The 63,630-nt window shown below is 46.4% G+C and overlaps 1 protein-coding gene across 1 annotated transcript; it reads left to right on the plus strand.

Annotated features, from left to right (window-relative positions):
- The first annotated feature begins 23,865 nt into the window (after positions 1-23,865).
- On the plus strand, positions 23,866-57,066 carry Tmem273 (transmembrane protein 273). The gene is made up of 5 exons (XM_041663030.1): positions 23,866-23,976; positions 46,022-46,075; positions 46,930-47,061; positions 48,480-48,525; positions 56,043-57,066. Exons 1-5 carry the CDS (start codon positions 23,931-23,933, stop codon positions 56,065-56,067), a joined length of 303 nt encoding a protein of 100 aa, XP_041518964.1. The 5' UTR covers positions 23,866-23,930; the 3' UTR covers positions 56,068-57,066.
- The last annotated feature ends 6,564 nt before the right edge of the window (positions 57,067-63,630 follow it).

The raw sequence follows: 63,630 nt of genomic DNA on the forward strand, positions 1-63,630 counted from the left end.
CTCATCGAAAGAAATGAGTTTTTGGGAGATTTAATACCCTGGCTCCACTCCCGTCTGTTCTCTGCTTCCTGATTGCTAATGAGATATGACACCTCGTGTTCCTGTCTCCATGGCGGTCAGAATTCCTTCTTAAACTAGCAGCCACAATGAACTCGTCCTCCCTTAAGCCGTCAGGCATTTGGTCACGGCAATGAGGACAGTAACCTGGTTGATGATGGCCACATGATGCCTTTGTGAGTCTCCATGTGTCTAACATATGGAGTCTTACACAGTCCCTCTGTCTGATCAGGGGCATTTCTAACAGACTTCCCAGGATGATAAGACAGTGAATGAGGCTTTCAATCAGAACATTGGGGAAAACGCGGGTTACCTGGGGTTTCTACAGTGGAACAAAGACTCCAGGACGAGGGAAATCCAGCTCTTCTGTGAAGAGGAGAATGCACGAATCTGCTGAGCTGGCGGGAAACCTGCTGAGTGATGGGAGTTAGTTAAGTGGCAAGGCAAATTCCAAAGTCCGTTTTTCGTACCCCAATGAGCACTTAGATACCAAACTTTAGCGAAAGGAGTCAAATGGCTCTGACAGGTATTGAGATTCCCTGGATCTGGTTCTGAACAACTCCAAAGCTCCCCTTGAGCACTGTATGACATTTTTGAATAAGAATAAAATAGGTATGAGAATCTCCGTTCTAGGTGCATTGACCCTAGGAAAACTGCTTATCACCTTGTGCTGGCTAATTTTATGTCAACTTGACACAGGCTAGAATCATCTGAGAGGAGGGAACCTCAATTAAAAACAATGCCTCCAGAAGATTGGGCAGTAGTCAAACCTGTAGAGCGTTTTCTTAATTAGTCATTGACATGGGAGGGTTCAGTCCACTGTGGGTGGGATCATCCCTAGGCTGATGGTCCTGCGTTCTATAAGAAAGCAGACTGAGAAAGCCATGGGGAGAAAGCTAGTATGCAGCACCCCACCACGGTCTCTGCATCAGCTCCCGCCTCTAGGTTCTCACCCTATTTGAGTTCCTGTCCTGACTTCCCTCAGTGATGGATTATTGGTGTGGAAACTTAAGTCAAGTAAAACATTTTCTCCACAGACTGCTTTTGGTCATAATATTTCACCGTAGCAAGAGTAATCCAACTAAGACATCTTGAAGCCAGTTATCATATCTACAAAGTGAGCTTCAGTCTCCAGGGTCTTTGACAGGCAAGATCATCATGTTATCCATGATGTTTGGGGCAGTAGTGGAGCCCATGAGACTATGGGATCCAGAGAGAAGCTTCTGCATCTCCTAGTAGAAAAGACCATAGCCTTTCAACACTCAGCTGTAGGCAACTGTGTCTGTGGAGTTTTGGATTCCATGCCTTACCTGGCTCAGTACTTGCCCATGGCAGAGTGATGTGTGATAGTCTCATGGTGATGCAAGGAGTCTCTTGGAGTGGAGGAAGGACCAGTGAGCAGCTCTGCTCTGCTGCCCTCTGAATGTGGGATGGCCATGTGATACTACAACCCTGGCCGTGGGGTTCAGGTGAGGCAAGTGTGCAAAGGGACTGGGACTTTGAACCTTTTGTTGCTAGTATGGCCTTGTCGGTGCTCAAGGCCACAGCCAGCTTGGTTCAGAGGTCTATGAACCCTAATATCTGCTCCATGAGAGGAAGGAAAATGGGAGATGAGAACCAGATCAGGCAGGACAGGTGACCATCACTGCGCCACGGGCCCTGTCTTCAAAGGAAGTGGCTCAAAGGTGAATCAAATCAAAGACGACTGGGGTGGGGAGGAGCCATGAGAGAAGCACCATGGATGTTGTTCCTGTGCTGCTTGGGAAACAGTAAGGTCTAGGGACAGGAAACGTCACTCTGGGGTGTCCATCACATCTCCAGGCACTACACTAGGTCACACGGCAATGCTCCATCTGTGGCACTCGGGGACCCAACCATCTTGCAGGTATGTCATTTTAGTTAGGGCCAAACAGATCTAATTGTTGTCCCAAAGAAAGTGAGGCCCAGGAAGTTCTCACGACAAGGTTTAAGCCATCAGCAGCATGGGTATGAGGGACCCGAGAAGCTTGGCTCAGGGGTGGAGCTCCTCCCCATGTGCTACATGTCCCGTCCATCGTTGTGCTGGCACAGCAGATGACCGTGTTGTAGTAGACTCCTGTCCTACCCTGTGCCACAGGGAGCTGGGCAGATCCCACACACAGCTGGTAAGAAATGGAGCCAGGACGCACAGGCCACATTTTAGGACTCCACAGCTTAGCATCTCGCTTCAGGCCTCAGGTACACCTTAGATCCCCGAGGTGTTGGTCCGATGCTCAGGACAGAGCTTAGCTTCCCGTGCTTTTGGGAGGCTGCCCCTCCAGGCCAGTGCGGCTCACTTTCTTCTGCCTATTTATTTTCGATCCTGGGCTCTGTGCGCTCCCGTAGCACCCCACCTCCAACTTTAATTAGAGTTTATGATCAGTTTGTGAGCTCATCCTGCCAACCAGTTCCCTTGGCTCAGGTGCTCTTGTCTCTCAGCTTCTGAAAGAGATGACCAAAGAGGGCCCCACAGCTTCAAGCTCAGGTAATTGGCCAGAGGACCTTTGGGGACACTCTACACCCAGAGCCACAAGGCGAGAAGAGCTAGGAGGTGACATTTGACACTTGATAAAAGCTGTTCTCAACTTCTCAGAGCAGGCAGCACTCCGAGCAGCCTGTGATGAAGGGACTCAGTTCCAGGGGAAACGAGAGCAAGCTGCAGATCAGTGGAAGATAATGGCCCCAAAGAGGACTTAAGGCAGAAGTTTGACATAAATGGAGCCTTGGAAACTTGTATTTAGCAAAACGGGATAATCTCAAAAGCCAGGGACAGTTATAAAGCTTAGTTCGACTCTGTGGCTTAGAGTCTCCACCAGATTTCAAGGAATGTGTTTCTGTAGGCAGAAGTTACAAAAACAATAAAGCCAGAGATGGTTCTAGAAAAAAAATCGTTCCCAGGACCAGCTGATCCCTAGGACAACTTGGCTTGCAGATAGCACCACTGGGTGGGATTGTGCCAAGTGAGACCAATGATGCAGTGTAAGAGTTTAGAAAAATATAGAAAACCTGGGGGAGGGAAGAAATGTTGGTCCTCGCAGGGACCTATATAGCCCAACTCTGTGATTGGCATAGCTTTATTTTGTAGCGGTCTTTTTCTCTTTATGTATATCTGAAACACTGTATTAACAAGTTGTGCACACTATTTTACCTATAAAGGGTCTTTCTTCGTGCTATAATTTTGTAAATGTTATCTTATTAGTTGTACTTTTTGCTGTGTGCATACGAGTCTTTGAACATTTGAGTTATTTCTATTTGTCCACCCCTTTTGTTTTTGAGACATCTTACCATGCCCTTGGGTCGTCCTTGAACTGTATGCTCCAGGCTGGCCTAAATGCTCTCAATACTCTTGTCTCAGTCTTCTTATTGCTTGGATTGAGATAGATAAGCACCAAAAATAGTTCAGTCTGGGATCAACTTGGATCAGTTTGTGCACCCCCTTCCAATAATGTGCTTGATTGTCTAGCTTCTTTGCCCACACAAACTATGCACACATATCCCAATGTACCGAGCAACCTTGGGCCAGCCCTTGCATTGGGCCATACCTACAACCCCTTCACAACGGGATAAACTTCTCCACCCATAACAAGAAAACTTAGGATGTCTTGTTTCATGTGTATCTCTAGTGTTCCCAGGTACCAAAACATAGGAAGGCTGATCCTGCCTAAACAGATCTGGGTATTCACAATAAGGAAAACCTGTGTCTTCAAGTAAATCTTAAGGAAAAGTTCCCTATTGCCTTCTTATACCTATGTATATAATTCAGCATATATGATTAAAATCAGACACATTATGCAAAGAGACATGCAGAGTAGAAAAATTATTGTATGACTCCCATGTCACAATCACACCAGAGAACCATGTTACTATAGTAACCGCCTTCTCTTAAACCCCCTTTAAAAAGTCCCAAGCAGTAACTGGGCCTCTTCAGCATGTTCGTTCACGAGGCTCTCGCTCCTTTGCAGTATCCTCTTATATCTTCTGTTGTTTTGATTTAAATAAAGTTCCTTGGAATTTTTGTAAATCAATGTGGTACTTATTTCAATTCTAAGTAAGAGGCCAAGAACTCTGGAGCAAGTATGCCAGCCCTACAGTCTTGGAAGCATGAGCCACTGTGCCCAGCTGAATTACCCACTCTTATGAAGAAGTTTGCACACTGGAGCATCTTGCTAGAAAAGACCCCTCCAGAAGGAAATTTGGCATGCTGAAGAGCATACCTACTTGTTAATAATGGGCACCTGCCTGCCTAACGACAGCCTGCTTACAGCCGTGCAGCTTGCGACGGTTAGGACAGTCAACCTGTTGGGATTTAGATTTACCGTAGACACGCATCTATGAGATTATTTCTCTTAGTTCTATGAGATTATTCCCAAAAGGGCTTAATTAACGGGAGAGAGAAGATCTATCCAGAATGTGAGCTGAGGTCCCAGGCAGAATTCAAAGGAGAAAGTGAAGGGAGCATCAGCACCAATGGTGCTTGATTCCTTGACGGTGGATTCATCGCGCTCAGCTGCCTCCATCTCCTGCTGCTGTGCCTTCCTCGCCATGGTGGCTGTACTCTCAAAGTGAGTAAAATAAGCTTCCGCGCATTGCTGTTGTCCATGGACCAGTGCTAAGCCTTAAACAGATCCTGCCTTCCAGTGTTGGTTTTGGCTTTTCTTTTGCCCCCTTCCCTCTCTCTCCTTCTTTCCCTCCTTCTCTCCCTCCTCCTCTCTCCTCCTCCTCTTTGTACCAGGCATTGCTGTGGTGGGGCGCAGTAGAAACAAAACTGAACATTTCAGTTGGGTGTGCCGGGACATACCCATACCCATAATCCTAGCACTGCAGAGACTGATGCCAGAGGACAGCCGTTAATCTGAGTTTGCGGTAAGCCTGGGCTACTGAGTTTGAGAAACACAGTAAGACTGGAGAGTACATTTCTGCTCCATACAGACCCCTCTGTCAGAAGGAGGATGGGGACTAGGCAAAGTGGTGAGAAAGAAACTCTTTCATGTTTTTCAGGCCCTGCTCTGCCAGCCCCAGAATCCCATTCCTTAGTCACAGTACCTCTAAGGGACTCCCCCCATACTTCTTCCTGGTACAGAAACACTGATCCCTAACTTCTTGCCTGTCACAGATTCTTGTATGCCAGTCACAGGATGCTTACTTGTTTAGGTCCTTGGTTATGTCCCCTGCTTCCTTCCTAGCCATGCAAGTGTCTTCAGACTGGCAGTGAGGTTGGACTGTCTGCCCCATCTTGTCTTTCAAAGCTTCTGTCCCTTTCTCCGCACTGGAGCTCAAGGACAGCTGTGTCAGTCGGTCCTTTCCCTTCAGCAAAGGATGCAGCAAAGTTCTTTGCGGCAGCAACAGAACACTCTAAGGCACAGAGTCCCTGTAGAACATCTCCACTGTTGCTCTGTATCTCACACTTGAGAAGAGCCAAGTGCCCTTCAGAGGATCCAACACATGGATATTTCAGGGCCCAGAAGATTGCTTCCTTGTAGCTTTGTTAGTTTCAAGCTGTTGGACCAAAGTTTTAACGTGTTTTTAGTTCTTCTCTGTCATAACCTGTTTTGGAGCAGGGACTATTCATTCAGTTTGATTCTTTTTCTCCCTCAGCTCTTGCACAGAGGCAAAGTTGATAAGGAGGAAGTAGCTCTGCTCATCCCCAGAAGACTGTAACGGTAACACTTTAGCTTCTCTCTAATTACAGCCACCATGACAGTTCATATGTTGTAGCAATAAAAATAACCATAAACCTTACATAATCATTAAAGTTAAGCAAACAGCCCCGCACTGCATCATAACGTACAGGTAGTTGCTAATAATCCGGGAACAGCATTGGGGCATTCAAGGAGCAGCTTTCCTATCTCCACAGTTTCTTAAACAACTTCAGAGACATATTTTTATTAAGTATATGCAAGGCAGATGATCTTAAACCTCAAGAAGAGTGTGCATAATAATTGTGTACTCTTGTAATGCTCTCTGAAGACCTATTCAGAGTCCATTCGGAAAGACAATAATATATCAAGAAGTTCTGCAAACTTCCTCCTAATGAAGACGTGCCAATTTGAGACCAAGAATGTGGCCTCCAAGGACAGAATAACCACTGCTCTCTGTCTCTCGGTATTTTGCTACTTTATTTCAGAGTGATTCAAAATCTAATTAAATTTCTAAACTCTAATGAAATTACAGAAGAAAAATCATTTAGGATTATATTATGTACAATTACTCACGGCTGAAAATCACAACTACCCTCTTTCACCGGGATGGAGTCTTCAGGGAAAACCACTGTTATTTATCCACCATATAAATCTGAAGCTTCTCTTACTCTTTACAGGTTGGAGGTAAAACCTAATTAATTAAATGTATATATTCTGAGATGCAATGGATAGGTGGAGAGGGAGTTCACGGGAAGAAAGCGTATGAGCTCAAGTCTCCTGATGCAGCATGGGATCTCCTGATGCAGGACACGGGGTGGGTGAGTGTCCCCCAAGGGTGGGATCTCCTGATGCAGGACACGGTGTGGGTGAGTGTCCCCCAAGGGTGGGATCTCCTGATGCAGGACACGGGGTGGGTGAGTGTCCCCCAAGGGTGGGATCTCCTGATGCAGGACACGGGTTGGGTGAGTGTCCCCCAAGGGTGGGATCTCCTGATGCAGGACACGGGGTAGGTGAGTGTCCCCCAAGGGTGGGATCTCCTGATGCAGGACACAGGGTGGGTGAGTGTCCCCCAAGGGTGGGATCTCCTGATGCAGGACACGGGGTGGGTGAGTGTCCCCCAAGGGTGGGATCTCCTGATGCAGGACATGGGGTGGGTGAGTGTCCCCCAAGGGTGGGATCTCCTGATGCAGTACACTGCCCACCACAATTACAGAAAGGCTAGGCAAAATTGAGGGACTGGGTTACTATGTGCTGTTGGGCTTCAACAATCTTGGTTTATTTTTCCTCTAGAGACTAGAGACGGGATTATCACCAGAACACTGCTGAGGGATAGTGGCTGGGATTTCTAGTTTGAAAGGGTTCAATGACTGGATCAACCCGGATTCATGTAAGTAGTGAGACTTTTGGAGTGTTCCAGCAGCGGTTCAGTAATTTCGTGAATGCCTCTGTTTGTGATCTGTCTCTCCATGCATAGAGAGCTGGGATGATGCTCCCATAGCTGCAAATACTGACATCTGCTGCAACAAATTTGACTCGGTTTCTAGAAACACACACTATGTTATCTGTTCTTTTGTCCTTAAGAACGACCAAAGGAACAAAGCACAAAACCTTTTTTTAAACATCTGTTTGGAGATATCAGAGACCTACTAAAACAAGGAAAGGTAGGAATTTCATCTATAATGAGAAATAAAAAAATAGTCTTAAATTGGACGAGATTTTCTTCTAGAAGCATCTCTAGTTCCAGAAGAGGCGGCAAGAGGCTTTGGGGTAAGGAAAGGGATGGGATTGTTGAGGGCTGCCCTTCCAAACTTGTTGGTTACATCCTTAGTTTCAGGCCAGGATGACAAAGGGAAAGTCCCTAGCAGAAATGGTGACCATGAAGTCCTTCAAAGGCACGAAGTCCAATTCATTTATCGTACTCTGAAACTGTACTTAGATGTTGGAGTCTTTTTTTTTTTTTTTTTTTTTTTTTTTTTTTTTTTTTTGGTTTTTCGAGACAGGGTTTCTCTGTGGTTTTGGAGCCTGTCCTGGAACTAGCTCTTGTAGACCAGGCTGGTCTCGAACTCACAGAGATCCGCCTGCCTCTGCCTCCCGAGTGCTGGGATTAAAGGCGTGCGCCACCACCGCCCGGCAGATGTTGGAGTCTTATAGAGAAGAGGCAGAAGATAAAGACACAGGGATCCAGTGGGAGAAAGTGTGACCTTAGGATTCAAACTATTTTGCTTTTATATTTTTTTAGTTTAAGAGACTCATTAAAAAACAACCAGGCCCTGGACAAAGTGACTGCGATTACTACCTGTGCACCTGTCATCCTGCAGAGGGTGACTCTGCCCATCACCTGCCCACTTGTCATCCTGCAGAGGGTGACTGTGATTGTCACCTGCCCACCCGTCATCCTGCAGAGGGCGACTCTGACCATCACCTGCACACTTGTCATCCTGCAGAGGGTGACTGTGATCGTCACCTGCCCACCTGTCATCCTGCAGAGGGCGACTCTGACCATCACCTGCACACTTGTCATCCTGCAGAGGGTGACTGTGATCGTCACCTGCCCACCCATCATCCTGCAGAAGGTGACTGTGATCACGACTTGTACATCTGTCACTGTGGTAGAGGCAAGGTTTTCCATAGTTCTTATAGTACTTGTTGCGAGGGTCCATCATGACACACGGGTGTGAGTTGAAGTAGTTCATAGGCTAAGATTTATTCGTGTGTGTGTGTGTGTGTGTGTGTGTGTGTGTGTGTGGTGTCTGTCGTCTGTCTGCATGTGTCTGTGCATACTTGCAGAGGTCACAAGAAGACATTGGGGTTTGTCCTCTCACTCGGTGACTATTCCTTTAGGCAAGGTCTTTCCCTGAACCAGAAGCTCACATTTTCCCAGCAAGACCCCTTGGCACTGAGGCGACAGTTGTGTGTGCAAGGGATGCCCAGCTTGCTACACAGGTCTGGGATCTGAGCTCTGGTCTTCATGATTGCTCTGCAAGCACTGCACCCTCTCTCTGGCTGGCACTGAAGGTCGTATCTTAGCGAGGAGCATATCTTAAGACACTGTAGATATATAGACAGCAGACACAAACAAGAACACAGATTATTACATGTACAGAATTCAGAAGCTAGCCTGTGAAACTCTTTCCGAATCTCATGGCTCACATAAGAAAGAAATGTGCAATGGTTTTCCCAGTTTGGGCAACGCTATGCACACTTCTTCATGCATTGACAGTAAAAGTCACGCTTAAAGAAACTTTTATAGGCAATATAAAAAATACTGGAAGCTAAAGTTCAGTCAAAGCAGTGGACGTGTATACCTTGCTCGAATAAGCATTGCTATGTGATGACGCATGAGGCAGGTGCATGAAAGAGAGTTTCATACAATCTCGTCAGCCAGTTAGTCAATGAAAACAGGCACACAGTTTCTAAAGACTTTTACATTCTATATTCTTCTTTTAAAAAATAATTTGTACCTTTCTGTGGTTTTGTATTTCACTGTGGATAAATACTCACCTTTGAACTTAATTTTTATCTGTTGCTTTGCATTTTTCTTAAATTTAGCTTTTACTATTTTGAAATTGTGGGCGTGAGTGTACACACTCATGTCCTGACAAGTGTGTGGAGGTTGAGTACAGCCCCCGGCGCTGGTTATTGCCTTCAGCCCCCGGCGCTGGTTATTGCCTTCAGCCCCTGGCGCTGGTTATTGCCTTCTGCGGTTTTGAGACAGGGTCTCATTGCTCACTGCTGGCCCTGGGCCTAGGGAATCCTCCTGTCTCTGCCTCCCGTCTTCCTGGAGGAGCGAGGGAACACATGTCTGTCACTGAGCCTGTCCTTACATGGGTTCAGGAGATCTGAACTCAAGTCCTCACCCTTGACCCATTTCTCCAGTCCCCTTTTTATTTTAAACCGTTTAGCCACTTCACTTACATTTTATCGTCTCGAGGTTATACAAAATCTGGATCTTTCATGAAGGAGAGCTGATTTTTAAAGAAAAATAATGAAGCAATAAAATATTTTAAATAGAAAAGGGAAATTACTTATTTCTAATTATAATGAGATCCAGAAAAAAATCCTATATGCATGAAAGTATGATATAAAAGCATTTTCAGAGGAGAGGGATGGAAGGAGAGAGGGAAGAAGGGAGGGAGGGAGGTAGAGAGAGAGAGAGAATGTTGCCAGAGACTTACCTTGAAAACAAGCAAAGGTGTTCCTCAGAAGTGAATGGAATGCTGTCACATGACCTTACAGATGCAAGAGGGCAAGGGGCAACACAAGAATGACTGGGAATATGAGGTCAACACCACAGTTAGGGGGACAAGGCCACCCGCAAGGCTCATCCCTCTCTCACCCTCTTAGGTCTTCAGGAGTTCTGTCTTCTACATAAGGATTCTACATAAAATCAGGGCACGGAGGTCTTCTGAATGGCTCTTCTCAGTGTTGTGAGCCCTTCCATGCAATTTCAGAGAACTGTCTTATTTGTCAATTCCTCAATTTATAAATATGATGGTCACTGTATTTATGTTTTCTTGAATGTCAACATGTGTCGCTATCAATAACTCCCCCCATTTTGTTTTTTATTTTGACAAATAACATGATAGGGTCCCTTGTAGCCCAACCTGGTCTGGAATTCTCTATGTGGTCAAGGCTAGCCTTGAACCCTTGAGCATCCTATCTCCACCTCTGGAGCGCTGGGATTACAGGTGTGGGCCGCCATGTTTGGTTTAGGACAAAGACTACAAGGATCAGGAGTTGAACCCCTGTCACAGTAGCAAGAGTACAGAACCTAACCATCAGGGAGCATCATTGGGCTATTTCCATGAAGGGCACTTCTAGACTATGAATTGGGTTGCTATTTTGAATAGAATCTTAAAACTTGAATGTCCTTTGAGTTTGTTTATAAGAGCAAATAGTTTTTACAGTGGTTTGTATTCAACTACATAGCTTAGATCCCCCATTTTTGTTTTTATGTATTAATTATGTTGCTTTCTATTCAGATAATCAATTGGTGTGCAAATAATGTCAGTTTGCATCTTCTTTTTAGTCCCAAGACAAAGGATTTTTTATTTTGCATTTAAGGACATAAAGAGTTTTTAAAATTTCTTTAGATCATTGCATATTTTTCTCTTTTGATCAACTAATACAGTGAATTATATTTGCAGATTAATTTTTCTACTTTCAAATAGTTTTAAAATTCTTTGGTTAAAATTTAGTTGATATTTATGGTTGTGAGCCTAGCCTTTAACAGCTGAGCCATCTACACACTGAGACAATGGGGATGTTCTATCGGGAACTCACCAAGGCCAGCTGGCCTAGGTCTGAAAAAGCATGGGATAAATCTGGACTAGCTGAACATAGCGGACAATGAGGAATACTGAGAACTCAAGAACAATCGCAGTGGGTTTTTGATCCTACTGCACAGTACTGGCTTTGGGGGAGCCTAGGCAGTTTGGATGCTCACCTTAAGAGACCTGGATAGAGGTGGGCGGTCCTTGGGCTCCCCACAGGTCAGGGAACCCTGATTGCTCTTCGAGCAGATTAGGGAGGGGGACTTGATCGGGGGAGGGGGGGAGGGGGAGGGAAATGGGAAGCGGTTGCGGGGAAGAGGCAGAAATCCTTAATAAATTAAAAAAAAATTTAGTTGATATTGTGCATCAGGTCTTAAAATAAGTAACAAGGAGACTTCTGGATAAATGACAGATTAGAAGGGGCATCCATGTGAGTCCGTGCAGGAGGAGTGTGGTGTAAGAAAGGATACACTCGGTTCCAAGTCGAGCCCTAGTAGAAGAGACCAGGAGTTCACAAAGGAAAGAGGATAACTGACTAGTGCAGAGACAGAAGCAGCGTGTGACTGCAGGAGGCACAGACAGCTCCTGTGGAGGCTGTGTGCACAGGAGTGCAGGTGTCTGCTGAAGCTAGAGGAGGGCGCCTGATACCTTGGAGTTACAGGCAGTTGTGAGCCTCCTGATGTGGGTGATAGGAACTGAACTCCAGCACTGTGGAACAGCAGCAAATATTCGCAAAGGCCGAGCCATCTCTCCAACCCCCAGCTCGATTTTTATTTGTCCTCTTAAAAATGTCATTTGATACACAGACTTCTTTTATTTTTTGGGAGGGGGTTTCGAGACAGGGTTTCTCTGCAGTTTTGGAGCCTGTCCTGGAATTAGCTTTTGTAGAACCGGCTGGTCTTGAACTCACAGAGATCCTCCTTCCTCTGCCTCTGCCTGTTGAGTGCTAGGATTAAAGGTGTGTGCTACCACCACTCAGCTTACACAGACATTCTTAATTTCAATAAAATACAATTTATCCATTTCTTCCAGTACAATAAATATAAATTCCTATTGCAAAAATCACAATATATTCTTTCACTTTACATTTAATTATATGTAATTATTGCTGTTAGGTTCCCTTTTATTTTTGCTATTTTTTTTTGTTTTTCTTTTTCTCTATTGTTGGGGAGTGTAGGGAGTTCTTTGGACAGACTAAGTCTTCCGCTGTTGATTTACAGTTTAGGCAGTTCAGCCTTAGGATTTGTCTCTAGCCTATCATGTCTGTTCCCATCATTTGAGCATAGGAACACCCACATCTTTCCTGGACTATGGAGATCAGTGGCTTTAGCACATGCCAACTCTCACCAGATACCATCCCAGCTTCCTACTCCACACCTGAGTTAACATCACTGAGATTTTAGTTCTGAAAACAGGGGTGTTTTACAATCATTCTTAAGATGAAAACAATGTAGAATGAAAATGAAGAACAATTTTATTTTTTTAAAAAGTAGGAAATACAGATTTTAATGAAGGTGCAGAGATATGACCTTATTCTGGAGTTTTGTTAAGTCCAACCAAATACTCAGAGGAAACGTCTCCAGTGGGACTGGAAATTAGTTTCTTTTAGTCTCTGAAGTCTGATAAACTAAACCAAAATGCCTTCATCTTTTTGGTATGGGTTGTATACAAATGACTAGCTATTGATCCATTTATATCCATTTTGTTCCACCCCCCAGAATGGATTTTTGAAAAGAAGTATTTATTTTCTTCATTCTTTTGGTAATTGACTAATTGATTGATTTTTAAAGTTGCTTTTAAAAATAACAACAACATTGAATTCTAATATCTTCCTTGGTTTTCTGATTTTTTTTCTGATTATCTTTAGATTTTTCACACCACTGAGACGATATCTTTTTATCTCAAGGGACATTTGCATGGGTGTGAAGCCCTGGATCCAGTGAGCGTTTGTTTGCGTATGAAGCCCCGGCTCCAGTGAGCGTTTGTCTGGGTGTGAATCCCCGGCTCCAGTGAGCGTTTGTCTGGGTGTGAAGCCCTGGTTCCAGTGAGCGTTTGTCTGGGTGTGTGAATCCCCGGCTCCAGTGAGTGTTTGCCTGGGTGTGAATCCCCGGCTCCAGTGAGCGTTTGCCTGGGTGTGAATCCCCGGCTCCAGTGAGCGTTTGTCTGGGTGTGAAGCCCCGGCTCCAGTGAGCGTTTGCCTGGGTGTGAATCCCCGGCTCCAGTGAGCGTTTGCCTGGGTGTGAATCCCCGGCTCCAGTGAGCGTTTGTCTGGGTGTGTGAATCCCCGGCTCCAGTGAGCGTTTGCCTGGGTGTGAATCCCCGGCTCCAGTGAGCGTTTGCCTGGGTGTGAATCCCCGGCTCCAGTGAGCGTTTGTCTGGGTGTGTGAATCCCCGGCTCCAGTGAGCGTTTGTCTGGGTGTGAATCCCCGGCTCCAGTGAGCGTTTGTCTGGGTGTGAATCCCCGGCTCCAGTGAGCGTTTGTCTGGGTGTGAATCCCCGGCTCCAGTGAGCGTTTGCCTGGGTGTGAATCCCCGGCTCCAGTGAGCGTTTGTCTGGGTGTGAATCCCCGGCTCCAGTGAGCGTTTGTCTGGGTGTGAAGCCCCGGCTCCAGTGAGCGTTTGCCTGGGTGTGAAGCCCTGGCTTCAGTCTTCTGTCCCAGCTATTGTTTCACAGGTGTCCCCACCCCCGCCCTGCTGCTTCAGCCAAGATACACAATGCAATCGAAGTTTTATCCACAATATTTATTTCTCTCTTAAAGCTTCCTGAGTTATCCTTTTCTGTGATGGGAATAAATTCGTTCTCCTGCCATGTTCTTTAGTTATTTCTTTTGCAATCTTTCGTCTTTATTATCGAGAAATATCATGTAACATTTCTGTAAGTATTTCTTTGTTCTCACAGCTTTCTCTCTTTTTCTAATACCCAGTTATAGCAATGTTGGTGTTTTGCCCCAACTTCCTCCACACTCAGTTCTCCTTCCCACAGCCTTTCCTGCTAGCTGATATGTTTTAGAAGAACAAGAGACTCATTCCTCTGAAGCTAATTAATTTTCCTGCCGTGTTCAATCTTTTATTTTTCTCCCCAGAAATATTTCTTATTTACACGCTTTCATTCCCAGAGGCTCCAATTTTTAGTCCCTGTTTTTCCATTAAGTAAGTTGTTTGACAATTTCATACATATACGTTTTGCATTCTGATGGCTTTCTCCCTGCCCTTCTGAACCACCTTCCCGCCCGTCTCTGCTCTCGCTCCTACCTTTTGTCCCATTTCCAGATTTATGAATCTTGTCTTTGTTGTGTGACCTATTTAGTTTAACTAGGATCGTCTGTTTGACCACTGGATTAGGAATGTCCATGGGTCACCAGTAGGTTCACAGGTAAAAACATTAATTCCCATTTTACCTGAATGCATCCGCAGGAAATAGCCCCACAGAGAGGGGCAAGGCCCCCTGAGTCTCTCCTCCATCCTTTTCTGGCTGTCTATGGGCCCACTCTCATGCAGCCCAAGTCCAGTCACCCATAGTGGTTGGGCATTGATGGCTGCAAGGGCTTTGTATTGTCTTGAAGATGGAATTTTGTAGTCCATCTTCCTATCTTTCTGCTCAGAAAGGCTCCTGGTCTTCTCTTTTGCCATCTTCTCTGAACCTTAAGGAGTTGGCATTTAGGTCTTGTTTAGGGCCAGGCCATCAATAGCCACTGAATGTCAGTCCCCTGTGTAGACTTGGGTCTGTATCCATCACAGTTCACTGGAAAGAGGAGTTTCTCTGTCGAAGGCTGAACATGCTACCGGCGCAAACACACATATATTTATGAAGAGGTTTGAGGCTCGGGCAATTTGACTAAACAACAGTATCAAGCCCGTCCACCCAGTCTCTATGACCTGACCTCTTCTGCCATAAGTTTGTGAGCAGGTTTCCAGTACCAGGTGTGGACTCGCTGCTGTGGAGAGGGAGGGCTGTTTCTATTCATCTTCATAAGTAAGTGTTTGTTGTACCTAACCTTTCCAATCTCCTTTCTTGTCTCAGGGTGTGTGTGTGTGTGTGTGTGTGTGTGTGTGTGTGTGTGCATGTGCTTATGTTAGATTACAACTTTTCCTGCTCTGTTATCTCCAGTTGTTCTATCTGTGCCTTATAGAGATGGGGGACTTGTTTTTGAGGATACCGTAATTCATGGTTCTGAAGACAGCAGTGATGCGGGATGCCCCTCTGTATGCTGTGAATATGTATCTCTGCAATTGGCTAATAAAGAAGCTGATTTGACCAATAGCCAGGCAGAATAGGGCCAGGCAGGAAATCCAAACAGAGATGCAGGGAGAAAAAGAGTAGAGTTAGGGAGATACCAGCAGCCTCTGAAGAAGCAGGATGCAAGGTAACAAGCCACGATCCCTGTGGGAAAATATAGGATAATAGGAATGGGTTAATTTAAATATAAGAGTTAATTAATAACAAGCCTGAGTTAATAGGCCAAACGACTTGTAATTAATATAAGCCTCTGAGTGGTTATTCGGGAACTGGTGGGCAGGAGAGAAACTTCCAGTTACAATGAAGAGTTCAAGCTCCATGGGCACATCAACGAGGGCTTCATATTGCATGGGAGAATGGGAGAGGGTTGGAAGGGAGGGCAGGGTGGAGCCCTTGTGAGAGTGAGCACTAGTGGGTGCAGACGGGGGTCAGGGACCGTGATGCCAGGGACTGTGACTAAGCCATTCGCTGAGAACTATCCCACTCTCATGAGAATGACAATCCCTCTTACCAGCTGTACCTCCTAATACCCCTACCCTGGCAACCAGATTTCAACATGGTATTTGTGAGGGCAAAATACACCCAAACAATTGCCCCAGTAACTACGCTGGACCCTACTCTCAGGGCTTGTATCTAGAGGAAGCAAAGCCTCAGAGATGGATGTGTTGGGATGCGGAGGGCGAGCTTCATGAGCAAATGCTTATGGGCAGGCCAGTTGGCATCCACCTGCCGGTGTTTGTGCCTTCGCTAGAGTCTCCTTGACGTGAACTCATGATCTTCTACCACTGGGCTAGCCATGATGAACTTTTGCCTCAGCCAAGCAATCGAGTCAAGACAGCAAGTAACGGGCTCTATACAACTAGCGTTTGCTTTTGCTATGGGCTCCTACAACCGTATGCTGAAACCCAAACACACTTGAGCCACAAGGGGTTCCTGCAGTTTCAGTTTAGATTGGAGCAATCCACTTATCCCCCTCTTCTCTGCTAGAAGCCCTGTACTGCTAAACCAAGAACCCTGTATTAGTCTCTGCCGGAGCAGTGCTAAACCTGCATTTACTGACGTCTCCTACTGTCTCCCAGAATGGGTTTGTAACATTTGGGTTATATGTGAAAATTGAGTTTGTTTCTGTAAGTCAACATTGCAAGAAACACTAACAACAAAGACAGCATGGATGGCTTACGCCTTGATTTACAGTTTGCCAATCACTGCCTAGGAGGTTTGTTGGTGATTAATTGTCTCATTGTCACCCCTAGGAGTACAGTTTCTATTCTCTTTTTACAGATGGGAAGAAAAAAAAACCAAGGCATGGAGCAGTGTAAGATAAAGAGCATCTGGCTTCTCCAGTCTGTGGTCTGATTCATTAGCGTTGGTTCTAATACGTACAGACATACAGACATACAGATATACATACTAAAACACACACACACACACACACACACACACACACACACACTAGAATGTGGGGGGGGGGAGCGAGAGACAGACAGAGACAGAGAGAGATGGATTCAAGCTAAACACTGGTTACTTTTCTTAAAAATTTACCTTCTTCTTCATCTCAAACCATGGCTAGTGTGACGGTCTAGATGCACGGCTTTGACAGTGCTGCTCTGCTCTCTGGGAGCCTCCCTGTGCACTGAGCACACAGAAGGTCTTGCCCCGAAGCCCAGTTACATGTCTCCTTGGATGTAACCCCTTCTACCACGGAATGTGTTTGGGTCTACAGCCTCCCCAAAGTGACATCAGTGGACGACCAGCTCATTGGCTCTCACTGGTCCCTGGCAAAAAAAAAATGAGGGTGAAAGTAGCTTTTGGATTTGGGTGCTTTCATTATTTCAGGATGAATGGCTTTAATAATGAATCTTGTATTAATACCTTAATGGACTGTATACTTTTTTATCATGACCTGGCCGTATTTGAGGAAATTTAGAATCACAATATTATTCTTGGGTCAGCAACAGAAGTGTGCATAGCCATGAGGGATAGGGAAAGAAATTAAGCCATGGATATGTAAAGGCATAAATATAATTTTTACATTCGGGAAGTAATAATAAAACACATATATATGTCCACACAGTACATTGGGAGCACATTTATGTGTAAGATTCCCTTGAGGCTGCTCCCAAGTGCACTCACATTTTTATTTCACCTTATTACTCCTGCTAAGCACACTCCAAGGTCACAGTGCTCTTCCAATGCAAAGGGTATAGGGCAGGCAGGCTGCAGCCACCGGCCAATTATACTTACAATCTTCACTTTCTTTATTTCCTGGAAAGCGGGTCCCTTCCAGTTTGCAGGGCAAAAGGAACCATCTTGCTGGTGATTACTGTACACAAAGATTTCCTGGGAATATATAGCACCCCATCTGTGCACCCCAGACAGGGATCCTATGTCAGGCCAAAGGACAGATAGTACCAAAGTCCAACTTTGTGAATCAATACATTTTATTGGGGTTACTTACAGGAGTGTGGGTGAGGGGGTACTTATAAGAGCAGAAAAGACTCAGCTGGGTGCACCACCCGTCCTTGCATGGGTGGACAGCTCACAAAAGTTGGGAAACCTCAAACACACTGCAGGCAGCTCAGTAGATTGGAGAGTGTCCTTTCCAGGTGATGGAAGTCCAGACGAGGCAGCCGGTCTGGTCCCATCGTCTTCTTTGCAGCTCAGCTTCAATAGTTGGAGAGGGACTCCCAGCTTTTATTGTTTACTCCCGCAGTGGGAGGGGGGCTAGTGAACCTGGTCAGCTTCAGGGACTTCCTAAAGCTATTTTGAAATGTTTGTCTTCCTGTTTAAAGCTCTCCCTGTGGGATGGAACGTTTCATCCTCTAGGACACGGCTACACAACACATCCTCAGAACCAGCAGTTCAGCTTCTTCTTTAAACTGTTTTTCTTCCAGTGGGATTCATGAGTGAAATCTTGGGAAAACCTCTTTTTCTGTGGTTCTAGAGAACGGACCCAGGACCTCCTGCACCCTAAAGACTTGTTCCACCCCTAAGGTCCTGTCCTAGACTCTTGGGGAAACTTTCAAAGCAGCCATTGCTTCTTACTGGAGTTACATTTCTGTTACATAACCTTGATATTTGTTCTAATTTTTAATTATTTAATTTTGAGTCTATAATAAATATAGACTTGTCATGTATGTGTTACATGGAATAATTAACCAAAGCCAGACTTTTGTCAAATTTTTGCAAGTGAAGTGGGGTGCTAAGTTGCACAGAGACAATGTTCCTGTTCTAGGCTCTGTCAGGAAACAGCAACCTTCCCCTTAAGGGAGCATAGGACAATGTTGGTGTTCCCATTGCACAGTTAAAGGACTTGAACATCACGTCAGCAGCCCAGGCTCTTGTTTGCCTTCTCTGTCTCCTCTCTCAACCTTACTCCCTGAGGGGTCCTCTCTCCAGTTCTGAATCTACCAGTCCCTATGTCCCTATATAACCCCACCCTGGAAACATACACAATTCAAGGAAGTGTTTCTGGACTCTCTGCTGTCTAGCTTGCTCACGTCTATGCCTCATGAAAGCGGGATCATCTTGTCACCTTCTACACTTTGTTTTCCGACACCATTTTCTGTTTCTGAGGTTTACCCTCCATGTCCTATGTGGCTGCCGTGTGTTCACTTTTACCACAGCACGCCGTTCCAATCTACCCATTCTCCCACGGTTGGATCTTTGACATTCTTTTGAGGTGAAGTCTTCTTTGCAGCACAAGCCATGCTTTGCACATGTCCTTTCCCATATCGCTGAATGTCCCGGGAGGGTGGCTGTGTCCTGGGACCTGCTGGTATTCAGCTTTATCCAGAGAACTGGAAACGTTTTTTCAAAGATGCATTGCTTTCTCACTTAACTCGGGCATTATCTAAGGGTTTTCTTGTTGGCAATCAAAGAATATATAAAATATTACCTCAGTGTACTCGTGGGTTTCATGTCTCTAGTTCCTAACCCCTGAGTGTAGGACTTTGCACAGTCAGGGTCTTTGGGATTTTTGAGGTCTCTCTGCTTTCCATGAGGACATAGCTTTCATTTATTTAGGTCTTATTTTCTGTTGCACACCAACATTTTCTTGACATTAATCTAGAGTAACAATTGTCGGATCCCCATATATTCTATCTGATCCATGTAATATATTCTATATATGTTGTTCGTGATAATGGTATCATTTTTAGTTTTTGGTTGTTTTTTTGTTTGTTTTGAGATAGACAGGGTTTCTCTGTGTAGCCCTGGCTATGCTGGAACCCACTCTGCAGAGTAGGCTGGCCTTGAACTTACAGAGATCCACCTGCTTCTACCTCCCAAGTGCTTGGATTAAAGGTGAGTGTCACCATGCCCAGTTGGCAGATAATAGTCTTTATAAAAATATTCTCTATGTTATTTTGTTAACAGTGGAGTTTTTTGCTCCTAAAAAAATTTCTAAAATTTTCTTAAAACTCCTTAAAGTTTTTAAACTTAAACTCTAATCAGTAACAAAGCTTTTAACTACTTGGTCCCATCTGTTGAAGGGTGCTGGGTTTTCCTGCTTCCTGTGCCTCTCGTGTGTTTCAGGAAGTTATATTTTCCTGAGATTGTGTTCACTTCCCCGAAGTTTTTAAATCTTAAGATTGTTAATAATGCCAGCAGTGCATGATTGGTGTTTCCTGTATTTACATTCTCCCTTCTTCTTCATATCCTATGCCTGTAAACTCTGTTTTCTCTTTGAATCCATTCTTTGAGAAGTTTGTCACGTTATTAGTTTTCTTAGAGAAAGACGCTAGAGTTTGCCGGTCCTTCCTGCTGAGCCTTTCATCTCTGGCTCATTAATTTATGTTTTCCTAATTTTATTTATTCTTGAGGGGGTGGTGGGGAGAGAAAGGGCGTGTTTTTATCACCTCGTCACACTAGCTTTGCAACTCTTTTCTTTCTCTGCCCGTCTTTCCCTTTTAGTTTTTGTCTTTTTACTCCACTGAGGTAGGATCCTGCTGACTAGCCCTGGCTGGTTTGGTGTTTGTAACCTGCCCCTGTGTCCTGAGTGCTGGAGGTCACACACTAGCATGCAATCTCTTGCCTTTCTTTTAGGCATTAGCACCGACATATTTCCTTCTAATTATTAACTCTGATGTTCTATGGAATTTGATATGCAATGTTTTCATCACCATTTGATTCCAGCTGCTTTTGACCTCAGCATCACTTTAAAATGTTTTTGAATTTCCCAGTTTGCTGAACTTTAGCTTCTCATTGCTGCCACAGTCCTGACTCTGTTCTACTGTGCTAAGGAAAAGGACCTTTATGTCTCAGTCCTCTGACATTTTTAAGATTTACCTTGTAGCCTATGTATGGCCATTTTGGGTTAGGTTAGTGGTGATTGTGACCTGGATACTTCTAATCACTAGGTGATGAGCTCTCAATCAATCTAACAGCCCACTTTTGCTTTTGCTAGTATCCCTTAACACTGGCAATTGATAGTTCCTCCCACCTTACACTGAAGGTGTATGGGGCAGGGCTGGGGACACAGGAGGAGGGCAGGAGATTCTCTGGCATGATGGAGTTGGAGGTAAGCAGCAGCTTGGGCACAGGGCAGAGCATTGTGATTGCTGAAGTGGTACCCTCTCTTCTGACTCCTGGTGAGGTGACCTCTTTAGCCTCAGGTAAGTTCCAGCTCATTCCTGCCTGTTGAACCTGACTCTGTGAGCTGGGGCAGGCTTTGGTTCCTACATTAAGAAGTTGTGATACTGAGCCCCAGCTGTGTAGGTCACCAGGTGAAGTTCTGACTCTGCTCTCACACACTCATGAGCTAGTGTAGTGGGAGCCACCATGACACCTGCAACAGACACAACCATGGGTTATGCATGACAGCCTTATCAGATAGGGCAGCTACTCCTGCTGGGAGCAGCATGGCACACCAGAAGGGCAAAGCCTCTGTCTTTGGAGGTATCAATCAATCATTGCAGACTCGAGCCCAGCAGGTATCTTCGGGCTCTGTGCTCCATTTTTTTCTCCAGCCTAGCAACCAGCAGGCTTCAGCTCTCCAGCTCAGGAAGTGACAGCAAGTGAAAAGCAGAAGTTGCCGAAGCTGCGTGCCTTCCTGGGTAGCAGGGACAGGTTGTGCCCTGGGAGGAGGGGCAGGAGGCAGGCTGCTGTCTGTGTTAACTTGCCGTGTGGAGACACTTGGAAATTGGAAAATGAGTGTATTTATGTCAACATAGAACCACTTGCTCCATCTTGTTGCTGGGTCTCCTGTCACTGGAGTTGTAGGTGGTGGTAAGCCACCATGTGGGTGCTGGGAGATGAAACTGGGTCCTCTGCATGGATAGTAAGTGCTCTTAACCACCCAGCCATCTCTCAAGCTCCCACAATTTCTTACAGCCCTCTCAGAGTAGGTGAAATATTTTTCCTATGCACCATTTATAAGAAGAATTATTTTGGGGTTCATATGTGTTTAGAGAAACAAGTGTGAGCATTTTAATTGTTGGGGTGTGGGGTTCAAACCCAGGGCCTTGGGCTTGCCAGGCACATGCTCTACCACTGAGCTTCACACTCAATTCTTGCTTTTATTTTGACCTTTGAGTTTACCTAGAAGTTGAACTTGACTCTGTTCTTGTCTGTCTAGAATCCTTTTTTAAAAGCTTTCTCAGGCTTTTTGGGGGAAATTTTTTCCTTACATTGGGCAACATTTGTAGATGGAAGTTCCTGTCCTGCCTGGTCCCACAGCCATTCAGTCCAAAATAAACAGAGGTTTACATTGATTATAAACTGATCTGTTGTTAAGGCTTATTATTAACTATCTCTTATAACTTAAATTAACCCATAATTCTTATCTATGTTTAGCCATGTGGCTTGGTACCTATACTCAGTAAGGCATTCTTGCTTCCTCTGCTTCTGGATGATGACTACATCTCTGCCTTTCCTCTTCCAAGAATTCTCCTAGTCTGGTTGCCCCACCTATAAGTCCTGCCTGGTTACTGGTCAATCAGTGTTTTACTAAACTAATATGAGTGAAAAATCTTCATCATTCCACAGCAGTAGAGTCTCACCATGGAGCCCAAGATGGCCTGAAACTTTCTCACCTTTTTGCAGCAGCATGGCATGCGATTATACATTAAGACCATATAAATTTGCCATTATGTGTGGAGATAGGAAGATAGGACATTTTTAGGCTGCTAAAATGATGCAAACTACATTGCTCCTGATGCAACCGCCGGTTCTTTCATGCCTGGAAGGAGAAAAGTGACCACGCCAAAGGATCTAATGGACATCTGTCCACCACGGTAGTCTGACCACCTCTGTGTAGACATCTGGGTCTCCATCAGTAGTAAGAGGCAGGCAGGATGGTGACACAGGCTGCTGACTGGGACGCTCAAGCCTCGCTTTCACACATACCTCTGTGTAGACTGTGGTTTGGTTTCTTCCTCTCTGGTCAGAACTGACAGTCAACACAGGAGGCTGTGATGGGGTCAGGTAACTGTCACATCCTCAGAGAGCACCAGGAACAGGAGAAAGTGCTGCTGTAGTTGGCTGCCACTTAGAGGTTTGACAGGGGAGCCCGATGGATAAGCCATGTTCTGCCAGCTCAGTCGGAGGCTCCACACTTGTTATTACGTGGATTTAGCACCTAAAAAGTAAAAAGTAACATTGCTTACCCACTGTACTTGGATCCTCAAGTCAGCTGGCTGAGCTGGGAGAGGCAGCGAGACTTGAGGTCTGGGAGCTTGAATAGGAGTCCACACTCTCTTCCATTAGTGCAGAAGTGTCCCACACTCGGACTGCAGAGAGGTCACCATGTGGGTGACTGTTATGAGCAGGAGTCAGGAATTTTGCTTCATACTCTTGCCCTTTAAAGTATGAGGTGGTGTCCCCCACTGATCTATGAACAGATCCTGCTGTTTGCTGTACGGTAAGAAACACACATTCTTCTTCATCACGAGTTCCTTTTAGAAAGCATTTACACCCATGCTTCGATGCTTCTGACTCAGCTCACAACCCTTATCTACTTTCGTGTGGGCATCTAAACTGTCGTTCAGCTGGACCTGGTTGCACACATCTGTAAATACAGCACAAAAAGGTCTCAGCGGATGATCAAAAGTTTAAGTTTAACCTGGGCTACACAATGAGCTATCTCTGGAAAACAAAATGGAACAGGAGTCAAAGATGTAGCCCAGAGCTAGTCTTGGTCTCACATGCTGGAGGGCCTGGTTTTGACCCTAGCAGCCCAAGAAAACAGCCGCCAAGCCTGTCAATCTCAAAGGAGAATAAAAGGCCTCCCAGATTCTGAAGCGCCCGTGGTGTGGCTACAGAGTCAGGGTTGAAGGGGAGGTTGCAGAGGCCAACACTACTGTTCCTGCCCTAGGGCTGAGAGGTTGCTCAAGGTCTGGCTCAAGGTCTGGCTTTTTCTACACAGCAGGCAATGTCCTGCTTTAAGACTTGCCAGCGGGGAGCCTTTGGGAAAGAAATCCACCTGAAGTGATGCTTCAGTCTTAGAGCTATGGAGAGAGCCAGAGTACTTATAGTGACTGCTTCAGCATCCAGCGTATGCTAACTTCGCACTACCCGGCAGACCAAGTAACAGGACTTCCCTCACCACTCCCACCCCCACCCACCCTGCCTGCAGAGGGCCAAGAGGAACCCGCTGCGGCTGGAGCTTCCTTCCTTGTCAGTCACGTGGGGCTTGGCTCCCATCCCTGGAGCTGGGGTTATTAGGCTCACTTGGCAGCTCTCTCGGGAGCCAGAACAGAACACCACCATGAGCTCTAGGGTCCCAACACTGAGAGCCCTTCTGGTCCTCTTGGGTAAGTGAAGTCAGGTGGTGGAAATGGAAGTGGGTGTTACCTCTGCCAGCCTGGGAGCCTAGTGAGCAGAAGCTGCAGAGAACAGCCATGGGCTTCCCCTTTGAATCATGACACATCCCTCAGGATAGAAGGTGGCTTTGTTGACTCTGGTGGACAGTGAGCAATGTCTCTGTTTCAAACAAGTGTTGGCTGGGCTGAGGGAGGAGGGGAGGGGTGGCGTTGGGGGGAGAGTGCCAGGCTATCTAAGAACAATCTGCTTCCACTGTGGCTTTCTTTGTTCATCACAAACTGGGATATGCTTCTGACACTCTGAGTTTCAGTTTCTGACCTAATGAAATGGAAGATAATAATGTTTACTTTGTGGACTCGCAAGAGAATTGAGTTAAACTTAAGTGACCCAAATCAAGATAATTGCACAGCAGAGAGAGGCAGATGGTGCTGCCCCAGTCCTGGTGACTTTGTGTGGAGTGGACCCAGAAGCATCTTTATTTTTAGAAATCACCTTTATTGCTAAGCCCTGAAAGGTAGAAGGATGGAGACAGTCGGGGGTAAAGTGGTCCCAACAGGAAAGAAAAAAAAATATCCAGAGAAGCATAGAGAGGAAACATGGAGAACTGGAGAAAAGTTTAGCAAGATGGTTAGAGATTTTCAGAGATGTGGACAGCAGTGACGGGGATGCAGAGATGTAGACAGCGGTGATGGGGATGCAGAGATGTGGACTGAAATGATGGGGATGCAGAGATGTAGACAGCAGTGACGGGGATGCAGAGATGTGGACAGCAGTGACGGGGATGCAGAGATGTGGACAGCAGTGATGGGGATGCAGAGATGTGGACCACAGTGATGGGGATGCAGAGATGTAGACCACAGTGACGGGGATGCAGAGATGTAGACAGCAGTGACGGGGATGCAGAGATGTGGACCTCAGTGATGGGGATGCAGAGATGTGGACCTCAGTGATGGGGATGCAGAGATGTGGACCACAGTGATGGGGATGCAGAGATGTAGACAGCAGTGACGGGGATGCAGAGATGTGGACCGCAGTGATGAGGATGCAGAGATGTGGACAGCAGTGACGGGGATGCAGAGATGTGGACAGCAGTGACGGGGATGCAGAGATGTGGACCTCAGTGATGGGGATGCAGAGATGTGGACCGCAGTGATGGGGATGCAGAGATGTAGACCGCAGTGATGGGGATGCAGAGATGTGGACCACAATGATGGGGAGAAGTGCTGCTTTGCAGATTGGATGTCAACTGTTGTTTCTTTGGAAGGCAGCTATGCTCACGTCCAGCAGCACACCATCTTTGTTTTTCTGGAAAGACAGCAGTCTTATAATTTAAGATGTGTTTTCCAGAAAACTAAACAAAAATGGAGAGACAAGCAGACTGCTTCCTAAGTAGACAAAGATTCCCCCAGCTGCCCTCCATGTGTGCCTGTGCCAGGCAGGGGCAGCACAGACCTAGATCTTGGGAATTAGCATGTCAAGACAGGCACTCTCATCTACATGTGGGCGTGGCTCCCTGGTAGTGACAGTGATGAGATGGCAGGAACCAGTAAGCAGTGAGTGAAGGTTCTCAGGACAGCTAACTCGGTGTTCCTGCTGAGCAGAGGCTGGAGCCAGCGGAATCTCTCATTTCTGCTTTGAGCCGACAGAAATACAGACCCATTTGCCCCAGGGAACCGGGGGGGGGAGTTGTGAATTTAAGAAAAGTAGTAAATAAAGTAAAATTCCATAAACAGGGAATTCATTGAAGAATTGCAGACAATAGCTTGCAATACTCAGGCTGTCAGACCCTGAAAGAAGTAATAGCATGTGGCAGGTTTTGGTGCTTTTGGGCTGTGAAGTATGGGCTAACATTTACCTTGGCTCAGTCAAGTCCTCAGCTGCGTGGAAACACACCTTGGGTACTCAGTCTCCTCATCTGTCGAGGCAGCTAATGGTCCATCCCACTTCCCACTGAAGTTGAGAGGATTAACCCTGTTACTGCCTTCTGTCTTCTTAGCACAATGTCTCGTGGTGTACACACAGGATCAGGCATTAGGGAGATTTACTGATTTAACTTCATGGAGGCATTTGGTGGGTGGAGAAGAAGCTGAAGCTGTTCACAGTGTTTGACCCAGAAATTCCAGGTCAAAGAATTTACTCTAATAAAATAACAGGGTAAAAGTTTCCCACAGAGGGAATCTCAACGAAGGGATTGTCCGGATGGGATTGGTCAGTGCCCTGTCTGTGGGAGACTTGTCTTGGTGGTTGATGATGTCACAGGGCTCCCTGTGGGTGGTGCTACCTCTGAGCAGGTGATCTGGGCTGTGTCAGAAAGCCTAGCAAACACCAGGTAGAAGTTAGCCACTAAGCAGCTTGTTTAAGTTAGTAAGTTGGCAGTGGTCATGGTGTTCATTACAGCAACAGAAAAGCAAACTAGAGCATTGTCTGAGAAACATTCTAAAAGTCACCTTATTAAAACAGGCTGTGCCATTCAAGGGTAGTATCTGAAATGCATTTGTGTGTGTGCCTTCACGGAAAGGTCTAGTGTTATTTTTATGTCTGTAATATAAACATCCCTAATATTTGCTTTAGAGTCTTTCATTTACGACCTCTTTGCAAGGCTGCTGCCATTCAGTCCCCATTTAATAGTCACGAGAACTGCCTGTTCTGAGCCCTGGTTCTGGATCTGTCTATATTTGAACACTGTAGTGCAGGTTTGACAAATAGCTCATGACACTTGGCCATGTACGGTAAGGTTGCACAGAATCTTCTTGACTCTGGTCACTCCTTCTTGCTCTGCAGCTTTTCCTCACAAGCATGGTGAAGCCCACTTCCTGAGGGTTAACCCGTGTCATGCTTCCCTAAGAGCTGCCCATGGACCTTGTTTGCCTCTCAAATACAACCCAACAGGGGCTGTCCTTGTAGCCAGGCCCATTTGGACAGACGGACAGAGAAGCACACGATGGTGAAGTGGCCTCTCAGAGGTCACAGAGCAGGAAAGTGGCCGCTGAGTTCAGATTCAAAATGGGGCATTCTGACACATCCAAGCTATCCTTTCACAGCCTACAGCAACGGGCCTCTCAGCTCAGAATGGAAATGGGGTCACCATGAAAACACCCTCATGGTTTTTAAAACGCATTGTTCAGATTTCCATTTCAAACTTAAAGAAAAGCGCGAACAACAAGGAGTATGCATATACTCAGAAGGGTTGACTGTTGAGAGCAGTTCACCCCACTTTCTTCATCGGGGGTTTCTTTCTGTGTGCCTTGTTCTATAAATCATTTGAGGCCAGGCTGCATAACATCAGGGCTCTCTTTAAACCCTAGATGCATGAGTGTGTGTTTCCCAAGCCTAGAGACAGGCTCAGCCGTGTGGGTGGAGCTGGAGGGACATCACGTGACATGAAGAAGGCGGGGCACAGGGATCAGATGCCACAGGTGACCACACCTGCACGCTCTGAGAGTGTCTTCCTGAAGAGCAGAGCAGTGGATGGGGGCTGAAGAAGAGACACAGTGCGTGTCCAGGGCAGGAAGTGATGCTGGTGTTCTTATCCTTTCCATGTTTATGGTTCTGAGTGTAAAACTATGCTATGAGATTTTGTGGTCTCAAAGTATGTGGCTAATTAGTATTCAATATTCCTGTCGTCTTTTGTTTACTCTTTATGTACCTGTGATAGGAAAACTATGAAGAGACCCTCCCGCCTCCAGGGTGCAAGCAAACTGTCTCTAGTTTATTTGGAACATTGCTGGGCTATTTATTATACCATTTTGGAAGAACCCCTTGGCCAAGAGTTTTAAAATGCTAAATTTCAGGGCGCTACTGCTTGAGTTTATTTTATTGTAACTCTGCTCCTTAACTTTCCCCAGGGAGCTGTTCACTAATGTGAACCAGAAATCAGTCTGCGTATGTACCCTCACCAATCCTATAGCTCTCAGTAAGTGAGTTACTGACAACAAAACTTACTGCTTCGTAAAGACAGACATCTCAGTTCCTTTTCCCCAGGGCTTTAAACCTATTCTTTACCCTCAAAGAACCAGGATTTCCAGCTAAGCCTTTTAGAACTAAATAGAAGTCTTAAGTTTTATCCTTTATGACTTGTTTATGTTTAGAAGTAGCCTTGTAGAAGATGCAGTGTGCCTGACCGCATCTCTGAGGAATGTGGCATATTCAGTTGAAGCTGTGCATGTATCATGGCTTTTCCACAGTTCTGAATCAACGGGTTTGCATGCTGATTAAAATCAGACACGGTTGAAAGTGTAAGCAATAGTAGCAGGCCCATAACTGAATGCTGATATTCTAATGCATGGTTGAAAATTTTCATTATGAAGTAGTTACTAGTGATTTTCTATATGCATTTATCAGTAATAAAGCAATAAATATGCTTCAACCAATAGCTTGATTTTATTGTTTGAATTATTTTTATTTTCTAATTAAAGATTATCTTACTTCCCTTTCACCAATAACTGGAGCCCCTACATTCTATAGTGATGCAAATAAATCAGGAAAGGCAAGTTACAAATCAGAAAATTCAAGTAAAGTGTATCAAAGCCCTTATTATTCTGTTCAAAAGTCAGAATTATATGCTATTCTCCTGGTACTAAAGGATTGAAAAGAATCTCTCAACATAGTTACTGATTCACAATTTGCAGAAACCATTGTTTTGTATATTGAAACCGCTGAATTTATGACACAGAATTGACTTATTATTTATTCAGTTACAAGATATAATCAGGAATAGGCATCTTCCCATATACGTAACACACATCCAATTTCATATGGGTCTGCCAGGTCCTTTAGCACAAGGTAATGCAGAAATCGATCAATTATTGATTGGAAATGTACTGAAGGCCTCAGAATTTCATAAAGAAAACATCATGTCAAGGATTTTTCCATTACATGGCAACAAGTCAAGGAAATTATTATTATTATTTTTTTTGTTTTTTCGAGACAGGGTTTCTCTGTGGCTTTGGAGCCTGACCTGGAACTAGCTCTGTAGACCAGGCTGGCCTCGAACTCACAGAGATCCGCCTGCCTCTGCCTCCTGAGTGCTGGATGTCAAGGAAATTATAAGGAAATGTCCTACTTGTTCTTTATACAACCAAACACCACTACCAAGTAACCCAAACGGTATTCAAAGGAATGAAGTATAGCAGATGGATGTGTTGCATTTTGTAGAATTTGGAAAACTAAAATATGTATACCACACTATTGATACCTATTCAGGTTTTCAATGAGCAACTGCATTGAGTTTGGAAAGGCTGATTGGATAATCACATATTTGCTAGAAGTTATGGCCATCATGGGTATACCTGCACAAATAAAGACAGACAATGGTCCAGCATATGTTTATAAGAAAATGGAACAGTTCTTTTGCTCATTATAATATAAAGCATATTACAGGTATATCACAAAATCCTACAGGGCAGGCAGATCTACAGAAAGATCAAATCTAACTCTAAAGGATATGTTAAATAAACAGAAAGGGATGATAAATACCCCTAGAAGTAGATTGCATAAAGCATTATTAAATTTGAATTTTCTAAATACTAATGAGACCAAGATGAGATAGATGACGGAGTATTTTCTCTGAATTTGTCAAATGCAAATGAACTAGACATTGTTGATGAATTTTTGACTGTATATATTGTATATAGTCATGTACTTATTATATGTAGTTTTTCTTTTATCAGTTATAGCCTTCTTTTTGTTTTAGACAAAAAGGGGAAATGTAGTGATAATTCATTTGTATTTTAATAAATAAAGCTTGCCTGAAGGTCAGTGAAAAGCAGCCACACTAGTCAGCCATAAAGGCTAGTCAGTGGTTGCACACACCTATAATCCCAGCAGTCACCCCAGTTAGCCATAGAGGCTGGGCAGTGATGGTGCACACCTTTAATCCCAGCACTAGAGAGGGATATAAAGTGGTATGAGACAGGAACTCGCTCTCTTTCAGTCTGAAGATTTCATTAAGGTAAGATTCTCTAGCGGCTTGACTGTTTTGCTTTTCTGATCTTGAGGTTGAACCCCAAAATCTGTCTCTGGGTTTTCATTAGTTGTGCTACACAACAGGGGGATTGCAATCTGCAGCAATTTGTGGAACACTTCAGAATAGCTAGGGGAGTGTTGAGTTTCCAGTTATAGGGACACGAGAAGAGGGAAGAAACTGCCAGTTTTCCCTAGCTGACCATTGCTCATTGTACGTGTATGTTGAATCGTTATACTGTGCCCTATAAAGACATGCAAATGTACTGTGTCAATTGAAAATGAAGACTGAATCATTCCCTTACATAACTATAATACAGTCACAAGCCTTAGGAACTGTAATGCTAATAAAATACTTTAACCATCCGTGAATGGCATTTCAGTATTTCCCACGATGGTTGTTACCACCTTGATGTAGGGGCAGGTACTGCCTGGACTAGCCATATCACTTTAGCCTCCTTTAGGCTGAGATACACATGGACTTGGTTGTTCAGTCCAGCGATGTTTTTGTCAAGCCAACACGGTCACAGCAATGCTCACTTTGGGGTTACCTGATCCTCCATAATGATTGCATTCAAATGACCCATTTTTCTATTGAAAAACAACATGGCAATGCTGTTACCTTCAACTTCATGGATGGAGGTACAGATAGCATGAGAAAGGCTGAAGCACTGTTGACCTTATATTAAAAGACCCCAAACTAGGTCTTGGACTGTGGTCATCAAAACTTCTACTTAAATACTAGATGGTCAATATGTTTAGGTTGTGCTAAATATTGATTGAAGAATACCCATTGGTAATATCTGGTAAGAAGTCCTCAGCATTTTATCATCTGTGTTCTCAGAGTGCTGCCATAAGAAACACTCCCAAGGATTTAAATTGCAGCAGAAACGTCAGCCATCTGTCTTTGTTTTAATGGTGTTGGAGCATCTGCAGAATTCTATGTATTATTATAATCATGAGACTAAAAGGAATACAATATCACTTTAATTACATTCCAGGGCCTAAAACATCTTTCACTGAAGGAGCCAGAGTTATTGAAAGAGAGAGGCTTTCTCCACCCACTGCCTTAATTTATAATGAAAAGATGGCAGAGGCCAGGGTAAAGAGAATTAAATTCGTTTTTATCTTACAAAGTCAAACTCATCACTTTATTCCTTGGCTCTTAGTCCCTGAGATCTTTGTACGAATCTTTCCTGACAGCTTTTCCCTTGCTCCAGTTCCTTGCCAAGACAATGCTTTAGATTCTGCGGTGAGATGTGTGTGAGAGAGAATCAGTGTGTTTGCTCGCCTTTGCTGCCAGATTATCAGGAGGAGTCGAAAGGGAGCCATCCACTAGGGCCTCTTAGCCAGCGGGCGGGTGGGAAGGGAAGAGCCTGGGACAAGTGGGCAGAGCCAGTTTATCCACAGAGCAAGACAGCAGGACTAGCTTTGGGGAGTCGTCCCCTTTTCTAACCCGGTTACTCCCTGGCTTCAGTTTTTTCTTTGGGGTTGGTTGCTGGGTTTTACTATTGACTTTCAGGTGTTCTTTGAACCATATAGAAGTGTGAGTACCATCTTCCAAATCCATGACTGCAGAAAATATTGGCTATTTTAAAGGCCCATTTTTTTTTAATCTTTAAGTTAAAAACTTGAGACAAGTTCTCACTACGTAGCCCTGACTGGCCTGGAACCTGCTCTGTAGACTAGAAGAGTCTCAAACTCATATAGCGATCTGCCTGCCTCTGCCTTCTGAGTACTGAGAGCAAAGGCAGAACTATACCTGGCCTTATTTTTTGTTTTTATGTGTGTGTTTCTGTGTGTATCTACATGTGTGCATGACACGTGTGTGTTTGTGTCTACAGAAGCCAGAAGGGGGTGTCAGATTCCTTGGGGCTGAAGTTACAGGAGGTGGTAAGTCACATGATATGGGTGCTGGAACCAATCTGGAGTCCTCTGGAAGTTCAGCAAGAGGTCTTAACTACTGAACTATCTCTCCAGCCTGTACGTATCTAACGTTGGCGAAGTTTAACTTTCTAGTTTACTTCTCTTTGACAGGCTTTTCTTTTGATAAGAACCCTGAGAAATTTTCACCTTAAGTCCTCAAGATTTCCATCCGATTTTGTACGGTTTCATGCTTTGCATTTAAATCTGTTTTGTGTATGTGGGTGTTTTGTATGTATGTATGTGTTCATATGTGTGTATATACAAGTGTGTGCAGATGTTCAAGTTATATGTGTGAGCTAGAGGCCACTGTCATCATCAGGTGTCTTTCACTATTACCCTCCATTTCTTTTGGCATAGGGTCTCTTACTGATCATGAAACTCATCAATTCAGCTAGGCTTTCTGGGCAGTGAGCTCCTAGCATCCCCTGTCTCTAATTCCCCAACTCTGGGATTACAGGTATATATCACTGTGCCCAGCTTTGGATGTGGGTGCTGGAGGCGTGAACTCAAGGCCTCACGCTTGCATCTGAGAACTTTATACACTATGGTACCACCCCAGCCCCCATGATGCATTTTGGTCCTTTTGTGTGTGTTAAGAATTTATATCTAAGTGTATTATATTTGCTATTGTATTTTGTTGTTATTGGGTTTTTTTTTTTTTTTTTGACCTACAGGTCTCTGATTGCTGAAAAAAAAAAAAACCATCCTTCCTCCATTGACCTGAATCAGTTGCTTTGTCAAAAAGCAGATAGCTGTACTTGTAGAATTGATTTTGGTGCTCCTTTCTGCTGATACATGTCTGTCTCTGCCATGGGAGCAGCCTCAAGTCCCAAGCTACAGAACATCTTTAGCTTGTCCAGTAGTCCCTTCTAATTATTCCAGCCAGGTGAATCTGAAAAGTCTTTGGATATCCACAGAAAAACTTACTGTGCTTTTTGATGTGATTTGCATAAAGGTGTAGAACAATTGTGAGAAATAGGACGTCTTTCTTATGTATGTATCTTCTAGGAACTCACTAATATTCTTGATTTCTCTCCTCAGTGTGCAGTACATGAATGAGTGTGCATGTTTAGACTCACGTCTGAGCGTTCTCGAGTGATTACCAATTATATTGTCTTTCAAGTCTTTCCTCCTTTGCATAGTTGAATGTAAAGAAGCCCCGTTGTTTGCATGTGCGGTTCTGAGTCTCACCACCTTGTTGAAGTCACTTATTCTATGAGTTATTGTTTGATCACTTAGGATTTTCTTCTGACCGTTATATTACATGCAAATGAGGTCAGGATTTCCTCCCACCCCACCCCACGTTCACTCCCTATTCTTATCTTGCTGGCCCGGCTAGGACTTGTAGTATGGAACTGGAAAGAAGCAGTGACAGCAGATCCCCCTGCATTGTTCCTGATCTAAGTGGACCGGTACCTTACTTTTCACCAGTAAGAACAGTGGTTTTTAACCTTCCCAATGCCGTGGCCCTTTATAATACAGTTCTTCACTTTGTGGTGACTCCTACCATAAAATTACTTCATAACTGCAACCTTGCTACTCTTATGAATCATAATGTATTCATCTGATATTCAGGATATGTAATATATGACCACTGTGGGGAATCACAACCCACAGGTTAAGAACTACTGATTACAAGTGCTGTTAGCTGACAGTAAGCTTGCAGATGGTCTCTGTGATAGTGAAGAAGGTTCCCTCCATCTCTGCTTTTAAGAGAGGTTTTGTCATGGATGAGCATAGCATCATAGAACGTGGCCTAATGTACTGCCTTGCTTACATGGTCATGTGACTTTTCTTCTGTAGCCTGTGGGTATGGCAGGTGACACTGACTGGTGTTCAAATATCGAATCAGTCTATGTCCTGGAAAACTCCATTCAGCCATGTTTAATTTTTACATTGACTGATAACGGTCAGGGATTTTGGTAACCGTGATCAAGAGGTTCCGTGTGCTGTTGTGCTGCTGGTGTCTGGATTTAATAATTAGGATGAGGTGGACTTCAAAACATGGGTGGAGCATTCCTTTCTCTTCCATGTTTGAGAATAATGATAAAGAATTGCTGCTAAACTTTTCAATTCTTGCTAGACTCATCTCACAAAAGAGTATGGATATATGTGTTCCTTTGGGGGAGTTTGATAAGTAAGTTCAATTTCCTTAATGTATCTCAAGGCTATTTAGAATATATAGTTCATGGTAAGTGAATTTTGGTAATTTGTAAGTTTTGAGAAATTGGTACATTTTTCTAAACTGGCAAAATTTTATATGTAGAACATTTCATAACACTTTCTTCTTGTTGTTGTTATTATTAATTCTTGTTATTGTCCATTGTGACCATCAGCATCATCTTTGGTGCCTCGACTCTGGAATGATAGTCCTAATTCATGCCTTACTTTGGGAGCGTGTGCTTTAGAGTGTCCTTTGTCAGTCTTGTCAGGATTTCTCAACTGAATCATATTTTCAAAGAAACAATTTCTTGTTTTACTGATTTTCAGTGTTGCTTTTCTGTTTTCAACTCAATTTCTCTCCGATAACCACCCTATCACCTAACTTTCCTCTACTTGCCTTGAGCATCTTTAGCTGTCTGTCCTTGAGTTTCTTGAAATGGTAAATTATGGACTAAAGCCTTTTTTCCCCAAGAATTTAGTGATGTGATTTTCTCTCTCGGGCAGTGTTAGCTATGGTTCACATGTTTGGGTGTGTGATTTTCATTAAGTTGACAAATATTTTATGTCTTTGTGAATTCCATTTTATACATTCATTTTTACTGTCTTTCTTTTTTTGCGTTTAAGCTTCTTAGTTTCTGTTTGCTCTCCCTTCTGTCTTGTTTGCTCTCTCTTTCTTCATACAGGCTCTTTGTATGCAGCTCAGGTTGTTCTTAAACTTATGATGCAGGCTGGCATCAAGCTCGAAGTCCTCCCATCTTCACCTGGAAGCTGGAGTTAGGGAATGTGCCGCCGTGCCTGGAGGAGAACTGGCTTTCCTTGGGACTCTCTTACACCTGTGCTTCTTAGTGTTTCTTGGCTCCTGGGTGAATTGTTTACTTTTCTTGACTCTGTGACCTAATGACCACAGAAAGCAACTCATGAGATAAAGGATGGATTTCGGCTTACGATTTGCCAGGATAGTGTCCATCTTGGCAGAGTTCATGGTAGGGGGATCATGAGGCTGACCAGGCAGTGGAGATACCAGCTCTCATCTGCCATCACCCTTTTTCCCATTGTTCCCCAAGTCTGGGCTCCCAATCCATGGGGGTGACCCCCACTTCAGGGTGGATCTTCCATCTTCAGTTAGCCTTCATGGGATACACCATCACAGACACACCATAGTACATCTCCTAGGTGATTTTGAACCCTGCTGAACTTGTGACAATGAGGGTACCTTTAGCTGCAGCTTTTACTAGTATCCGATCTGAGATATATCACACAGGAAATTCAAGGGAATCCACTTTCTACTTATTCCAGGAATCTCAGAGTCCTGGGCACCCTGCCTTCTCTCTACCTTTCAGGTCCCACTTGCATTTGTTTTGGAATATGGTACAGAGGGATTTTAGTTATTTTAGTGTGACTGGAATAAGGAAGCACATTCCACCTTCCCAGACTCAGAGGAGCACACTGAGGAGGGGGGCTGATTTGGAGTAATACTATCCTAGAGGGTGTTGGTGTTACCAGATCTCCATCAAATATCCATGATCCCAGAGGATCCTGAAGGGAAGAAATGCCCCACGGGGGGTGGGGTGGCTGAGAGGCTAAGAGCAGGTTGCATAGATCAGTCAGCTTTCTCGTCAGCTCCCAAGCTAAACTGTCTGAGCTTCCTCCTAATCTCACATCCAGACCCTCATTTATCTACAAGAACTGCTTCAACTGGTCTTTTTATTACATTTGATTCCATTAGATTCTCAGCAGGGAAATCCTGGGTTTGCTCACTCCTAAGGGTCTGCCTGGTGCCCAGCTGCGCCAACCCCAAGACTGGCCAGAACTGTGCAAGAGCCATCAGGGCCAGCACTGGCCCCTTGAGACCCAATTGCACTCCTCATGCACGCCTTCTCACAAGAAATAGTGTGCAGGCCAAGGCTAAGAGTGTGGCCCAGAGGTTGTTTCTGTCACAGCTGATGGCCAGTCAAGGTCTAGCTTCACTGGAGAATAATGCTGGGCAGGACGGGCCCACTGTTGTGTGACAGCCGCCATTGGCAGCTAAGCAGAAGTAGGAAGGGTCCTGGAGAGACTCAGTGAAGAATCTTGACCTGCCTTGGGGCACTGAACATCAGGGATTCCTGTGACATTGACAAGCCCTGATCACTGAGCCATGTGTGACCCCTGATGATAGGTCAACTCTATAATGGTCTGCTTCCTATGCTGGTGTGAGACCTTCGCAGAACTGGGTTGTCCCAGGTTCATACCTAATATCATTCATATGCGGACATGTGAGCCTAACAGTTTCTGTCTCCTCCTGGGATCAGTCACCCAGAGAGGACTGTGTTCTGAGGTCCCAGATACTGTAGGCACACATACATGCACACACACGCATGCACGTGTATGTATGTAAAATGCAAAGGCGTTTCCTCTTCTTGATCTTGCCAGGAAATATTTGTGAAGTTCAAGACTTAGGTCAGCACTCAGTTGTGGGGAAGGGCATGTGTGGGTATGGGAGCCCCCAAATGCAAGCAAAGGCATGTGTGAAGACAGGAGAAACCTCAACATAGTGGTTGCCCTGGAGACGAGAGAGGGAGGGATAAGTTGCTTTTATTTCCAGCTACCAGCAGACCAGATATCCAGAAAATAGGGTCTCTTCTCCCCAAATGATGGAGATGGAACATGATTTAGCATCAGCCAGAAGTCTAGAGGAAAGCCAAACTTGGGCAAAGGATTCTGTGAAGTATCTACGAGCAGTATGCCCCATCTCCAGTTCTGAGGGTCTGGGGTCCCAGGCAACTGGGACCAAGCCCCGCTTCTTTCTGCTCTGCCATGCTGCCTCTGGAAGCGTTATAGCAAGACTTCTCTCTTCAAAAGGGGACTGTGGGTTTCTGAGTGAAGGGGTAGGGTGAGGCAGGCACAGCAAGTGTCTTGAATTATAACTTAAATATTTAAATACGGGACACACCCTGAGCTCTGCAAACATCAGGAGCTGCCTTTGCAGAGACACCTAGAGCAAGGTGCCCAGGGCACAGCAGGGTTCACTCAACAGCCTCGGTTGGTAAACAGAGGCAGATGTGGATCTGGCAGCCTTGCCCTGGGACTGCTATATGGGCTGCTAGCGGCTGCTTTCTCTGCAGTGTCATGGCCCTTCACATGGGCCAGGCCAGCTGTCATCCCACAGCTCTGCTGCCCTGAGTCTGTGCTTCCCTCAGCAGGTCCCTCGGGACTCTCGCAAAGCTTCCCAAGGCTGAAGAGTACAGTATGAATATTGCATGAATAATAATAACCCCACCACTTAGCGGTTATACAGCGCTTCCCTCTTTCCTGATACTTTACCATCATTAATTAGTTATTCTGCACTGAGGCTGCTTCCCTGCTCACTGCCAAGAACAGCCCCACAAAGGCAGCTCTGAGCTGAAGCTCCAAGATGGGGTTGCAGGCCTTTCTCCTCTTATAAGTGTTTGCCCTTGCTGGGAGCACTGTTCTTCCCGGTCTGAGGACTCCCTTGAGAGCCCCATCTTTCTCCCACCAGGACGGAAAAAGACAGTCTCTAAGTGGGTAGCTTGTTTACAGGTGCAAAGACAGCTGTTGCCTGCCTCTCACTTGGGGCACACATAGCCAGGGGATTCACACAACCACACTCTGCCGGTGGCACCGAGCTCAGCACACCACCACGCTGAGCCCAAAATCACTGACAGAGTGGTGGGCAGCAGAAGGGGAATTCCAGATTCTGAGTATCCTCCATGTGCCTCTCTCTACCTATAACCTCCTCTCCTCAGGTCACAGGGAGGCTTGCAGGCACTCACTAATGGGTTTGGACATGTAATATACCTTTTCCCTAGTGAGTGTGGGCCTGGTGAGGGCCAGAATCCTTTGGAGGGCACTGCCTACCTTGCTAACATCCACCATGCTCCCCTTCTCCTAGTGTCTATCCCCCCAACCCAGGCTTGCAGCCACTCCCTTGCCAGGTGTGGTTAGAACATGTCTTTACCTCCTGGGAAGAATACACCCAGACCCTCCCAGGACTCCCCAGTTTTGCAAAAGTTCTCATTCAGACTCAAGCCAGCTCCCACCTCCAGCCCCTCCATTAGTCTGAGAAGCTATCGATTGCTTTGGCTGCTGTAAGCTGAGTGTTTGGATCCCAGTGTGTGAATCTTTAAGAATTAATTAGCCAAGATTGCTCGGGAAAACAGTATGGGCCCAGGTTTTGATGTTGTCTGGTCACCCACTGTTATTATTCCCCTCTTAATTATGGTACTATTTCTGGAAGGCGGAGGCGCTTGCTCATGTTTCATGGCCTCCTCATCAGTCTGGTGGCCCTCTATGGCTTCCTGTTTCTCCCTCCTGCCCAGGGCAGCCATGTCCTAGCTTGGCAAAACACAGGCAAGACCATGCCCTCCGGCCCTCAGGACTGCAACAAGGAGACCTGGGGGACTGTCCTATGCTTGTTTGAGGTCACCATGACAACCTCTAAGAGCTAATACCCCATTGAGCTACCTCTTTGGTTCTCACATTCCCAGCCCCTTCTCAAGCCTCCTGGCCCTCATCCTTGCCTCCTCCTCTGCCCTTGTCACCCCTCCTACCCCTTTTCACTGTCTCCCATTAGTCCTATCTTTAATTAAACTGTAAGCTTGTAGAAGTTTCCCAACACCCCAGGCAAGGTTGAGTGTCCCCTTGACTGTCTTTGCTGCCCAATCACTGAATGTATGGACAGACCGTTCCTGTGTGTGACCATACCCCCGCCCTGCCCATCTTCCTGAGCGTCAAGTTCAAGGGTTTGGCTAGGTGTGTGGATTACGAGATTGCTCTGAGTCCTTGGGAATTCTCTTGCCATAGGTAGGGCTCCCTGGGTACCAGGGACAGCCATCGTGCCCCCTTGCTGCCTGTAGCCCTCTCTGCCTGTGTGCTCTGTTCTCTGCTGTTTTCTCTTGTTCTGATCTGTACCGCTCTATCTCCAATCTTGGTCCTTTCAGAGAAAGACTGGGGCATACCGAATCATGGGAGGATGTGGGGACATCCTGTTTACTTAAAGTTGAGGGGCTAAGTAAGGTCTGGTTGTGATATGAGAAAGGGTGACTCAGGAAAAGCTGCTTCTGGTGGTTTTGGGGCTCGTGATAGGGCGCCTGAGGTTTCTGTAATTTATGGCATCACAGAAGGTTCTAGACCCCAGTGGAAGCCACACAGACACGGGGAGTGAAGAGCCCACATAACTCGGGCCAGACAGTATGTCCCCAGTGTTCTAATGGGACAAAGGTTTCAACATAGCACATAATGGCAGACGAGTGTCATTGTCACGTTCAAACAGCCCTGTGGAGGGCTAAAAGGGACAGGGCTCCTGGCCTCGTTTTTTCTTAGATGCCCACCTACTCATGAATAGGCAGGAAGGGGAGGAGCTACTGCCACACTCACACCGACCTAAAAGGAGTGCTTTGTGCTGGGCTCTGTTTTCCGGCTCTTCCTCCCTGCACTTCTGGTGAGTGCTTCTTACACACTTACAGGGTTGTGTGTACCCATTTTCCCAGGAGAAAAGCAAGGCTCAGGTTCAAACAGTGGCATGAAACCCAGCTAGACTGTCCCTTTAATTTCGCACTCCCAGGGTCCTTTCTGAGCCTCCTTCAACTGCTACACAGTTCCAGTCATGTACCAGCATGGCCCAGGCTCCCGAAGATTCAGTCCACTACAGAAGATGGGGGTGTGCTCCGCAGTTGGCGCCAGCCTCAGAGGCGCATGCGCAATTCTGTTGCTCGTTTGTCTCTGTGGTTGAAGTCAACTTCGCTTTTTACAAACCTGATCTTATCACTCTGAGACTTCAAAATACTTCTAGGTTCACACGGAGTAGCTTTGGAGCGACTACTGGGTCAGCTCACGACTCTTCCTTCTACTGTTGTTCTCTGCCAATCAGGAGAGGAATCCAAGTTCCGAGGGGGCTCAGGTACCATCCTGGCTCCAGGGAACATAGCTCTCCTTGTATTATTGGAACCTCTGTGCCACAGAACAAGTCCCAAGGGGAGAGTTCTGAGGAGGATGCAGGAGTGATTCCGGACCAACAGAGCCAATAGGAGACTTCGAACAGACTTCTCGAAGTGGTTTTTGTTTTGTTAGAGGCGGGCGATGGGGAAGCATCATACAAGGCCCTGCTGTAAAGGCCCAGGGGGCATAAGGGCTTGCACTGCTTGCATGCTCTCACCAGGTTTCTCTGCAGCTATCCGAAATGGTTTCCTATTTCAGCCAGTGTTCTCCATTGCCACCTCACTTGACAGCCTGCTTTTCCATAATGATGATACATCAGGACTGTTCCCTTAGTTAGTGATTGCTGTGGTTCACAAGGCTGTCCTGGAGCCAGTTCCCCTTCTGCCATGCACACAACAAAAATCATGTAAAGTAGCTCCCTCAGAGGAACATCAAGATGCTACCAGCAGACAAGCGATCAAAGATGATGACAGACATTTATTCAAGTCTCCTTGGTCATTTTTTGGCAGCTCATGATCTCCTCAGGGTGCTCTGGATTGGCCTGATGCCGGTTCCTTGTTGGTGTGTGGACTCTTTAATGGCGGGGTGGATGCTGGTCCTAACATTTGAGGCCCATTTCCTCTAGTCCGGAATGTCGGAATTCATGAGATCTAAAGTTAGGACCCACCACCCACCCTGTAATGTTTAAGTACCCAGATGAATGTGACCAGGCATCAGTTGACAAACACTTAGGGTGGCCACCCCTATTTTTAGCTCAGATACTTATAGAATGACACATGGCGACCAGCCCACAACTGGGAATCACACACCCTGATTCTGCCCAAATAAGGTGGCAGGGAGCGTTAGCCCCCAGCGAGGGTGGCCCCAACAGGTGGACAGCACAAAGAGGCCTGGATGCCAGGGATGGGCTGTTAGTGGGTCAGATTCCAACAGAGATGGGCAAGTCCAAACCGTGCCTTGGGGCTCACTCTTCTCGGCTCTCCCGAGACGGTCCCATCCTTTTCTGTTTGAGGAGAATAGATTGACAGGGCCATCTACTCTTGTCGCTTCCTCCTTTTCAGTGTTGACAATGAGATGCGGGACTTCGTGCATGCTAAGGAACTGCTCTGGCACTCAGTTACCTATGCCCCTAGCTCAAGAGCCATTGACTCTTGCAGTATTGGAAACCACGTGCAGAGCCAGCCCAAGGCTGGAGAGCTGCAGAGAGAGAGAGACTACTTGTTCATGCCCTGATCAAATTTCTCTGAAGTTGCTTTGAGAAAGGCAAAGCATCAGGTCCAGTTGGGGTGTGGAAAGGACAGTGAGTGTCTTGATGTAAGTTTCTCTGAAGGAGACTTCTTACATGCAGCGTGCCACCTAACTCCTCTTGGAGGCTGTGTGGGCTGCTTCTCCGAAAGTCTTCGGTCTCTCAGCAAGTCCATCTAGAAGGCAATGGCAGAGGCTATGCTTACCCTGTGTACTCAGCTCTTCAGGAACAGTGCTGGGGCACAGTGTGTGTGTGTGTGTGTGTGTGTGTGTGTGTGTGCATGCGCGTGCACGCAAGAGTATGATCACGTGCACAGCCAGGCTCATGGGACTAGAAGCAGGTGATATTTGCCTTAGGGACAGCAGTCGTGACACATACATACATCCAGGCCCAGCCCCTCTGAACTGCTTGAGGGTCTTAGAGCCTGTGCTCCAGTATTATGCCTTGCCTCTACATTATAAGGACTCCTGCTGAGAATTTCTGCTTCTGCTGGCTTTTCTCGGGCTTCCTCCTGGGGTCTCACACATCCCTGTGCAGAGCAAGGCATCCGGCGGTCCTCTGGCAGTGCTGGAAGACAAGCCCTGATAGGGCCATCCATCCTCCAGCTACTTTGCAGAGCTAGGGGCTTGCCGAGGGTCTACAGCCCAAGAGGGACTTCCCCAGCTCGTGACCCTAGCAGGGGGCAGCTTGGCTTGAGGATGGATTCTCACCCGGGGGCTCATTAGAAAGCACGGTTAGACCTCCGGGTGACACAGTGAGAGCAAAGAGCTAGGGCGGATTGGGAGGATTTTTCTCCCTGAGGAGGGGAAAGGCTGCCGCCGAGTGGCCATAGGGCTGGCTAGCAGGACTTATTGCTCCAGTGCACAGCTCCATCCAGATCCACTAAGTTTGTCTGCTCAGCAGTAATGCAGACCTCAGGGAAGAAGTCCCCAAGCTGGAAGCTTCAGAGACTAGTGGAAAGTCTCAAGGCTTAGAGGTGATCTGAGCATAATACAGGGAGTGTGGTGTCTCAGGGATCTGCAAAGGGCTGAGCGGAATAAAAGGACCCAAGAAAGGAGCCCAGTGTTCAGGACAAAGTGAACCTGGATAGGATCGCTGACTAGGACGAGAGCTAGGGAGAGCAGATCCAGGCTGCTGTGGTGAGGCTGGAGCAGGGCTTGGGGGCTCTGACCCAGGGTTTTCCCTCCTTTCTCTCTTCACTCCTCCACAGTGGTCTGAGGCCCTCTGTCACACCTCTGGGTCCTGTGGTTCTGGCTACTGGCTCTGCAGCTGGCTTTCTCAACTGTGCCCATATTTCCTTGTCAGTTTCATCTGGGGCTGGGGTAAAGTGTTCACGACAAATGCTCCCATTAAGAGCTCTGGTCACCAAGGGGGAGACCCAAAGATGGGAACCGGAAAGCTGATGACTGGACAGCAAAGGCAGGCTGACCCCTAGAGGCCTAACATCCCTAGAGGATGCCCTCGCCGACTCCTGTGTTTTGTCCAATGCAGACAGAAAGAGGCCCTGCTGTCAGCAGAGGGTGTGACTCAGTGTGAACAGGGAACACAGTGGTTCTGAGGCTAGAGTATCTGCTGAAACCCTGCTCTCATCTACAGCCCTTCTGTGCAGTTCTGGATCTTTCGGTCCATGAATGGTTCAATCTAGCTGGGGCAGCAGGTTTCATTAAAGGAAATGTTAATGAAGTAGAGTTTATTGGGGGCTTCACCCGTTAGAGAAAATCAAAGTCATTATGTGCAGAGTGTATGCATAGGTGTGGGCTCACGTGTGTGTGTGTGTGTGTGTGTGTGTGTATGAGTGTGTAAGCTTGAGTTCCGAAGGAAATGGACATCTGTGTGTCTGCACAGGAGCTGTGGTCAGAACAAGGCTGTGTGCTTTTGCTTGGGAATCCCTAGGCTTCATTCACCCATCAAGCAGGTGAAACAAAACTTCAGAACCAGGGGTGCCTGGTAGTCAAGATTGCTCGCTGCTCTTCCAGAGACCTAAGTTGAGTTCTCAGCACCCAAGCTGGGCAACTCATAACTGCCTGTACCCCTGGCTCCAGGGGATCTGGCACCTACTGGGCTTCTTTAGCCATACATACTGACAGATGCATGTGCCCCTACATGGACACACACCTGCACACAATTAGAAGTAAAGCCAATCTTTAAAAACAAGTCCTGGACTGCTATGATGATCCTCTCCCCACTGAACAGAGAACACAGTTGTCCTTAGTGTAGTTCTGGCATAACACCCTGTGCTGAGTGTCGCTGAGGTTGGCCAGTGGTCTTGAGTAAATGGAAAAGGCCTTTGCTGGTTGGGCAAGCAGAGTCTCTGTCCCTTTCTCCCCCAGAAAGTCAGGGGTCAGGAGGCAGTCTCCTGGGAGCTCAACAGGCAAGGCCCAGCCACTTGTCCTCTTCCATGGAAGACCCACTGAGGTGCGTGAGTGGACACTAAGGCCGTTTTGGCCATTGGCATTGGCCATTGACTTGGATGGCATAGAATTATGTCCCCACTGTTGTTAGTATTTTTCTCTGGAGTTCCAGCCATCTGAAGTCTATCATACCCTGAAAAGCTTAATAAGAAAAAAATCCTGAAATAAACACTTCATGCATGCCAGGTAACTTTTATATTGTATCATCATGATCATCCTACTTTATTATTGGCTACTATAAATATTTTTTGTGTCTAGGTATGTATGTAGGAGAGAAGGTGGATGCAGGGTTTGGGTGTCCATGGGGAGTCTTGTACCATATTTCCCACAGGTATGGTACACAGCTTCTGCGCTCCTGGGGAAGCCTGCCACTTTCTACTTTCTTTGGTCTTTGGGCACATTTTTAAGTCCTCAGTATCTCTCGGGCCCCTCATTCATCAAATAGGGCCCACGTCACAGAGTGATTGTTGTATTAAATATATGACCAACTGGATTGCACACATCTGTCTCAGAATAAGTGACTGAGGATTGACCACCGTTACCCAAGGCCCACAGTCTTATATAGATGGTCTGTGGTATCACCAGTTTACTAGTGAATAGGGACTCCAAGTCCTGGCCAGAACTGCCAGAATTATGAGGAATCCCTGTATTGCTTTATCGCCTCTATCAATAATTTATTCATTCGTCAGGTATTTGTTAATATTTCCTATATTTCAGATGCTGTGTCAAATGCTGGACACTCCTGTGCAGACAGTGGGAGAACACCAGGACACATTCTGTGGGCTGGTAACTAGCTAAGAAGCTACTAGCATGGTACCCGATGCACAGAAGCAATTATGTAAATGTTGAGTTAGTACTGGCTCGGTCACTTAGGCTGGGGAAGCACAGAGCCATCGAGGTACAGAAGGGGTAGCTCACTAGGTGTGGGGAGCCAGGGAAGCAATAGCATAGTCAAGACCAAATGCGAGCAGAGAGGGGAGGAGGAGGGACCAGACAGAGGGAGAGGCCCAATGGCAGAAGACTGCGTAGACTACAGGAGGTGATGAGAATGACCAGGATATAGGTTGGGATCAGCATAGGGGTCTTAGATCAGAAATAGTGTGCAGAGCCCAACAGGACCCTATTCCTCAATTTGGCTTTGGGGAAAGTTTGAACCCCTCAGCCAGGCCCCAAGACCCTGTGGCAGTCAGAACCCCACTGAGCTCTTGAGAGTAGTAGTCAGGGGGAAGCAGAAGGGGAATCAAGTCTGACAAACAACATCCCAGCTGCCCTCTGTCCCCACCAGTGTTGGGCCCATTTTTGCTATTTTTAGTATGTGTGTGGGGTGTGTGTGTGTGTTGTATATGTGAGCGTGTGCATGTCTGCTTGGCTGTCTCTGTGTGTGTGTGATGTATATGTGAGTGTGTACATGTCTGCTTGGCTCTCTGTATGTGTGTGTATGTGTGGTGTATATGTGAGTGTATGCATGTCTGCTTGGCTGTCTCTATGTGTGTGTGATGTACATGTGAGTGTGTGCATGTCTGCTTGGCTGTCTCTGTCTCTGTGTGTGTGATGTATATGTGAGTGTGTGCATGTCTGCTTGGCTGTCTGTATGTGATGTACATGTGAGTGTGTGCATGTCTGCTTGGCTGTCTCTGTCTCTGTGTGTGTGCTGGGTATTGTGTGTGCCTCTGTGTGTGTGCTGGGTATTGTGTGTGTCTCTGTGTGTGTGCTGGCAGTGCGCACACATGCACTTGTGCATATTTATGTTAAGGCAGAGGAGGACATGGCGTGCATTGCTCTGTCACTTTTTGCCTACCTCTATGAGACAGGCTGTCTTAGTGAGGGTTCCATTGCTGTGAAGAGACACATGGCCACAGCAACTCTTATAAAGGAAAACATTTAACTGGGACTGGCTTACGGTTTCAGAGGTTTAGTCCATTGTCATCAGGGCAGGGCATGGCAGTGTGCAGGTAGATATGATGCTGGAGGAGGAACTGAGAGCTCTGCCTCTTGATCCTCGGGCGACAGGAAGTGAACTGTGGCACTGGGCATAGCCTGAGCATAGGAGACCTGAAAGACCACCCCCACAGTGACATAATTCCTCCAACAAGGCCACATCTCTCAATAGTGCCTCTCCGTTTGGGGCCCATTTTCTTTCAAACCATCACACAGGGTTTCTTAATGAACCTAGAGCCATGCTGGTGGCCAGTAAGATCCAATAACCATTCAGTCTGTGTCAACATCACAGGCACATGTGTGGCCATGCATTCTCTCCCTTTTAAAATGTAAGTGCTGAGGATTGAACTTGGGTTCTCATGCTTGCGTAGCAATTGTTCTTACACTGGGTTACCCCCGCCCCACCAGGCCCAGAGTGGGTGTCTAACAAGGCTTGGACTTGTTTTCTTCAAGGTGTTGGAGGAGCTCGAGTGCTGGCAACGGACAAGTCTGCTGGGACTGAGATTGGTAGGTGGCCTCTGTGTTTGTTTTGGTACAGAGTTGCGGTAAGACCCTATAAAGAATGCAGGTAGATTCTGGTGTTCATTCTTGCTAGCCATCACATGTCTTGCCCACAGGCCCACTTAGTGGCCAAAATAACTCCATCCCGGGGACACAAGCCATCAGGCCACCTCTGTGCTATCTGTCTCTGATCGGCAGCCTTAGCTTGTCCCATGCCTTATCCTGTATCTGTGGGCTTACTACGGCAGGCTCTGCCATTCTCTCTGGTCCTCACCTCTTCATTGGTTCATTGGCCCCCTTCCCTACGTAGCCCGTCCTCCCTACACTGAGGCTTGTCTTCACCAGCAAGGAGCAATGCACATATCACCTTCTCTAAGAAGGCCCTAGGCCAGTCCAGACCACTTGTGATGTGACGTTAATGTGAGTCCTTTGCCTGACTTTCTCAGCAGACTCCAGGGTTCTCTAAGATAGTGTGGAACCTTCCCCATTAGCTTTCAGGTTCACCACATAGCAACGGTTTTCACGTCCTCGACAGACGAGTCAATGAATAAATTAAGGGATAAATGCGGTAGGATGGCAGGAAGTCAGAGGATTAAGTTGCCCACCACTAGAGCTCAAGGGGCCAGGTCCTGCTGGACTTGAATGACCCTTAAAGATGGGAACAGTTCTGAGAGCTTCAGAGACCAGGGAGGAGGCTTTGGGGGTGAGGAGGGGCTGGGGATGGACAATGGAAAACAAGGCTAGCACAGCAGGTGGACACTGGAAGGTTAAGGGCCAGGAACATGAGCCTGGACTGCGTGTAAAGCCATGAAAAGCCCCTGGAGGTTGGCAGCTGAATTCAATTCTTCCCTGTGATTTAGATTTCAAATACGCCCTCATTGGTATGGCCTTGGGAGTCGCCATATCTGCGGGTTTCCTTGCCCTGAAGATCTGCGTGATCCGGAGACATTTGTCTGATAGTGACTCTGCAGACCTGAAGAACACGCCCCAGGGTAAGGCACCCGTGACAAACAGAGCCTGCACTGCTCTGGGGAAGAAAGGACTGTCTGTTGGTCCTTTGTGTTACTGTAACAAAACATCAGAGGCCATCAACTTAAAGAGAGGAAAGGGGTTCACAGTCTGTGGATTTTGGTCCATGCTCTATTGGTCTTTTTGGCTTGTGGTGGTACTACATACCATGAGTGTGTAGAGGAGGACACTGGCTCCTCTTGGAGAGAAGAAGACTCTGCAATTCCTCTCAAAGATGTGCCCCTAAGGCCAAAGAGCTCCCAGTAGGTCCCACCTTTTAAAGGTTGTCCTCCTTCCCAGTAGCACCATGTACCGAGGAATAAGCCTTTAACACGGGCTTTTGGAGAACATTCTAGACCTCAGCTATAGCAGATGGCATCCTGTGAAGCAAACCCAAAAGCCCACAGCCTGGGAACTCCCACTGAGAATAAATGGGGCCTCTCTGAGTCTGTTTTTCCGCTGTGCCCCTGCCTAACCCTCTGTCACTATGTAATTCTGTAGTCAGTTTGGTATGCGGAGAAGTAATCTATCTGGAGAAAGATGGAAAGAGCTGAAGTTACTTCCAAATGGAACTTCTGTTTCCCTGTCCCTGGGATATGGTCAGATAAAATTGATCCCAGGAGGGCCTGAGGTGGTTCTGAGCTCAGTTTGTTGACGAGCAGGTCATACCCAGAACAGGGAAGAGTGGTTGCGTGTGATCTGGATGTGGCTGGGTTTGTGTGAGTCTGTGAATGGCAGCCTGGCACATCCTGCTCTGTGTCAGGGAAGACCTCCCTGCAGGGTCTGGGCAGTTTCCCTGTGAGTTATATAGCAACATGCAATGCTTATGTGCAGCTCTCTCTCTCTCTCTCTCTGGAAGACACACACAAAGCACCTTGAAGATAACCAAGATGATGGTGCGATTTTCTGTGGAGGACAAGGAGGACGGAGGCTCTTTTCTCTTCCAAAATATGTCATGACCTGTAGAGATACATGGGAAGGGTGGTGTGGGACATAAAGAAATGGCCATCACTGGTCACAGGCACTGGCTTAGCTTTGATTTTGTTTCCTTACCAATAAGAGTAAAGGAAGCTGTCTCCTTATCCCACAGTCCTTGGCCTCCATTCTCCTGAGAATTCTAGCCCCTTTGGGAGGTTCAGGCTGCATGTAGAGAGGGGATATGGGCCTTGGGCGGTATGGGGAACACTCAGTCATGCCTGTGCACCAGCTAAGGGGCTCAGGGACTGACCATGGACAGAGAAGTTCCAACAGCAGTAAGATATGCCCTGAACCAGTTCCCAGTGAGTGGCCCACCCTAGAGCCCATCCACTGGGCTGAATTTGACACACCACTCCCACAAGCATGCCAACTAGGAAAAGGAGCCATAGGCTCTCCTTCCTAACAATTTATTCTATCTGTTTAGACCCCATGCTACAGAAGACAAGAAACCCCAGGAAGAGAAGCCCCAGGTAAGTTCACTGCAGACTAGTCAGTATGTATCATCCCTGACCCCAACTCACCATAGGGGACAGAATGCATTCTGCTACTCTTCCTTTCTTTGGACCAGTAGGGGGCATGAGAATAGTGGCCACAGAACACAGCAGCCAAAGGGGCCCAGACTCGTCTTTGCACAGCTTGGCTTAGAGTCCTTCTCAACACTCTGCTCAGAACCATCCGTGCATGGTACTTAGAATAAAGCTGGCAGCTCGTCCATGATCAGAATCTGCCCCAGGTTAAATTCCCCCACTGGCATCCAGCAGCTTTGCTTTTCTGCACGGAGCCCATGTCTTCTTGGGTCGCCTGCCCTTTGCCCTCACTGTGGTCTAACAGAGATGCCCTTTGCTCAGGTGGGTGCAAGCCTTGCCCTTCATTTCCTTTCCACCTCTGCCTCAGTGATTTGAGATAGCCCGCTTTAAGTAGGAGCACCCCACACTGCCCTTCTCTTTCCTTTCCGTGTGTGCATGTGAATGTGTTTGTGTGTGCCAGGCTCGCACTCGTGCATGTGCACACGCGTGGATACCACACACTGATATTGGGTATTTTTCCCAATCATTATCCACCTTGTCTTTTGAGTTGAGGTGTCTTACTGAGCCCAGAGCATGTTGATTTGGTTAGGCTGACTGGCAGCAAGGTGGAGGGATACCCGTGTGGCCCCCTCCCCAGTGCTGGGTTACAGGCGTGTGCCCTGCTTTTGGATGGGTGCTGGATATCAAACAGTTCTTTTTTTTTTTTTTTTTTTTTTTTTTTGGTTTTTCGAGACAGGGTTTCTCTGTGGTTTTGAAGCCTGTCCTGGAACTAGCTCTTGTAGACAAGGCTGGTCTCGAACTCACAGAGATCTGCCTGCCTCTGCCTCCCAAGTGCTGGGATTAAAGGCGTGCGCCACCACCGCCCGGCCCAGTATCAAACAGTTCTTCCTGCTTGTTCGAGAACTTACTGACGGCCATCTCCCCATCCCCGACTTTATTTTCTCGATGCCTCTTTTCCATAGATGCATGATGTATCACACGTCATTAAACTCTGAGCCTTTTGTTTGTTTACCTCTCGAAAATGTAACCTCCTTGAGACCAGGTCTGTCTTTCCATCGCTGTAGCTCCAGCAGATAGCCCAGTGCCTAGAACAGAGCGTGAGCTGTGGCTGTGATGAATGAATGAAGGAATGAATGAATGGACATGTGGCTATGAGACAGGTGCTGGGTGGCAAGAGAGGGAAGACGAGTTCCCTCTAACGACAGGGGTCACAGGCGACAGCCCTCTGAGAGTGTTGAGGCAGGAAGGGCCTGTGTGACCTTGGCGGTGTGGAGGGCTGCTCATTCACTGGGAAGTAGATTGTGTCAGGGCACAGAAAGGAAGCAAAAGGAGCCCAGGAACCCTGAGACAGGAGGACCCCAGTGGGCCGTTTGGCCAGAGAGGGAGTCTTATGGTGAGAGCAGATGCTTTATTAGTCCATGGTGTAGGGAGGGAAGATGTTGTAGAGGTTTCAACTCCCTGGGGCGTGAGAGCCTTGGGTTAAGGGAATGACCCTGAAACCTTGTCCTGAAACTTCCTGTCTAGCACTGAGGTCTGGGAGAGGAGAAGGGTGCTGGATGATCACAGTCATCCTCTTGGGGCTAGGAGGAGGGCCTGTGCAGATGGTCGCCCCTCTGGAAGTCTCCCAGAGCTCGGACTCTCCTGGGACACCCACTGAACCACAGCCAAGAGGCTGCAGAAAGAAGACAAAGTGGGAAAGTTCTGGACTCTTTGAGGCACGGGGCTGTAGGGGGAAAGAGGGCTGTAATAGTTGTTTAAAAAGGAACCTTCAAAAGTAGCCGCCAAGGGCAGTGAAGGAAGGGGATGAATGACTGCCGCAGAGGGAGGTGACCAAGTTCCTCCAGCTAACACGAGATGAAGTCTGGGGATGCTAGCCAACCTGAGACCCCAGGAAGCAGCTGAGCACAAGGAGTCAGGGCTCGCATGCAACCTGGCCTCACCTCCTGCTCTGCGCTAGACTTTTAGACAGCATCTTCCTTTGCTCCAAAGCTTGTCCTCACAGGAAGGAAGCTGGCATTGCCCTGGGGGCAGCTGTGGCACTTCCTCTTGCCACAGTTGGAGTGCTGGCACTAGTTAGAGACCTTGGACTTGGACAGCCTTCCTTTAGGACTGTGGAGAGTTGGCAAGGGATGAGCCTTCGGCCATACGAAAAGAAAAGCTGTGGTCATTTACTCAATTAAAGCTGGGAGAACTGGGCTTTAGCCAAACGAGAGTCTGGTTTTCCCACAACCCTTCCTTTTGACAGTGGCCAATCTATTAGCCAGTTTAGCTCATTTAACGAAAGCAAAATCCAAAACACTACTCTGTGTTAGCAGGCTTCAGTGTGTTTGACAGTTGCCGTCTCATACTGCTTTGCGGGGGTCCAAGAGTGGGAAAGCCTGCATATTGGGAGCAGATGCTGAGGGTCACGATCTTGCAGTCGTGGGTTGAACCCTGCATGGGTTGGCCACTCTAGGTCTGGAGTCATCTCTCATCTTCTCTTCTGTCCTCTTTCTGTTTGAAAAAAAGAAATCTTGAAATCCACAGAAAATCCGAGAAGTTGCAAATAAAACTTATCTGCTCCCTTTTCCTTTTCCTTTCTTCCCATGGCGTCTCTCATTTCGAACTGCCTAAGTTTAAAATTGTATAATGTCCCGTTCTTTTTTGGGGGGGAGGGCGGGGCGTTGCCTATCTTACACTGTCCAGTTCATACCTAACTCTAGCCAGGCTCCCTGTTGGTGATACGTCTTTTGATAGACTGGCTAAGGAAGCCATCTCTTGCCCTCAGCGCTGAAGAGACGCTTTGTCAATATAGTTCTTTGTCAATAGCCAATGTGCTGAAGACTGGTGCTTGTGAACATAGCCTGACCCCCAGTGATCCTCACCCTTTGATCTCACCTATTCATAGCTCTTGTCTAAGTCAGCTGTTGTCATTGGTGGTTACAAAAATACTGAGTGCACAATCCTGGTGCCTCCTCTGCATTCAATACCTGTCATTCTCTTTGGGGGCAACTGGGAAGGACTTTTTATACTTCTCTCTTTTCCCATATTTTATTTTTATTGATTATTGTTGTACTAGACTTCAATGCTTTTTAATCTATCACCGTCATAATTCTTTGTTGCTCAAAGTATCCCAAGTTGAGTAAATGGAATGTATTTTATTTTAAAAACATTTTATTTATATTTTTGTGTCTTTCTTGATCTCATCCATCTCCCCATCCCTTCTTATCCACCAGAAGGATAAGATCCTTGCACCACCCCCCTGTAAAATAACATAAAATTTAAGAGAAAAGAAAACAAAGAAGAAAAATCTTGTCATATATCATTTAGTCCATATATCTTCACTAGCAAGTGTCATTGCAAAGAGTCATTGACCTGGTTCGAGGCCTCTGCTTTCTGCTACACTATCGATGCTGGGCCCTCACTGCTTCTCCTCTTGGATATTTTGTTTTTGCCTTGTGTTGTGGAGATCCTTCAGCTTTGGAGTCTCAGGACTGGCCCCTTCATGTACTCTATATATCACATATATGTATATCATAGATGGAGTGGATGTTGGGATGGGTTAACACATAGCCCTGGTTCTGGGTCTGGGGGTTGCAGGGTTGGTCAGCCTACCAGCTCTCTCCCAGCAGAGCTCTCTCCAGGGTGAGCTCTCCAGTGTTACCCCTGCTAGTTTACCCTATGCAGCAAGGAGCAAGGAGGGAACAAGTTTTCCTGCTTTTTAGGCCCTGAGGGTTGCCTGCCTTACACATACCTACATAACCAGGGCCAGCTCTACTGTGCTGCCCAAGAGAGATGCAGGGGCCACTCTTCTGATTGCTGCAACTGGTGAGGGGCAGGGACAGCTCTCCTGCTCTCATGACCTCAGAGACAGCCCTCCCAACTACCAAAGGCTGACAGGAGCTGGAGAGGGGGAGTGCACAAATCATTTCTTGAAGACAAATGGGCCCCATTGAAAACATCCTGGCTGTTCTGAAGCACCTTCCAGATTAAACACACACACACACACACACACACACACACACACACACACTCACATACACATATACACAGGCACACATACATAGACACAAACACACATACACAAGACACCCACATACACATATACACAGATACACATAAATAGACACAGACACACATACACATAGACATATACATACACATATACACAGACACACATACATGCATATACACAGATGTACACAGACACTATAGATATACACAGACACATACTCACATACATCCACAGACACATGCTCACACACATCCATAGACATGAATATATATATACACATGTAGACATACACAGATGCACAAATAGACACATATGCACATATATGCACACATGCATACACAGACACACAGAGGCACATACATGGACACACAAGCACACATATACACACATGCACATAGACAGAATACATAGTCACATGCACCCATATACATAATACATACACACATGTATACATACATGGACACACAGACACACATAGATACACATGCACACAGACACACACATAGACACATGAGTACACATACATAGACATACACACACACACACAGTATCTCAGGTTGCTTTTCAACCTCTCTCATCCAGAGTTACCCCTCAGCCCTTTCCTTGAGTTTCCTTCTATTTTTATGGGGTTTTTTTTAGAAATCTAAATTTGGACAGATTGTATCACACTCATGGCCACCAGCATGCCATTTTCCCTGGGTTCTTTCCATGTATATGTGTAAAAGGCAAAGGCAACCCTCTGAAGGTCTCCAGAGCTTTCCTGTCTGTGTTTCTGTGTTGCCTCCTCTGACGTGGAGAGCCTATTTCTCTACCAGAGCAGGATTTTTACCATTTTGCTCAGTTCCAACCATCACACACGATGCTACCTGAATCCCAGCAGTGTCCTGGTACAGCCTGCCCAGCAAGCACGAAGAAATCTCTTCAGCGCTTTTTGCCTATAGAGTCTTGCTTTTCATGTGAATACAGCTAGAGCAATATGTTCAATTTAAATAATAATTTTCTCTGTGTGATTATTGCTGACATTTGATACAGAATTAGGGATACTGCTCTCATGGCCTAGGGGAGCTTAATGTTTTATTTAAAACCATTAGTTTATTTTTGAACAGGTAAAAAAAGACCAAAGTCAAAGATGAGACTGTTCAACATGAACACAGAAAATTCTTTCTCTCCAGACTGTTACTATGTTTCTGCTTGAGGCTACCATCTCCGTGGCTCCTGGCTGGCTAAACCCCTTCCCTTGACTCTTCCACAAAAACGTATTAAATTTTAAACATTCACATATAATCAGTTTTAATTTTATATTTAATCATGATATTTTTATGTTATGTATATATCAGATTATATTTTACATCTATTCAGATATATTTTTGTGATATTTAAGAATTTTTTTGCTTAATTCGCTAGTATTCATTCTGGTGTGTGAGGTGAGCTATTGATACAGTTTGGTCTTTTATACAAATAACAACATCATTAAAAGCATTGGTGCATACCTTTAATCCCAGTGCTGGCAGGGTTCCCTGTTAGAACTAGATAGTGAGTTCCTGTCTCAGAAATGAACGATGGTGCTGGAGAGATGGTTGGGCAGGTAAGTGCTGGCTGCCCTTCCAGACGACCTGAGGTCAGTTGCCAGCACCCATGTCTGGTGGTTCACAACTGCCTGCAACTCTGTAACTCAAGCTCCAGGATGATCTGATGCACTTTTCTGACCCCCAAAGACACACACATGTGTGTGTATACATACACATATATCACATATATGTACCACTCACAAAATAAATCTTAAAGAAGAGCAAACCAGAAGACAAATGGCAGTGTTGGTCCCACCCTCTATTCCCATCATCTGATTTGCTCTTGGTTCCCATGCATGGCTGGATGTTTCTGGACTTGGCTACCTGTGGTCAGTAATGGGCAGGTACCACACTGTGTTTCCAGATGTGCTTTGCCATCTGTCAGGCTGGCTCCTCCCGCCCCCCAACAAACCCACACTGCACTTGCTCCTCAGGGAAATGTTTGCTAGTTTAATTCTAGCAGCTTTAAGCAAGACTTTGCAGTCAACTTCAGAATTTTATTATAAAAACAAATGTCTTGGTATTTCATTGGGGATATATAATTTTCATACATTAGATTGGAGCTGATTAATTTCATTGTAACATTAGCCAGAAATTCATGGGAAAAGTATATTTTATTTTTGATTAGTAAATGTGTTAATTACAACTCTTAGTGGGTTTAGTATGCTGCCTCAGTCCAGGCATCTGACATGCAAACCCAGCTTTGCCCTATCCCAACCTCTAGTATTCAGTCGTCTGTATTCAGGCTGACGTTTTCCACACCACTTTTTTGTGTTCAAGAACACGTGGCAGCTTTCTGTGTCTAGCTACTTCACTCAACACCATGCCCTCCAGCTCTGTTCACGTTTCTGCACGCCACAGGTTCTCTTCATTCTTTATGGCTGCATTCTCTGTGGATATACATACCATGGTCTTGCTATAAAGACACTTAGCATGTCTGTTCTTGTGTGTTTCAATGAAAGCCCTCTTGCTTTATTCATAAGGTTCTTACCTTTCTTGTAAATTTAATCCCAAGTATTTTAAATACCTTGTATGTTTACGGTCTTTCGTGTTACTTCACTGACCTGGTCACTGAGTATATATTACACTGGATGCCCTCATTATACAGCATTGGATGCCTCTCTTAGATTTCCTTCTCAATTGCCCCCGCTTCCTTCATTAGATCTTTCCTTTTTAATGGTTTAATTAGTGTATATTAATTTTACAAACTAATGGGTTTCTTCCTGACAGATCACCTCCACCCCACCCCCCATCCTAGGTTGTTTTTTCGTGCGGCAGTGAAGACCACAAATAAAAGTAGCACGGGGAGGAAAGGGTTCGTTTCAACTTACAGCTTACAGGGCAGCATGGAGCCAGGTCAGGAGTTTGTGTCAGGGCCTGATTTGGTGCCTTCATTTTTTCTTTTGTTTTCCTGATTTGAAAAAAAAAATCCATGGTCAGTGCCCCCCCCCCCCCCCCCGTCTCTGTTGGTGCAGAAGCAAACAATTCTCGATGTGGAGCCGAGGGCCCTGTCTTGCTCTGCTCAGCCTCTGTCCAGATCTAAACACGGTCTTCATATACAGTGATGCTTCCCCCAAATAGCCCAATCAACCCCGAGGAATGAGTCCCGGGCACTTTCTGATTCACTTTGGTGAATACTGGAGTGCCCAACACTATATTGACGTGAGTGGAGTCTTGTGGCCTTGGGTCCGGCTGGCAGAAACGACCTCATGGCTGGTATCTGGCTTCAGCATGGACCGCAGGCATTCTTCTGTGTCGTTCGAGGAGAGACCCCATGGTGCTGACACCTGCCGCTGAGCTCCTCACACCTTCTCACTGTGCTGGCAGCAAGTAAAGCCAACTGTAAGGCCACTGTCACTCTTAACAGTGAGGCTTCCAACGTTTCTTTTCCTTTCTAGAGATGCCCAGGTGATCGAGCTGTGAGTGGCCAGCTGCATCGGGAGAGGCTTTAGGTGTTTTGGGTCTGAACACCCGAGGCTGGTGACGGATCATTACATGGTCAGGCACTAAAAGGACTCCAATCAACAGCACCTCTGTCCTGAGGGACTATATCACGCCTGTTCTGCAGGAGTGTCCGTACAGGAGGAGAACATGACTCGGCAGCAGGGGACAAAGAAACCCCAAATCCATATTTCCCATCCTACGTGCTTGTGTGGGAGCTGTGCACACTTGTACAACAGCATTGTATCCACATCAGTGGAGAACCATCCATCCCACACGGATTGCGGAAATGGGAACCAAGCCGAGACAGTTTCCTCAGCACCACGGGGTTATAACCCTCTAGACTCAGGCCTCGCAGACTTAGCAGCCAGGAGACTCCCACTTATAAGACGAACCACGTGAGCATTCAGGGGAGCATGGAACTGATAAGCCAGTGTCCAGTGCTATCAGTGAAAGGCTGTCCTTGTAAGGGAGGAGAGGACAAACCAAGCCAGAGTGAGGGGAAGAAAATCAACAGCCCTGGGAAAGGCCTTGGACCTGAAGCGCTGCAAATGAATGCGGGTGTGGTCAAGAGCAAGCCGGCCTGGCGTCTCACAGAGAGCACAAGAACGCAGGCTGGCAACATGGCCCTCATACAGTGAACACAGGGCTTGCAGGAAAGGCCTCGGGAAACAAACCCTGGTCATGCTCCTCTTCCCGATACAAGACCAGGACACGGGCTCTGTGAACATTCCCACGCTGCCGTCATTTCTGGTTTGGGAGACTCTGCTTTTCCATTCTTCGAGAAGACAGGTGGCCGTGTGGACTGGGTCTGCTCAGATGGGGTTCCCTCCATCATACTATGCTGGAAGATTAGCTGGCTTTTCAGAACCAAGTGCCGCATTACAATAATGTCTGGAGTCCCAGGGTGTCTTTTGTCTGACTTGACAACAGGGCTACTCATTAGCAGCTTTTGCTAACTGATCACCTCAAGCAGTTACATGCTACTCATAAGCATTCTTCCGTGTTTGCGATAGAATAAATCATCGTGTACGGGAGCTGGTAATTGATTTGCTTCTCTTAGCAGCATTTTAATTAAAACATCTGGTTTGTGAATGGCAGAATCACTTGTGAGCGAAGGTGAATGGCTTTGGATTCTCGGTCCTTGTTTCATGTTTTCCACACACGCCATGGGGTCCTCCCCACCACTGCACCTCGTGACATGTTTTCCAGACATGGGTTTGCTTTGTCTCCTTGCCCCACATAGAATTTAGCAAACAGAAGCACAGTCATGTGACACCCAATTATGGGGAAACTCTGAGGAATACACCCCTCCGTGCTGCCAGCCTTGGGTGGGCACCACGCAGCGTGCTTTACGTGAGTCAGATTAAGACGGCTGTAAGGTTGTTAGATGATGCAGCCTTGTGGTACACTGTCACACATGCAGGCCGTTCTTAATGGAAGTGCCATTGCACTGTTCTTATCTGACCAACAGCATGTCCCCAGGTGGCAAGGGACTCATGTCATGGACGGGGAACCATTGGCCATGATACCTCTCTGGCTTTCTCCCCAAACCCCAATTCAGTGGCTTCCATCTAGAAGTTCTTAATGGAAAACTCTCAGGCTCTTCTTGAGAGCAGCTTCCAGAGATGCGACTCTAAAGGACAATACCTCTTGACAGCCCCCTTCTCTGGAGCAGCTTCCAGGGAGGACGGTAGCTTTTGGAGGTATTGGGGACAATCACTATGAGTCGCTGTGCTGAGTCAATGTCTTGGATAGGGGCATTCATACCTGGTTGTCTCATGCCCCTGCTTTTGGGAACATTGTAGCAGAGGCCATGGATGAGGTAAACCTTACTTTCCTGGCCTCAGAGACCATGGAGCCCCTAAAGCATATGTAGTCTCCTTGATATCTCCCCACAGGATGGAGAGCACCACACTTAAAGATCAGGGACAAGTGATGCTCAGTCTAGCTGTGGTGTGGAACCTGTAGGACTTGGTACCTGGAGGAAGAGAAGAGAAGGTGAGAGAAGTCAGCAAGTTAAAAAATTAGCAATAGATAATCTACTGAGAGGTTAAGAATATTGAGATTTAATTCCTAAATAAGCTCAAGACATAAAATGAGACGTGTACATTCATGTATGTTTTCTCTGTGTACCAAGAGCCCACACAGATGACGCAGGAAGTGTGTGAGTGTCTTGGGTTCTGCTCTAGACCCCCACACAGCATCAAAGGCTAGAACAGCGACACAGAGACAAGTTACACGGGCGAGGTGGAAGTGTCAGGCTGATTTCCAAATCAGTCAGTGCCCTTCTACATCCTTGCCCCTTCAAGCAGGGCGATAATATAGCTGGGGATGGGATGAGGGAATGGAGGATGTTGATGAGGATGGGTAGGTTGGGGGAGAATGGAAAAGAGAAGAAAAAGGAAGATGGTCCCACTCCTAGAGTCAACAGTTACCAGCGTGGGCTAGACCTGACTTAGCTCGAAAAGGTCTCCAGCTGAGTCCTGGAGTTTTAAGCCAACGCTTTGGAGCCCAGCATGGGGCTGGCTGCATTAGGACAAAGTGAACCTCACACTTCCCACAGGGCTTCTGTAAAAGTTCTGTGAAGGTTGTGCCTGATAATGAGAGTTAAAAACATGTGGGATTTTTATTCTGGAATATGTTTAGAGATCCCTGAGAAGGCCCAGTGAGAAGGGGAGAGAGGAGAAGCAGACTGGAGGAGATGATGGAGGCGGTGGGATTGCTAAGACAGAGAGATGCTGAGCCCAGCAGAGCCTCGGCATAAACAGAGAAGTGGCCGGTGAGGGCAAGTCTGAACGAGGGGCTGCCTGGGCTGCTCCGAGCACAGCCTGAGAGCCGATTCTTCTCCTCCTGGGCAGTTTGTCACAATCTCAGACTTGCCATACTAATTAATCAACCTTCAAAATTAACCTTTTTCAGAAGGGTATTGCTATCGGATGACAAGCAGGTGGCTCATCTTCAGGCTGTGGAAGCAGAGCACAGAATCCCAGCCTCCCTGGTCAGTGGATCATAAGTTCAAGCACTCATGGTCCTGAGTTTCAACCAATGCTCTCTCTCTCTTTCTCTGCAACACATCTTTGCATAATTAAAACAAATCTTCCACAGCATAAACAAATGTAACACATCTTAAACTAATACCCCACAACACTACTACACAAATATATATACACAATACACACTGACACACATACACACAACACACAATATACACAATATAGACAAGAATAATGCATACAGATTCACAACACACACATACAACTCATGCATATACACACACACACAGAGTGATAGGCACACACACTGTAAATGCTAGAACAAAAATATTTCCTTGGAAGTTGCAAGACATTAAAACGTAACACAGGATTCTAACACTGGGGATGACCAAGTTATGCCTCATTTCTAGCCCTTTGCCAGTGCCCACAATATACTCTGCACACGAGCGGTAGAAGAGCCTTTGAACGAAGCCAAAGGGCCTCCCAGAGCCGCTGAAACCAGGGAAAAGCAGAGAATGGAGCCTCAGATGTACCCAGTGTCTTCCCAAAGATACACCCCAGTCACACAGCACATAGGGCGGGTGTGGGCCTTGATTTCCTGTCATCACAGCCCTTGGAATTTGGGGAACGAAACCAGAAATGAAGCTGAATTAGGGATGGAGTAGGTCTGCTTTCAAGTTCTCCTTCACTCAGAAGAGCTGAGCAGAGAGGTGAGTGTCTGGCCTACAACTGACAGGAAGGAGGGCAAGGTTCAAATCCTACCAAGTTCAGGGCTTTGGGGTGATAGTTTATTCTAAGTGTGTGTCAAAGCACCTGGACCTTTGGTTTAGCTATTTTGAATAAACACGAGGGTTTGGTAGTGGGTGAGATTGCCTTTTAAATTAGTGGTCTCTGAGCAAAGCAGATTTCCCTCCACAGTGTGTATGGACCTCATTGGATAAGTGGAAGGCCTGAATATAGCAAAAGAATGATCTCTCGAGCAAGGACAGATTCCACAGTAGACTCCTCAGACATGACGTATACCTCGGTTCCTTCAGGATCTCCGGTCTGCCAGCCCACCCTGTGGATTTAGTAATTCATAATTGTTGTTTAAGCCACCCCTCTTTCTATACACAAAGCCCCATGTTTCTGTACAGTCTTTACACTTATTAAACCAAGGAGGTTTCTATTCAAAGCAGTAACTGGCTAGAAACAATAGACCAACAAAACCTATGGCCAGAATTGTGGCAGCTTCCCAAGGATTTAACTCACCAGACTGATGACCTGTGTCAAGGTATGAACTTGTAAAGATGACGGACAGAGTGACTCTACATGGAATATGATGTCACTGAAGAAGTATTGCCTACAAGAGACAGGCACACACTATGTCAGGCACGGCAACATTTGGTGACAGGATACGGGAGGGAAAATTCAAGTGACTACACTTGATTCTAAAGGAAGTTGAAAATAATACAATCACTTCAGGGAAAGTAAAGGTGAAAACAAAGCAGCCACCGCTTCTTTCCTCACGGGTGAGTCTGCACCCTCTACCCCTTCTTTCTGTGATGATATACCGTGGTACCCCTTCCACATGGTCACATGCCCGTGGACCCTTTCCTCTCGTTCTCAGAAGCATTCTGACTTTCAGTCACCTGCCATCTTTAATTGATTTAAATGGTTTCTAGTGCTTTCCTTGGTCACGGGAAGCCTGGGTTCCGTGGCTTTTGCATCTAATATCGCCACAGAAGCAGCCTCTTCTCTGGCCTCTGAATTACAGTTCAGGTTTGGTTCCATGGACAGCGGACGTTATCCTCTGCTCTCCTTTCTCAAGAGCCGATAACTGGTGATAGCTTTATTCCCTTGGTTCGATAGGTGGCCGTGAGGATGACTGAGATCCACATAGGGGTCTCTGGGCTCCGTATCTAGGCACTGAGCTGGGGAAGGCTCTGACCTTCCTGGTGGCTGCAGATCTACACCAGTTCAACCCTCAAAGCAGTTAAGTTACGGAGAGCTGTGTAAACACTTTACGCTCCTGAACGGTGAGGGGCACAGGACTATGCTGCCAGAGCGAGCACCGTGCAGCCTCAGGCAGGGTGAAATGATCCCATTCTGTAACTTTGTAGTGAATGAGTGTTAATAACTAGGGAAGAGAGGCCGTTGGGAAGGGAAAGGGAGAGATAGTCACAACAACCTGAGGTGGAGACAGAAGGTAACTTTGACTTCAGGGACCTGCAGGGTATCCTCAGAAAGCCACTGGAGCTAAGGGGACCCCCTCAGTCTCCTCCCCACTCTGTCTGAGAACCTGTGTCTGAATCATCTTTGAGAGCAAAGAAGGGGGCAGAAGGAGAGCATTTCTGGATCACGCAAGTGGAAAAACAGGCAAGGACTCTAGGATATTCATCTTCCAGGAGGGAACGTCTTCTCAGCTAAGAGTAGTTTACACCACTCTCTATGGCAATTTTAGATAAAATCTGGAAGGTGGCTCTAGCTTTTTAGGCTGGAAACAGAGACTCCTCACTTATGCCAGACTATGACCCAATAAACCCTGCTGAAAAATGAAAACGCCACTAAGTCACAGGTGCGTTTAGTGCACCTAACATGACACACGCCAATTTAGCAATCCATCGCACTTCAGAGAAGTGGACTGTCTTCGGATGCTCAGCTCCAGAGGAGGTCCAGGCAAGGGGGTGCAGCTCACCATTGTGAAGTCACTAAACTATGAGTTCAAGTGTCTCAGACTGGGATACCAGCTCTCCTACAGGCTCCCTTGTCCAGGGGTAGATGGCAGAGCTGTGCTTGGGGACAGGAGGAAAGGCAGGTACTAGAAAGCCCCTGGCAGCAAGACATCTGTCTGTGATGCTGACACGGCCCTTTCGTGATGATGTCCACTTCATGGCTTAGCAGCTATTTGAGCTCAGAAAACAAGGAAGAAAATGTGTGTGGAGGGGTGTGGAGAGAAGTGTATCTTCTCAGGGACTTTCATGTGTGTGCAAGGTCATATGTTCTCGTTTCCTTTCTGTTGCTATGATAAAATGCCTTTACAAAAAGCAACTCAGGGAAGAAAGGCCTGGTTTTAGCTGGCGCTCCCAGGTGACTGTCCATCACTGCAGGAAGTCAAGGCAGGATCCTGAAGCAGCTACTCACGCCCAGAGCCAGAGCAAAGAGACTCCAATGCATACATTCCCCCTACTACTCAGCTCACCTCCTCCCAAACCCAGGGAACAGCCACCCATGTCCATTTACCCCAGTGCCTACTTAGTGGTAGGGGTGTACTGCAGCTTTGCTGCCCTGTTAGGGTAAGGCCTAGACGACATCTAGATCTGTGCACCTCCTCCAGGCAGCCAGAGCAATCACCCCTCGGGTATCTGAGCGGGTCCTGCCCAGCCTCCCAGGCAGTGTTGAGTTCTAGGCCATGCTCTCCAGTCCACACAGCTGGAGAGGCTGCTAGGACCTCCAGAGCCTAACTGGCCAAGCCTACCTCTAGGCGTGGCTCTTCCTGTAGCCCAGCTGGTTTCCATCACGTTTTCCCCCAGCATGTCCTGTCTTCATTTGTCCTTGTTTATGTGTTCTGGCAAATGCATGCCACGGCTTTCCCACAGGGCCCTATTCTTGCCTGTGAGGTTTTAACCCTATGTGGCTGGAACATTTTAACCCTTAACCCTTTGTGCCTGGGGCAGGTTTTCTCAGCCCAGCTCTGTAAGCAGCACCCAGGGATGGAGAGCTGTTCCCAATCACAAGGGGGTTAGTACGGGTTGAGGGGCCTGTGGGAGGGGCTAGTGTTGAGCCTCAAGTGGACCAGGGTCTCACAGGAGGCTCTGCAAATCTCACTTATGAGCCTGTATCTTTTCCCCAACCTCATAGCATTTAAACAAAATAGAAGTAATGTATTGCTTATTTTCTTACAGAAACAAAAGTTTCTGGCATAGACCCATCGTTTAGGACAGGAACCTCACCCAGGCAGAAACAAGCAAAGACAAACTGCCAAAAATCCCCTAGAAACAACCAAAAGTAAAATGTAGCCACTGTTGAGTTCTGATTACGAACACAGTCCCCAGCTGAAGCTAAACTGTCCCCTCACCTTCCAAGACCAATTCAGCCAAAATTTCAGCATGGATGGATGCCCAAGAAATCCCATCCCTAACAGAAAAACTATGGACAATCAATGACAGAACTCAGTTTTCTTCAGGGACACAGTCTCTAAATGATTCCCCATGATCCAGGCATATACAGGCAACATTAAACAGATTTATTTTGTTAGAAAAAAGAAGAAGAAGGAAAGAAAGAAAAGAAAAGAAAAAAAAAGTGGCCTGGTGGTGGTGCACGCCTTTAGTCCCAGTACTCAAGAGACAGACACAGGCAGATCTCTGTGAGTTTGAGGACAGCCTGGCCTACAGAGCAAGTTCTAGGTCAACCAGAGCTACACAGAGAAACTCTGTCTTGAAAAACTAAAAAAGAAAAAAAGAAAAAAGCACCCGAAGTTGGGAGGAAATATTGGTGAGAGGTATTGGGCAAACTATAGTAAAGGGAATGAGGGGAGATTTCTTCAAAATACACCGCATGCAAGTATGGG

Source organism: Microtus oregoni, unplaced genomic scaffold (genome assembly GCF_018167655.1).
Source record: "Microtus oregoni isolate MIOR12 unplaced genomic scaffold, Mior012 000013F_ref0000133, whole genome shotgun sequence".
Lineage (NCBI taxonomy): Eukaryota > Metazoa > Chordata > Mammalia > Rodentia > Cricetidae > Microtus > Microtus oregoni.

Excerpts from the sequence above, each read along its gene's own strand:
- Tmem273 (XM_041663030.1), top strand. The coding sequence starts at position 23,931 with ATGAGCTCTAGGGTCCCAACACTGAGAGCCCTTCTGGTCCTCTTGG. Across the intron at positions 46,076-46,929 it reads GTCTGCTGGGACTGAGATTG|ATTTCAAATACGCCCTCATT; the intron begins GTAGGTGGCCTC and ends CCTGTGATTTAG. Across the intron at positions 47,062-48,479 it reads CCTGAAGAACACGCCCCAGG|ACCCCATGCTACAGAAGACA; the intron begins GTAAGGCACCCG and ends CTATCTGTTTAG.